Source organism: Choloepus didactylus, assembly GCF_015220235.1.
Source record: "Choloepus didactylus isolate mChoDid1 chromosome 25 unlocalized genomic scaffold, mChoDid1.pri SUPER_25_unloc3, whole genome shotgun sequence".
Classification (NCBI taxonomy): Eukaryota; Metazoa; Chordata; class Mammalia; order Pilosa; family Megalonychidae; genus Choloepus; species Choloepus didactylus.
Window position 1 is genome coordinate 78,791 of NW_023637608.1, and position 72,089 is coordinate 150,879.

Sequence of the window (72,089 nt, forward strand, 5' to 3'; positions counted from 1 at the left end):
ACAATTCCATATGTCTAAGGTCAATAAAATTTAACATCAGTTCTTATGCATTTGATCATCCTTCATTCACTCAACAAATATTGAATAGGAATTAACTCTGTACCAAACACTCTTATGTGTACTGGGGTTAAAAGAGGTATATGAAACTGATATAATCCCTGATCCATGGAAATGTCTACTGGGGGAGAAGGCATAGGAAAACTACAACATAAATTTATATATCTACATCTGTAATCAATATGGTAAAAGAATAGTTCAAAGCATTACTACAGTGTATACTGGCTGGGGCTAAATTAAGGATGTGATGGTAGTCATGGAAAACTTACAGAAAGAGATGATGATTGATCTCTTGCCTGGATGTCAACAATAGCCTCCAAAATGGACTTCACATACTCCCTTTACTTCCCTTATAAACTATGTCCCATATAGTAACCAGTTATTTGAAATTTGTAAATATGATCATAGTTCTGCCCTGGTTAAATCCCTTCAATGGCTTCAATGTCTTCCCACTCCTCTTTTTTTATGTATTGCCTAGCAGATTTTTTTCTGTCTTCTTTGTATTCCTTAAATTTAATTATCAAAAAAATAAAAAACCATTTCAAACCAAACGAATAAGAAAAACAAGTATCCTAAAATAACTACATTGCTTCCAATTTGTTCCTACCATAGCCTGAGAAAATTAACAAACCATAGTCATTCCTGAGCATTCCCTATCATTAAGATTACCCTCAATATCTTATTTGTTGTTATTGGATTATTATTTCCCCTTCACTAGTTCCTGTCTAATTTCAGGTTCCCTATATTGTTCAATCTAAGACACTTATTTTACATTTTCACAGGCTTTACTCTTAAAATAAAGACCAAGATCCTAACTAGGATTGATCAGGAACTGAAATAGTTTTATGTTGGCTGCACTCTCAGGCAAATTTTCTTCATGGCAGGGCAGAGGTGGTCCTTCCCTGAAGTTTCCTGAAGCTCCTCAATCTCATTTCCCAAAATTACATGGAGTCAGATAGTAAAAAGTGACCAAAAGAGGGAGATGAAAAATAGACAATGCATATTCCCTCTAGCTACACAAATTGAAATAAAATTATTCCACATACAGTGTAGGTTTTCAACTGCCAATGAATACTCTATATATTTAAATTCATATTAAAGTATATGTTATTACTTGCTACAGTAAATTCCCATATAATAAGATAATAGGAAATTCTTCTAGATTTGGAATGAGGTTGTAAATTTGTGAGATAAATTATTTCATACTCTCTATATGGCTTTAGACAATAAGTGAATTTAAGCAACATTTTGAGATATTTCATAATATTAAACACAGCATTACAGTTTGTTTACTGTATTCAAAACACTTTACTTCCATTCTTTCCAAAAAATATTTGCAACCCCAAAATTGCCATAACTTCTTTTCTGTTTTTCTGCTATTTAATTTCTGATGGGACCTAAGAATATTTTCAAACTTTTTAAGATATTACTTGGAACACCACTTCTTAAAGCATATGAGTTTTCTCTATTGACAATGGAATATAGCAGCATAATAGGTTTAATTGGCCATATCTTAACACAAATATGCTGTTGTCTTATAGATCTATGTAGTTCCTTCTTTCACATCCAGAAGAGAAATAAGGGCAAAACCATATATGTAATGCTAAGATCATGACATTTCTAACAGGTTGGGCTTGGGAAAGTGTTAATCATTTGAAGCTATAGATTCAGTTGTCTACTTGGAATAATGAATTGTGTAGGTGTACTGGGCTGTTGGTAAATTACTGGCAAAAGAAACACTAGCCATGCTGTCCTTTCATGTTCATTGATACCTTGGGATCACTGAATTTATACATATGCTTTCTATTAGAGTAGGTTGATATGTTTCCTAGAACATTTTCATTGTGAAGTTCAGGACTCATTCAGTTATTCACCTTTAAATTATATATAGCATATATTAAATTGATGATTTTGCTATGGTTTTGCTTTATTATCTTTGGTTTCAGATGTTTATATTTGTGATTTCAAGCAAAAATATGTCAATCTTCATGTTTTCATACTTTTTATATTTATATTTCTCTGAGATTTCAAAATATTGAAATTGGCCATCCAACATCCAACAACTGAAAGTTCTATAATAATAAAACCATGAGAATTCTGAGTAACCGTGACTTTCTCATTCTTTGTGGAAAACTTTAGCCTTAAAATCTATGTTTACAATGTTCCCTATGAGGGGGTATGGACTCTTTAGCTTTATCAGTCCACTTATACTGCTTTAGAATCAGGTGACACAAATGTTTTATCCTATATTTCAATATCTTAATAGTTTCAATTAACATCTTAATGGAAGGAAAACTTTACATAGAAGTAACACTTTGAATATAGAAAAAATCTCAGAATACCCTTCTCTCAATCAAACAAAATATTTTTACATTCTTCTAGGTTAGCTTGGAGCAATTCTACTACATTTGTTGCATGTTAACCAGTTAATATCCTTACTGTTTTGATAGGTACCATCTTATTAAAATCTCACAATAATTCTATGAGATAGGAGTAGTCATTATTCTTATGTTTCAGGTTAGGGAAATCAATTTGTTTTTCTAATTAGAATGAAACTGGGACTTAAAGCTTATTCTGTATGATAAGAATCTATACTCAATTCTGAACTACAAATTAGAGAATATCCTGGTTTAGGAGGCCCAAATCTGATTCTAGATATTACATTCCAATACTTATTTTTTTTGGAAAAATTTTCTGTTCAATCTCTTTTGCTAAACTGCCACCAAGTATATAAATTGCTCCACAATGTACTTTATAGTGATGTGTGATGTCAGGTCACATAAAGATAAAATCCCCAAAGCCTGCTTTCATCTCTTCCAGAATGTCAAGTTAGATTTGGAATTAAATAAGTAAGAAAAAAGAATTTCTTTTTGTTACCCTGAAGAATATGTGCCTGGGATGTCCAAGTTAGCTATATGACTGAGAAATGGAAAGATTCCAAAATTTTACCAGTTTTAAATTTATTGATTGTTTTTGGAGTATGCAATTAGACTTGAGTATGGGATTTTTGGTTCAATATGATCCTTTTTGCTCTATATCAGGATTTCTCTATCTCAAACTCTTGGCCATGTGGACAGGACATTTGTTTTTCCTAAGTGGCTGTCCTTTACAGTATCCAAGGCTTATACCCACTATATTTCAGTAGAAATTCCAACCTGTGTATAAATGAAACGGTCTTCAGATAGTGCCAAATAGCCCTTGGGGAATAAATTTTCTTCCCCTTGAGAAATGTAGATCTATATGAAACCACTTCACAAAGATTGAAAATGTTCCTTATTTTATGGAATGCAAATGCCTACAATTTTTCTAAGCAAGAAGTTTACTGATTTCATTTTGTTAAAATGGAACTCTCAACTGATTATTGTTTTGGGCTTTTAATTACTTGTAGATACATTAATTATGTTACTCTATCAAGCTAATTATTATCACCTAAAGTGCTAAAAGCCAATACTGTGAGAGTGTTCAAATGTGCCATCTGAAAGAAATGGCAAAATATTTTATCTGAGAACTTAGTAAAGGTAATAGTGGGAAAATCAACAAAGAGATTCTTTTTCTAGTGTTAAATCTACCATCCCCTATACTCTAATAGACACTTGTGTTCAGGCCATTACTAGTCTAGAAGCCCTTTTTTTTCAAAGTAATATTATCTCCTTGTCTTATAATTGAGCCTTGTTTTGAAGCATATTTTGGCTGCCCTTCCAAGTTTCCTAGTTCTGGTCTCAAAGATAAGGATTTCAAATTTAAATGATTTCCTTATCAAAGCCTCTAGCCTCCTTGGGTATATCAGTCTTAAGTAAAAAAGAAAACTGTTACCACTTGCCTTACTTTGGCATAACTTAGGAAGACTTTCAGGCAACCTTTTGTAGAATCAAAATTGTCTTCAAAGTAATTTCACATTAATTTCCATATTATATAGTAGGCATCAACTACTTTCTCTACAAGAAATTGATCTCAAGCAAAATGATAAGGGGTTTTAGATATCAGTTTTTATATTAGACAGTGATGCTGTGTCCTTACAAATGCAATCTTATTTTCCAATAGTTTGCAAAGTTTAGTGGACAAGGATGGGGAAGAGCACAGAGAAGAAAACCCCAATAGCATAGTTATCCTTGTTTGAACATATCATTAAAAAGCCCATTCTGATTCATGGCCAGATGCTTCTGGGCTGCTTTTGTGGAAGGCAAATTCGCTTGTTTATGTTTGGTGATACAAATAATAATTTTTGTTGAGTGCAACTGTCTCCATTTACAACTACTTAAAATGAGCACACACACTTTTGGGAAACATATTCCACTTTCATTTTATTAAATGATTTATTGAATGGTTTCCAAAATGATTATGTAGAAATGTCAGATAAAGGTTAATTCAATACCATGGGGTAAAGTGGTACAAAAACTTGCATGGCACAATGCTGATTATACCATTTGCTTTAGGAAAGGAAAATGGATAATTTATTGTGACACCATGGGTAGCTGACATTATTTTTCAATTTACCTGTTGATAATGAAAGTTATTTTGTGAGTGTCCCTTCCATCTCATAAACAGCAGGCTTTTATTTTTCTAATGCTGTTGCAGGTTTACAGAAAAATCTTTCAGAAAACAGAGCATTCCCATGTATCCCCCCTTTATTTTTCCCTATTATTGACAAATTGCATTAGTGTGGTACTTTTTAATGCATTTTTATTGTGAGCTTTAACATATATACATAGCAGTGACAACTTACAAAGTCTGATTCAACAAGCAGAGAGCACATTTCTAAGAATGTCTTGGGTCACAGTTCCCCAATTTCAGGTACTTCCATTATTGTAAAATATAATGTGCATACAGAAAGGGGTTGAATTTCAATGTACAGCTCAACAAGCATTTTATGTGTAATTTCAAAAATTGTGATTGGTTACAGTTCCACAGTTTCAGTTCTTTCTTTACTATGCAATATATGGTATACACAGAAAGGTTAAGAATTTTAAACCACAATTCAGCAAGTAGCTTTAGAGCAAATTTCAAAGAACATTATAGGTTAAAGTTCCACCATGTAATTTACCTCCTTCAAGAGATTTCAACACACCAACATCTAAAAGGTGTGTCTGTATACATACATATAATTTCAGTATTAATAGACGTTTGCTAAAACTGATCTTGTTTGTTGCTACCCCTTCCTCTCAATCTCTTTCTCCATCTTAAGGAATTTGTAGGTAATGATCACCCAGCCTTTCCATATTGAAAGTGGGTGCCATCAGTATTGGGAAGGGGGATGCATCTAATATTGTTCTTAAGGAGGCTGTTGCCTCTGGGTTTTAGGAGTCATCTGGCATAGGAACATTCCAGTGGACTTAAGTTTCTCAGAGATAAAACCTAGCAAGCAAATCTCTATAGAATCCCCAGGTATTTGGGGTTCACCCTTGGCAAGGGCATGGCCTACTGTGGCCATTTGGGGGTTTGCCTGGAGTTTGCCTAAGAGAAACCTCCATGAATGCCTCTTGACTCTATTTGGGATTTCTCAGCCACTATAGACTCAGCTTGCTACCATTCATTTTCCCTCTTTTGGTCAAGTATGCATTTACAATCCCTCAATGCCAAGGCCAGACTCTTTCCTGGAACTCAATGTCCCACATCACCAGGGAGATTAATTACCCTGAGAGCTTGAGAGCTATGTCCCTCTTTGTGGGGGGGGGCAGGTTAATGAAATCATTTGCTGAATTGGGCTTAGAGAGAGAAAGGCCAAATCTGAGCAACAGAAGAGATTCCCTGGAGGTGCCACTTAAGCATAATTATAAGAAGGCTTAGCATCCCATTTACAACACTGAGATTCACAAGAGCAAGCCTCAAGTCAGGGGCCTGATTTATTAAGTAGTGGGTTCCCAATTTCACTTAATATATATTCTATCCCAAGATAAATGGTCAGTTTCTTACATTATCTTTTATTATTTGTACAATCACTCTCAACTTTAAAAAACATTTTCTAAAATAATACATTCCAGAGCTCTTATCAGCTGCTAATTTTTCATCCCTAGTATTAGTGTAGTGTTAGTAAGATATTCCTAGTAAATATAGTCTTTAATATTTTGTGAGTAGTTCTTTATATACCACTCTTCTAACTCTCTTCACCAGTGTCATATCTTATAATTATATCCAGATAATACTTATTAAGTTTTGTGGTGCTACTCTGTGCATTACATGCCTTTAAACAACCATTTATGAACATTTTCACCTTCAATGCATCACTGACACTTATAACCCCATTAGTGAACCATAGCCACACCTGACAATTTCCATACCATTAAATTCACCCTCATTATCATATGTGTATATATTAGATTTTCATTTCCCTTCACTAGTTTCTGTCTCTCTCTGAGTTCCCCTATAGTCTACAATATGAGACACATACTTTTGTTGAAATTGATGAATCAATGTTATTATAATTATACTATTGATTGTAGTCCATAATTTATATTTGGATTCACTGTGTTGTATAGTTCTATGTTTTATCTTTAATTTTATTGTGGTAACTGTTAGGTTTTTTGTTGGAGAAAAAAAGAGACCAGTACTTGATCTGAGAAAGTTTTATTTATGTGTGGATGGGCTGAAGCCAAAAATTGTGACAGCCCCAAAGAAAGGTGGGAGTACAATTTTACAGCTTCTTGGGAGGGGAATGTTGGAATAATTACTGGTGGGTAAGATAGAGAAGCAAGGAGTTAATGTCAGAGATTGTTTTGCTCAGGGTAAAATAAGGAATTGATGTCAGGGTAAGTTAAGGAGTAGACTTCAGGGAGGTTTTTACATAAACAGTCACATCTCTTGTGGGAGCGCTTCCTGCAATATTTGCTAAAGGTGTGTTGTGTGTTTTGGGGGTGGGGAGATTTGCCTGTCATTCTAGGCTTTTATTTTCAATTTTCTAGGGGGATGAGGGGTACAGATTCATCTTCTATATCTGCTTCCTAATGGTGGGGAGCATAGAGTTGTCCTTATGGTTCATTGTGGGGTACTGGCTGGTAAGTGTGCTTTCATTGGATGAGTAATATATTGCTTATGGATTGATTGGTCATGGCTTGAATTGTCCTGTGAATGAATTTAACTAAAAGTAGCAAGGTACAGGGTTTCAGGAGAAGGATTAAAATGAGTATCATGAGAGTTGTTATAAGAAGTATTAATGCAGAATATAGAGATGAGAAGTATGATATGAGAGAGCTGAGCCAGGGTGAGTTGTCAGTTGCATTTTCTTTAGATTTTTCAATAATTTTTACATCTTCTTTTAGGATTTTTAGATTTTGTACTACATGCCCTGTGATGTTAATGTAGAAATAGCAAGTTTCATTTACTGCAGCATAAGTACCACATGCTATGGCAGTTAGGATATTCATGGCTCTAACTACATCTGCTAAGCTGTTTAGAGATTTTTGTTGGTTTCTATGGCTATTAAAGTGGTATTTTAAGACTGTTGTGTTATAATAGAAATGTTTAAAACTGACCTTTTTAATGTGGGATGCCCATAAACCAGGAGAAACTTCAGAAAATTGAATGTTTAATAACTGTTCCCTGCAGCCCAGAACTTCCCTTTGTGGATGGTGCTTATCTGTGATGTATCAGAGTCTTCCCTCAATAGAAGCCCTAGAATGGCATGGCTTGGAAGAGGGACCCAACCACAAGACCCAGGGATCATATGCCAATACCAAGGACTTGTGGGTCAGCAGCAGAGACAAACTGTGGTGACACTGAACTGAAGGATTAGACTAATACTACACCTTTAAATCTCCAGGAACACCTGGGGGAGATTTATTAAAAGCACCCTTCCTCCCTAACTACTCAGAATTATGCCCAACATTCAGGCAAGGAAGCATCAACTACACACACAAACTTGGGGCACCAATTGGACCCCAACAAGACTCAGAACCCCACTCAATACAAAGACAAAGTTGGGGAGACCTGGCTTGAGGGATATAGGTGGCTCATGGATGGCTGTTGGTCAGTTAGAGAAATTGTACTCCACCATGCTGTAGATCTGACAAATTAGAAGTAAGTGTGTGAATCAGCCTCAAATCCTAAAAGAACCCTATCAAGTTAAGCAAATGTCAAGAGTCCAAAAACAAGAAAATTTTAAAGTCTATGAAAAAGCCAGATGACATGTATAACCCAAACCCAAACACCCAAATCAAAAGCTCAGAGGAGGTACAGTACTTGGAGCAATTAATCAAAGAACCAAAGAAAAACTATGAAAGCATTGCACAAGATATAAAGGACATGAAATAGACCCTAGAAGAGCATAAAGAAGAAATTGCAAGTGCAAATAAAAAAAAATGTATGATCTTATGGAAATAAAAGAAACTGTTGACCAAATTAAAAAGTTTCTGGATACTCAGAGTACAAGACTAGAGGAAGCTGAACAACAAATCAGTGACCTCAAGGATGACAGAACAGAAAATGAAAGAACAAAAAAAGAATGAGGAAAAATCAAAAAACTTGAAATCAACCTCAGGGATATGAGAGATTATATAAAAAATCCAAATATAAGAGTCTTTGGTGTTGCAGAAGGGGAAGAGAAAGGTAAAGGACTAGGAAGAATATTCAAATAAATTTTGGGGGAAAACTTCCTGAATCTTCTAAACACCATAAATACACAAATCACAAATGCCAGCAAACTCCAAATAGAATAAATCCAAATAAACCCATTCCAAGACATAGTCTGATCAGACTGCCAAATACTGAAGACAAGGAGAAAGTTCTGAAAGCAACAAGAGAAAAACAATTCACAACTTAAAAAGAAAACAACATAAGGCTAAGTAGTGACTACTCAGAGGCCACCATGGAGGTGAGAAGGCAGTGGCAAGACATTTAAAATTTTGAGAGAGAAAAATTGCCAACCAAGGATTCTTTATCCAGCAAAGCTCTCCTGCAAATTTCAGGGAGAGCTTAAATTTTTCACAGACAAAGGCTGAGAGAATTTGCTAACAAGAGACTGGCCCTACTTGAGATACTAAAGGGAGCCCTACTGAGAGAAAAAAAAAGAAAGGAGAGAGAGAGAGATGTAGAAAGATTCAGTACTAAAGAGATTCAGTATGGGTACATTAAGGGACATTAAGAGAGAGAGGGGAAAGTATATCTGACAAACATAAACCAAAGGATAAGGTGGCTGATTCAATAAATGCCTTCACAGTAAGAATGTTGAATGTAAATGGATTAAACGGTATAGACTGACAGGATGGATCAAAAAATATGAACCATCCATATGTTGCATACAAGAGATTCATCTTAGTCACAGGGTCACAAAGAAATTGAAAGGGAAAAGACGGAAAAATTATTCCATACAAGCTACAGCAAAAGAAACCAGGAATAGCAAAATTACTCTCAGATAAAAGAAACTTTAAATGCAAGGATGTTATGAGAGACAAAGAAGGCCACTACATACAAATAAAAGTGAAAATTAAACAAGAAGAAATAAAATTAATAAATGTTTATGCATCCAATCAAGGTGCCTCAAAATGCACAAAGACTGGCAAAAGTAAAGGAAGCAATTGATGTTTCCACAATAATTGTGGGTGATTCAACACATCACTCTCTCCTATAGGTAGATCAACCAGGTGGAAGTCCAATAAGGAAATTGAAAACCTAAACAATCTGATAAGTGAATTTGATTTAACAAACACATATAGAATATTACATCCCAAATCACAGGATACATATTCTTCTCTAGTGTTCATGGAACTTTCTCCAGAAGAGATCTTATGGTGGGACAAAAAAAAACCTCAATAAATTTTTAAAAAGATTGAAATTATCCAAAGCACATTCTCTGACCACAATGGAATACAATTAGAAGTCAATAAACATCAGAGACTTAGAAAGTTCACAAATATCTGGAGGTTAAACAATACACTCCTAAACAATCAGTGGGTTCAAGAAAATATAGCAAGAGAAATGGCTAAATATATAGCAAAAGATGAAAATGAGAACGGAACATATGAATACCTATGGGGGAAAGTTATAGCACAAAACACATACATCAAAAAAGAAGAAACAGCTAAAATAAAAGAACTAATGGAACAACTGAAGAAGATAGAAAATGAACAGCAAACCTATCCTAAATCAAGTAGATTAAAAGAAATAAACAGGATTAAAGCAAAAATAAATGACATAGAGAACAAAAATATACAATAGAGAGAATAAACAATGCTGAAAGTTGGTTCTTTGAGAAGATGAACAAGATTAACAATCCCCTAGCTAGACTGACAAAATCTCAGAGAAAAGATTGATATAAAAAATAATGAATGAGAAAAGTGACATTATTGTGGACCCTGAAGGAATAAAAAAAATTTATAAGAGGATATTATGAACAACTGTATGCCAACAAAGTGGATAATGTAGAGGAAATGGACAATTTCCAAGAAACATATGAACAACCTAGACTGACCAGAGAAGAAACAGAAATTCAAGAAATCACAAGAAAAGAGATCCAATCAGTCATCAAAAAACTTCCCACAAATAAATGCCCAGGGTCAGATGGCATCACAAGGGAGTTCTACCTAACTTTCCAAAAAGAACTGACACAAACTTACTTAAACCCTTTCAAAACATTGAAGAAAATGGAATAGTACCTAACACATTTTATGAAGCAAATATCAATCAAACACCAAAAACAGGCAAAGATGCTACAAGAATGGAAAACTACACACCAATGTCCCTAATGAATATATATGCAAAAATTCTCAACAAAATACTTACATATCACTTTCAAAGACACATTAAAAAATCATACACCATGAACAAGTGGGGTTCATTCCAGGCAAGCAAGGATGGTTCAACATAAAATCAATCAATGTATGATATCACATTAACAAATCAAAAGAGAAAAACCAAATTATCATCTCAATAGTTGCTAAAAAAGCATTCAACAAAATCCAGCATCGCTTTTTAATAAAAACACTTCAAAAGGTAGGAATTGAAGGAAACTTCCTCAATATAATAAAGAGTATATATGAAAAACCAACAGCCAGCATAGTACTCAATGGTGAGAGACTGAAAGCCTTCCCTCTAACATCAGGAATTAGACAAGAATGCCCGCTGTCACCACTGTTATTCAACATTGTGCTAGAATAGCCAGCCAGGGCAATCCAGCAAGACAAAGAATTAAAAGGCATCCAAATTGGAAAGGAAGAAATAAAACTGTTATTGTTTGCAGATGATATGATCTTATATCTGGAAAACCCTGAGAAATCACAGTTAAAGCTATTAGAGCTCATAAACAAATTTAGCAAAATAGTGGGATACAAGATTAATGCACATAAGTTGGTAATGTTTCTATATGCTAGAAATGAACAAAGTGAAGAGACACTGAAGAAAATGATATCATTTTCAATAGAGACTAGAAAAATCAAGTACCTAGTAATAAACTTAACCAAAGGTGTAAAAGATCTAGGCAAAGAAAGCTACATAACTCCACTAAGAGAAATAGAAAGGGACTTTAAAAGATGGAAAAATATTCCATGTTCATGGATAGGAAGGCTAAATATCATTAAGATGTCAATTGCACGCAAACTCATCTACAGACTCATTATAATCCCAATCAAAATGCCAACAACCTGCTTTGCAGAATTGGAAAAGCTAGTTATCAAATTTATTTGGAAAGGAAGATGCCTCAAATTGCTAAATCATTCTAAAAAAGAAAAACCAAGTGGGAGGACTTACACTCCATGACTTTGAAGCTTATTATAAAGCCATAGTAGTCAAAACAGCATGGTACTGACACAAAGATAGACATATTAATCGAGGGAATTGAATTGAGAATTTGGAAATAGACCCCCAGATCTATGGCTGACTGATCTTAGATAAGGCCCCCAAAGCCACTGAACTGGGACATAACAGTCTTTTCAACAATGGACACTGCGAGAGTTGGATATCTATATCCATAAAATGAAAGAGGACCCCTACCTCACACCCTCCACAAAAATTAACTCAAAGTGGATCAAAGATCTCAGTATAAAAGACAGTACCTTAAAACTCCTAGAAGATAATGTAGGGAAACTTCTTCAAGACCTTGTATTAGGCGGCCACTTCCTAGACCTTAAACCCAAAGCACAAGCAACAAAAGGAAAAATAGATAAATTGGAACTCCTCAAGCTTAGAATTTCTGTACCTCAAAGGAATTTGTCAAAAAGGTGAAGAGGCAGCCAACTCAATGGAAAAAGTTTTTGGAAATCATGTATCTGACAAAAGATTGATATCTTGCATATATAAAGAAATGCTACAACTCAGTGACAAGGTACAGACAGCCCAATTATAAAATAGGCAAAAGATATGAAAAGACAGTTCTCTGAAGAGGAAATACAAATGGTCAAGAAACACATGAAAAAATGTTCAGCTTCACTAGGTATTAGATAAAAAGTAAGACCATAATGTGATACCATCTCACACCAATTAGAATGGCATCTGTTTAACAAACAGGAAATTACAAATGCTGGAGATGATGTGGAGAAATTGGAACTCTTATTTATTGTTGCTGGGACTGTATAATGATTCAGCCTCTCTGGAAGATAGTCTGGGAGTTCCTTAGAAAATTAGTTACAGAGTTATCCTTTGATCCTGAAGTTTCACTTCTTGTTATACACGTGGAAGATCTGCAAGCAGTGACACAAACAGATATCTCCCTGCCAATGTTCATAGCAGCATTATTCACAATTGCCAAGAGATGGAAACAACCCAAATGTCCTTCAACAGATGAGTGTATAAATAAAATGTGGTATATACACATGATGGAATACTATGCAGCAGTAGGAAGGAATGATGTCATGAAACACATGACAACATGGATGAACCTTGAAGATATAATGTTGAGCAAGAGAAGCCAGGCACAAAAGGAGAAATATTACATGCTACCACTAATGTGAACATTGAAAAATGTAAAATAAATATTTTATATTTGTTGAATTTAGGGGAACTAGCAATAGAGAGCAATTAATGAAGCAGAAATGATAACCCAATAGAACCAATACATTATCATGGGTAAATTTAATGCTCAGCAAATGTCCAAGAATAATTGTGGTTTGCTAATTTCTGCTGGGTATGGTAGGAACAAGTTCACAGAAATGTTGCCATATTGGGTTATTTTCTTGGGGTAGAGTACGAACACGTTGGAAGTAAAGTAGTTATTTTAGGTTAGTTGTCTTTTTCTTATTGCCTTGTTATGTTTTGTTTGAAATGTGTTTTTTTTTTATGTTTTATGTTGTTTTTTTAAATTTTTTGATATAAATAATAGTTAATTTTAAAAAAGTGTTAATTAAGAAAAACAAAAACAATGAAAAATTATGCAGAGTCCCCCTGAGGATCTGGTGGAGAATGCAGTGTTGTGCTTCCCTACCTCAATAGTTGCTGATGTTCTCACAGATATAGGGGACTGGCAGTTTGATGGGCTGAGCCCTATACCATGGGTCATGCCCTTGAGAAGTCTTGCTACAAAGGAGAGCCTAGGCCTGCCTATTATTTTGCTGGAGTCTCCTCCTGAACACCTCTTTGTTGCTCACATGTGGGCCTCTCTCTCTAGCTAAGTCAACTTGGCAGGTGGTCACTGCCCTCCCCCCTACATGGGATCTGATGCCCAGGAGTGTAAATCTCCCTGGTAACATGGAATATGACTCCCAGGGAGGAATCTAGACTCAGCACCATGGGATGGAGAACATCTTTTTGACAAAAAGGGGATGTGAAATGAAATGAAATAAACTTCAGTGGCAGAGAGATTCCAAAAGGAGTTGAGAGGTCACTCTGGTGGGCACTCTTACACACAATATAGATTACCCTATATAGGTTCTAATGAATTTGAATAGCTAACAGTAAATACCTGAAACTTCAAACTACAACTCAGAACCCTTGAATCTTGAAGATGATTGTATAAAAATGTAGCTTACAAGGGATGACAATGTGATTGGGAAAGCCATATGGACCTATGGCCAGTGAATGGATGGATGAGTAGAAAAATGAGGCCAAAAAAGGCCCCCAGATTCTTTTTTACTTTAATTGTTCTTTTTCACTTTAATTTTTATTCTTATTATTTTTTGTGTGGTATTGAGAACATTCAAAAATTAATTTTGGTTGATGAACACACAACTATATAATTGTACTGTGGACAACTGAATGTACACTTTAGATGACTGCATGGTATATGAATATATCTCAATGAAATCCAATTAAAAATGAAAGAAATGCTGTCTCAAAATGAGCTTGTGCTATGGAGGAAGGAAGTGGCATGCTACAGGTGACCAAACTGAAGTGTACTTTTGCAGATGCACTATTACATAGAAGTTTTGAGTGTATGGAGTCTCCAAGACATAAATCTGGGCTTGATTCCTGGCTACACCATATATCTACTAAATATATGACATTGGTCAATGACTCAATATCTTAAGCTTTAGTTTCCTCATTGTAACAAGAATAATGTGAAGCACTGTGTCTTACACAAAAATATGTGTGTTCTACATGTTCACTCACTCATGAAGTATTCATTGGGCATCAAATATGTGCTGGGAATGATGGAATAATTTTATGTCCCCAGAATGGAGAATATAGCAGTGAGCTCCACGCATCTATTTTGCCTACATGCAGTCTGTAATTTGGAGTATAGTAAGATATGTTAGGAAGACAGCTATGAATTTATCACCCAAAAATGTGTTAGATTTCAAACATGAAAGTACTATGAAATAAATTAGTATCATGTTACAACCCGAGTCATATCTTGATTCAGAGAGATCAAGGACACTTCTTTAAGAAACAATAGAGCTAGATCTCAAAGACCAGAAAAATTTAACTATTGGAAAATGGGGAGACAGATGAGAGAAGTTTCATTACATGGAGGACCAGGAATGCACAGCCCCATTATGCCAGTTTGGATATATTATGTCCCCCAAGGAAAAGCCATGCTCTTTTCATCCAGTCTTGTGGGATATAGGGATTAGGTTGTTTCCATGCAGATGTGACCCACCCAACTGTGAGTGACACTTTTGATTATGGTGCGACCTCTTGATTGAATGTTTCCATGGAAGTGTGGCCAAGCCCATTCATCCTCGGTCCTGATTAGCTTATGTGAGTACTGTAAAATCTCAGATGGAAGAGCTCACTGGAGCTGCAGCTGAGAGACATTTTGAAGATGGCCTTTGAAAGCTGATATTTTGGAGAATGCCATTTTGAAATGCAACCTGGGAGTAAGCAGATGCCATCCATGTGCCTTCCCAGCTAACAGAGGTTTATGGGATGCCAAAGGCCTTTCTCCAATGAAGGTTCCCTATTGTTGACGTCTTGGCTTGCACAGTTTATGGCCTTAAGACTGTAACTTTGTAAACAAATAAATCCCGCTTATAAAAGCCAATCTATTTCTAGTATTTTAAAGAATGGCAGTATTAGCAATCTGGGACACCTTTGTATCAGCAGGGAAAAGAGAGCTTCTGATTAATGGAGTGATGTCAAATATTTTTGTAGCCCAGGGAACAAGGGACAAGAGTGATGTGTGATGATCTGGGAATGTTAGCAGTGGTCATGTAATGTATGACATTTTAGACCATATTATGGATTTTGACTTTTTTAAATCAAGATCTTTGTGAGGCTGTTGAAAGGTTTTAAGAAGAGGGTAGTGTAGGTGGTAGCACAATTATGGTTGCATTTTGAACTACAGTTACAAGGTAAAGAAGATAGGAGTGAGTAGGAATGCTTGCAGAAAGGCCAAAGCTACAGCCCAGGTGAGGGAAGGTGATGCCTCGAATTGTCATGGAGAGGCTATGATGTTCATGGCTTTGAGAAGGTAAAATCAATAGTTTGAAAAGTTACATTTATCTTTGAGGTAAGAGTTTAAATTATTTTCTCAGAAAAACTCTCCCTGACCTCCTAAATTAGGCCAAATCCCTTGTTATATTCTCTTAAAGTACTCTGTCCTTCCCCTTTCATATAATTCTTCATGCTTCATTCATTCAATATTCAAAAGATGTCTTTTACATGCATAATATACCCAGTGCTCTCCTAGGTGCTGGATAGATAGCGATGAATGAAACAAAATGACCCTTTATTCATGGGGTGTATTAGCTGATGGTGGAAGAGCCAAAATACAAAGTAAAAACATAAATTTCTAATTATAAATAAAAGTAAGTCTCAAACAAAACACACAAGATGAAACAATAGAGCACTAAGGAAGCAGAAAAATATCAGTTTCCACAGAGAGCATCTCTGAGAAGGTGATATTTAAGCTCAGCCCTGAATGACAAGGGGCCAGCCATATGGTATTAGATAGAATAACAGAGTTCTAGAAATAGAGAACTTCACATGCACAGTTCTGGGGCAAGAAGAAGCTTGGGGTAGTCAAGGAAAAGAAAGGCCTTCAGTACTGTAACGAGTGGAATGATACATATTTGGAGAGGAATGCAGGGGGCTGGCTATACAGGACATTATCTGCTATGCTGGGAGTTTGTAGTTTGTAATTAGCTTTTAAAAATCTGTGTTTCTTGTCAGACATAAAATTTATGAGACAGACCCCATGCATCTGATTGACCATTGATTCTCAATATGTAACATGTTCCTACTAGAGAATGAATGCTCAAAACACTTTCTGACAATATTTGGATATTTATTCCCTTTCCCATAGCTGCCCTTTTCCTCTCTGAAACTTTCCTGAGCAAAGTAAATTGTATTTAGGACGATAAAAGGGTGGACACTGCTAGATTTCACATTAAACAGGTTGAATGTGTGTGTGTGTGTGTGTAAGAGAGAGAGAGTGTGTATTTCCATCCCTAGGTAGAAGGGTCAATTGACTTGGGAATGGAAAACATTCTTTAATTTGCTGATTTGGGTTTGAAAATTTTGTTGGCACTCTGACTAAATGTAAATAAACAATTTTAGATTTATAAAAGTGTTTATTTGGTATAAGAATAAATGGAATATAAAGCAAGTACCTCATTCATAGCATTAGTGTTTGGTTATGTTAAAATGTATATTATTTCAGTTTGAAGGTTACATCAAACAGAATTAGATTTGCACTTGAGCCCTAATATCTAAAATGCACTATATATTTAGCAATGTCTATTTTTCAACTCTTTATTATGACATAATTTAATTAAATCATCTTTTTTTAAACAGGTTGAAGTACTCCACTTCTTTAGTCTTCTCAGATGTTTTCCAGCCCTGGGTTCTGGAAAGTCCCATCTGTTTTTATTGTGTTCATTTCAGAGCCCAAGCAAGAGGAAAAACTCATGTTTGTTTGTCAATGCTTTCTCAATGAACCAAGTTATACCATAATTCAAAGATTTTTCTGTGATGTTGAGCCAAGTTACATGTTGTCAAATAAGTGGTGCCATGTAGAAATTAAAGTATTGTAAGAGTAGCAACATAATCTGTTGATTGGCAGTTGAAGTATTATGATGGCATATTTTTCTTGGTTCTCTTTCCTGACCAAGAAATATCTCCTCTTCTTTTTAAAGGTGATAAGACTAAGAGCAAGAATGTACAGTGCTAATGGCAGTGATGAAGTGCATTTATGTAAAGTAAAATAATGGTTGATTAAACAGAGATATAAGAGAACTATGAGACATATGTCTATAATTTGGATATGATAGGACTTATAACATTTATTTTAAAGAAAACATTTCTTTGTTTTTTATGCTCTTCTTAAAATGGAGATATTTTCTTAGCATTTAATTCAGATAGCTTCAATAACTTCAATATGGTCTGATAGGAAGAGTATGAGCTTTGGATTCAGATAGACAAAAGTTAAAATACAATGGAATATTATTCAACCAAAAAAAGGAATCAAGCCCTGACACAAGCTACATGATGGACAAACCTTATAAAAATCATTCAATGTGAAAAAGGAAGAAATAAGAGGCCACATTTTGCCTTTTGACAGAATTGCCACCCTTCAGGAATTCCCTAAAATAATGCACACAAAGAGAAAGGAAGCAGCCCCTCCTATATGTGTTCCAGGCCTTTTAGAAAACATGGACTTGTTCTTTTGGCCATGTACATGGAAATTTACAAGAAAGTTGATATTGTTGACATCACAGGCCTGGCACTTAACATAAAAGGAATGCAGCAGAAATGATTGCATGGAAAAACCAGAAGACACCATGATGCTACCCAACCCCCTTTTGGTGTTTTAAAAGCAAACAAATTTAGGGCAAGTTTCTTGCCAGGTGAATTAATGTTTCATTGAGAGCATGCTAATCACTCTAAGAGCTGATATTACTTCCTGAAATGTGTGGAAGAAAGTGATCAGAACAAAAAAGAAGCTAGAGGGAAAGGTGCCATGGTACAACTGATGAACCAGAAGCTCTACTCAGAGAAGCAGACTTTGTGAGATCCAAAGGAAAGGAGCCTGTGCTGCCAAAACTTATTCTGTAGGAATTCATGGCATAATAGAGGTAAAAAAGACTTCTGAATTGTTACAAACCAATGTGAAAAGAAGGCCATACATACATACACATACACACATATATAAATGCAATTTTATTGACATATATTCATACATTATATAATCCATCCAAAGTATACAATCAATGGCTCACAGTATCATCATATAGTTGTGGATTCATCACCATAATAAGTTTCAGAACACTTTGTTAACTGAGAAATGAAAAAGGATAGTATAAATAAATAACAAAACCCAAAATATTCCATACCACTTATCCTTCCCTACTATTTATACATATATTTGTATTTATTTTATTAATCATCTGCCTAGACACTGGATAAAGGGTGTGTCAGTCACAAAGTTTTGACAGTCACATGGTCCAATGATAAAAGCTACATAGTTATACAATCATCATCAAGAATCAAGTCTACCGGATTACAGTCCACAGATTAAGGTGTTTCTTTCTAGCTATTCTAATACACTAGAAACTGAAAAGGAATATCTATATAATGCTTGAGAATAACCTCCAAAGTCCATATATTTTAAGGTTCCATTTCCCTGAAATTTTGGAATATAGAAAACTAATGAGTCAGAAAGCAAATTAGTAGTTGCCAGGAGCTGGAGGAGGAATGATTGAGGACTTACTGATAATGGATTTGGGGTTTATTTGGGGTGATGAAAATATTTTGGAAATAGAAACAATTGTGGCAGAATATTGAGATTATAATATATGCCCCTGAACTGTGTCCACTTTATAATGGTTAATTTTATGTGACATTGATTTATGTCAATAAAAATATACTTACATTAAAAACTAAAATTTGTAAGAGATTGAATGCTCTGTTTCTTCTCAACTTTAAAAAGAATAACATTGGAATTTTGTAATTTACTGCCCTGCTAATCATTATTTATAATATATTATTTTTTTCATTTAACTTTCAGTTTTTCCTTCTATGTGGGAGGGTTATTTAAAGTTAAGAATAAATGGGTAAGATTCATTGTCTTTCTTAAAAATTTAAGCAGTCTCTACATATGCCAAAATGAATTTCACAAGTTAATTGAGCTACAAGACCATATTAGTTATCAGATTAAAGTGCCATAAGTAAATTTGTAGCTGATAGAAATGTGTGCAGAGATAAACATAAAATTCAAAAGCAGAATTTCTTCATGAATATAAAGTCTTTGGTAAAGGGTGAGAAATATGAATAATTGGACAATAAAATTGAAAAGTTATGACTGAAAACTTGTACCATACCTAAAAATAAAATGTAAAAAATTCAATTTAATAAAATTAGTAAATGTAATTCATGATATCAATTGAATATCCTAGAAAGATTAATACATTTGTGGATAAAAGGCATATTCATTCAAAAAGTGAGATATACAAAGTATAATAATTTATAGGATTGCTATTGATCTACAAACATAAAATAAATGAAGATGCTATTTTCATTGAGAAAATTAAGAAATCCTTCAAAAATATGAATGCAAAATTCCATCCTGTGGAAAAAAAAATCACTCTCTTGTAGTGCTGTAAAAGGACAATTCATCTGCTTTCCTGTGCTAGAAAAATTAAGCCAGCATAGAGATCCATTATAATGAAATGGATATTTGCACAAACATAAGGAAGAACAATTCTGCAAAATAGTAACAAGTTCATAGTTTTGAATACTAACCATAAAAATGTCTTTTAGATTCATTCTCTTCTATATTTCAAATTGTAAATTAACATATATGCATTCTCTTCTCAAGAAATAAAAAATTTAAAATTTTGAAGTTCCTAACAAAATTCCACTAAACAAACCTAAAAAATGCAGAAGAAAGTAAATAATAAAGATAAATCTGGTTTAAAATAAAAAAAGAAGAGGTATTCTCAAACTGCATAATAAATCCTAGAATGAATTATTTGGCAAAACCAATAAAGAGACAAAATAAGACAGAAGTCTAAACGTAGAAATAAAGACAGAGAAAGAAGAGGAATGCCTAACATTAAGAATGAGGCAAGTCATCACAAACATAAGAAAATGTTATACCTAGCAAGCTTGTATTTATATATATCTCCATGGGAAAATTAGAAAAATCTGGGAAGAGAGCTGATTTCTGTGAAAACATAAATATCATAGTTGATAATACTAATAATTTTGGAAGGAATTAAATAAATAAGACTTACCTCCCAAAATGCCCTTGTATGGTCTTGTGGAAGGAAAATTAGAAGAAATCTCCTGTAAGTTAAAAGGAAGAAAATTGTATCTACTATTATTATTTACCAGCACCAAAGATTTGCAAGGAATGCAATATATATTGAAAAAGAAATATCATATGTATTGGAAAGGCAACATATATGCAGATGATACATTGGCTGCAGATGAGAAATTGGCAGCTGAAAGCCTGTTTTCACTTAATTTGATATTTTACATGAGGATGATATTTTAAGTAAGAGAGTTGGTATTCATAAAGGCAATAGCATTCATAATGCTGTTATAATATTTTTTACAAAGGATAACAAAATGATTTAACATTTTAACAGCTTTTAAAACTCCTGGAAGTAAGGAGTGAAAACCTGTACATAATAAATGATAATAATAATAATTAAAATCCATTGAAGACCATCCATGTCTCAAGCACTATGTTTCTATGTATTAGATCACATTACTACCATTAACATTGTTGTAATTTAATGGATGAAGATATATTTAAGTAAAGTAATATATTATTATTATTTTATTAATTATAGAAATTTTGGAGTTACAGAACAATCATGCATAAAATGCAGGATTCCCATTCACCATCTCACCAACATCTTGCAGTCATGTGGAACTATGTTACAATTGATGATGGCCCATGGTTATAATTGTACTATTAACAGGAGTCCGTGGTTTAAATCAGGGTTTACAATTCCATGGATTTTTAGAAATTCTTCTCTTATCATATATACACCCCAACTTTCCCCCTTGTAATCACATTCAGATGGATATTTCAGTGTTACTAACTGCATTCTTAATGTACTGCCACCACCACCATCCATCACCAAAATGTTTCCATCATTCCAAATAGGAACCCTACACATTTTAAGCCTTAATTTCCCATTCTCTATTCCCATCACAGCCCCCAATAACCTATATTCCAGATTCTGACTCTCTGAGTTTGTTGATTCTAATTGTATCACATCAGTAAGTTCATACAATATTTGTCATTTTGTGACTGTCTTATTTCACACAACATGATGCCTTTAAAATCCATCCATGCAGTCACATGTATCAGAACTCCATTCCTTTTTACAGCTGAATAATATTGCATTATATGTATATACCATAATTTCTTTGTCCATTAATTGGTTGATGGACCTTGGACCTTGGGTTGTTTGTCTCTTTATTGTTGCATTATACAAGTTCTCTTTATATTTTGAACATTAAACTCTTATCCAAATACATGGTTTGAAATAATTTTCTTCCATTCAATAGGTTGTCTTTTAATTTTCTTGGCAATTTCCCTTGATGCACAACAGTTGTTAACTTTTAACAAGTCAAATTGATCTATTGTTTCTCCTGTTTCTCTTGTTGATCATGTTTTTGGTATCATATCCAAGAATCCTTTCCTGAATCCAGGTTTCCACATATGTCTCATGATTTCTATAGTTTTAGATCTTATATCTCGTTCATTTTTAATGAACATGTGTTTATCTGTTGTTGCATGTGCTGTAAGATCAGTGTCTAATTTCATTCCACTGCATGTGAACACCTAGTTTGCCCAACATCATTGTATGACTATTCTCTCCCTACTGCATGTATGTAGTAACCTTGTAAAAAATCAATTGGCTATAGATGTGCGTGTCTATTTCTGGACTTATATTTATCTTCCCCTGATCTATTGGCCTATCTTTGTGCCAGTACCATACTCTTTTTATTACTGTCACTTTATACTTTATATAGGGAAGCATGAGCCTGTCAATTCTGTTTTTTTGCAAGGTTGTTTTGCCTATTCAAGAACATAAACAGTTCCACAGGCATTTTAATGTGTTTTATTTTCATTTCTGCACAAAAAACTAATAGCAGTTTAATGGATTTTATATTGATTAATATGCAGACTGGATTCTTAATTTTTGACTTGTAAAAACATCTTGTTGAACAAAAAATAATTTTACCTCTATACAAACCTGTGACAAAATCCAATAATTGTTTAATTAAAGAGCCAAAAATTTAAAATTAATAGCATTATTTAGGATATACTTCCATGTGTTTATCTATTCATCAGTTGATTTTAATTTGATTTGTTTCCAACCAACACCTTGTAAATTAGGCTGCTATTAACACTCATGTACAAAAATGTGTTTGAAAATCTGTTTTCAGTTCATAGAAGCATATATATGGATGGAAGTGCTGGTCCATATTGGACTTATACATTTTATATTCTGAGGAAATGGCAAACTATTTTCCATGGCGACTCTAACATATTATATTGCCAGAAGCAAATTACAAGGATTAGATTTTCTCCACATCATAGCCAACAATTAGTAACTACAGTGTTCTCACTACAGACATCACAGTGGGTGTGAAGTGCTTAACACTAATTCAGGAACTTCAAAACAATCCAGTAACACTGTACATAGAAATAGTAACTGTGAATTAACAGGTTTTGGCAAGAGTAGATGTAGTTTAAAAAGTCTTCAAATTATCAAGAAATATCTAAAAATAATGTCACATAAGAAAAAACAGAAAAGTAAAAAGATTTCATAATTGCAACTTCAGTGAAGTGATGTGGGGAATCTCATTTTTTCATGGCTTGTGAACTAAATTCCCTGTATCAGTGTTAACAAGGAGTGAATATGATGTATACATATATATTTTTAACAACTACAGAAATCTTTACCAGAATAGGGACTGAAAAATCTAGAGGAAAATTAAGGTTACTGGAATGTGAATCTGAACATAATAAAGATATCAGATCTTTGGAAATTAACTCCTAATTTCAATAGATCAATCAAAATTTAAATTCCAATGTTATTTGCCTTGTGGCATGGCTACAAAACTACAAAGTGTAAAGAAAATAAACCAGCACCAGGATTAAAATTGAGAAAGATAGAATACTATGTGATGTCTACTCAAACTTTCAATACATTAAAATATAGACAACTAAAAAGTTGGACAAAGATTTGACAGCCTGCAAGTTCACAAGTAAGGCAGGTGCTGATAATCCAGTGACTACAATTTGAGAACCTGTGACATTGAGAAAAACTTCTCCAGGAAGTGAGAGTAAATGTAATTGGTCAGCAGAGAGATGCAACTTAAGCTCAAATGAATTACTCCATTATATCCCTAGGTTCCACTTCAGGATATTACTGTCATTCATTTGGAGAAATGCATATTTGAATTTAATTGTTATTTTGCATTTCTTCTCATTCTGGGAAAACCCAGAGACCACATGGAACAAGAAACCAAACAAGATTTGGATTCTATCTCCCTGTGAGATTTGCAGAAGAGCAAGGACTACAGCACCTCCCCTTTCTTCTGTTTGTATCCACATACCTGTTCACCCTCAGGGCACCTGCTCATCATCCTGGCCACCATCTCTGAAACCCATCTCCTCAAAACAATGTACTACCTCAACTAAACCTGTCTCTGATGGCATTTCTTTCATTTATAACACCATACCAAAAATGATTTTGAGCATCCAATGGAGAACAAAGTCATAACCTATTCAGGCTGCCTCACTCAGATATGATTTTTCATTGGTTTTGGATCCCAAGAGAGTTAAACTTGAATGCAATGGCTTATGACCATATTGTGGTCATCTGTTACTCTCTGAACAGCATCACTCCATTACTTCTCTGCTTGTAACCACATAGCATGCAGAGAACCCCATGTGTAGGCAAGCCTTACATTGAAGAAAGAAAATTTTTACCAAGAGAATGGACATAATACCTCAAAATCACTTCTTTTCCCCATTCCTAATTCTCTTTTGTCTATTTGCATTTCAAATGTCTCAATTCCCAGTAGGACCCAACACCCTCAGCTCATAATACTATAGTAGAAATGTTAATATACCTGTTGGATTGCGGGTTGATCAAATGAAATGCAATATAAACATGAGGATATCAAGATTGCACCTTGAAATGAGATGTCTCTAGCTCTGGCAATCAGTGAAACAGACATGAGGTCCTTGGACTAAGTGATGTATATGGAAAGGAAAGGGACATTCCTTCTTAGCCTTGGAATGGTGAGACAGTGATGAGGAGCAGGTAGAGAATATTTACAACAAGGAGACAAAACATTCTAGAGTAAAATTTCCATAGCTTCTTATTAAACATATATTTTAACTCTCATTTTCTCCTCCAAGAAATTCATTCAGTTGCTGAGGGCTGAGTTGTTGGAAAAAACTGTCATGGATTAATACTTGAAATGTCACAATAGAACTCAATTGTGAAGAAATGTGTACTTTTAGTAGACAGATTGCATGGATGGCACCAGATCTACACATTTCTGGGTATCCATATATTTTGCAATATGACTGAAAGCTTCCATGCATTAATAGATGGAGTTTCTTTCTTGCCTATGAATCAGAACTATGATTTTTTTTTATTTTTCTAAGATTTATTCAGACAATACAATCATCCGAAGTATAAAATCAATTGATCACATTGCCATAATACAGTTGTTCATTCATCATGCCAATCTATTTTTTAACATTTTATTTGTACCAGAAAAAGTAAATATAAGAATAAAAAATGAGAATAAAAAAGAAGACACAAATTTTCCCCCTCCCAACCCATTTTTCCTTAAGTTTTTTGTCCCCATTTTTCTACTCATCCATTCATCCACTGGATAAAGTGGAGTGTGATCCAGAAGGCTTTCACAATCACATTGTAACCCCTTTACAATCATCTTCAAGATTCAAGGCTACTGGGTTTTAGCTAGTTTCAGGTATTTACTAATAGCTATTCCAATTCACTAAAACCTAAAAAGAGTCATCTATATAGTGCATAAGAGTTCCCACCAGAGTGATTTCTCAACACCATTTGGAATATCTCAGCCACTGAAACTTTACTTCATTTCTTTTCACATCCCCCTTTTGGTCAAGAAGGTACTCCATTCCATGATGCCAGGTCCAGATTCCTTCCTGGGAGTCATATTCTGCATTTCCAGGGATATTTACACCCCTGAGTGTCAGATCCCACGTAGGGGGGGGGGGGGAGGGCAGTGATTTCACCCACCAAGTTGGTTTAGCTAGAGAGTGAGGGCCACAGTTGAGCAACAAAGAGGGATTCAGGGGGAGAATTTTTAGGCACAATTATAAGCAGGCTTAGCTTCTCCTTTGCAGTAACAGGCTTCGTAAGGGAAAATCCCATGATAGAGGTATTGGCACATCAACCCAACAGTCCAGGATGTTTGTGAGAACATCAGCCATCATTTAGGTGAGAAAGCCCAGCACCTCTGCATTTTCCACCAACTCCTCAGTGGGGCTCTGCATATTTTTATCATTGTTTTTTAAACTAATTTTATCAAAAAATTAAAAAAATAAACAGATGATAAAAATATTTCAAACAAAACTAATGCAAAGGGATACGAAAAAACAAATAACCTAAAATAACTACACTATTTCCAACATGTCCCTATTCTACTGCAAGAAAATATACAGGATATAACCCAGGAAAGGAATGAGAAAGACAGATAACCTAAGATAACTACATTTCTGTGAACTTGTTCCTACCATTCCCCCCAGAAATTAACAAACCACAGTTATTCCTGAGCATTACCAGAACATTAAATTTACCCAGGATAACATATCTGTTCTTATTACATTATCATTCCCCCTTCACTAATTGCTATCTATCACTAAGTCCCCTACATTCTACATTATTAACCATTTATTTTACATTTTTCCATGTTCACATTAGTGGTAACATATAATATTTCTTTTTTTGTGTGCCTGGCTTATTTAACTCAGCATTATGTCTTCAAGGTTCATCCATTTGTGATATGTTTCATGACCTCATTCTTTCTTACTATTGCACAATATTCCATCATGTGTATCTACCACATTTTTTTATCCACTCATCTGTTGAAGGACATCTGGGTTGTTTCCATCTCTTGGCAATTGTGAATATTGCTGCTATGAACTTTGGAGTGCAAATATCTGTTCATGTCACTACTTTCAGAACTTTCAGGTATGTTCCAAGAAGTGTGAGTACTGGATCAAAGGGTTAATCTGTATATAGTTTTCTAAGGAATGGCCAGACTGCCTTCCAGAGTGGCTGAACCATAATACTGTCCCACCAACAGAATTTCACTCTGAAGCCATCTTGCCCTGGGCATTTATTTGTTGGAAGCTTTTTGATGACTCATCAGATCTCTTTCCTTGTGATTGGTAGGTTGAGGTCTTCTGTTTCTTTTCTGGTCAGTCAGGGTTGTTCATGTGTTTCCAGAAAATTGTCCATTTCCTCTATATTATCTAGTTTGTTGGCATACAATTCATAGTATTCTGTTATAATATTTTTAATTTCTTCAGGATCTGCAGTAATGTTAACTCTCTCATCCATTATTTTGTTTATTTGGGTCTTATCACTTTTTGTCTAGCTAGGGGTTTGTCAATATGCTTGATCTTCTCAAAAACAACTTTTGTTGTTATTTATTGTCTCTATTGTTTTGTTTTGGTTGTTGTTCTCTATGTCATTTATTTCTGCTTTAATCCTTGTTATTTCTTTTCTCCTACTTCATTGAGGATTAGTTAGCTGTTCATTGTCTAGCTTCTTCAGTTGCTCCTTTAGTTCTTCATTTTCAGCATTTTCTTCCTTTTCAATGTATGCATTTAGAGCTATAAATTTTCTCCACAGTACCACTTTTGCTGTGTCTCATAGGTGTGATTTTTTTTTGTTCTCATTTTCATTCATCTCTATATATTTAGCAAATTCTCTTGCCAATTCTTCTTCAACCCACTGATTGTTTAGAAGTGTGTTGTTTAACCTCCAGGTATCTTTGTATTTTCCAAGTCTCTGGTGGTTATTGAGTTCTAATTGTATTCCATTGTGATCAGAGAAGGTGCTATGAATAGTTTCCATTTTTAAAAAATTTACTGAGACTTGTTTTATGGCCCAGCATATGATCTATTCTGGAGAAAGTTCTACGAGTACTAGAGAAGAATGCATGACCTGGTGACTTGGGATGAATTGTTCTATATGTGTCTGTTGATTCAAATTTATTTATCAGATTGTTTAGGGCTTCAATTTCCTTACTGATCCTCTGTTTGGTTGATCTATGTATAGGAGAGATTGATGTATTGCAATCTCCCACAATTATTGTGGAAACATCTATTGGTTCCTTTAGTTTTGCCAATATTTGTCTCATGTATTTTGGGGCAACTTTATTGGGTGCATAAACACTTATGATTGTTATTTCTTCTTGTGGAATTGTCCCTTTTATTAGTACATTGTGGTTTTCTTTGTCTCTCATAACATCCATGCATTTAAAGTCTATTTTATCTAAGATTAATATTGCTTCTCCTATTTACTTTTGGCTGCAGCCTGCATGAAATAGTTTTCAACCTTTTCCTCTTCAATTTCTATGTGTCCCTTTGTCTAAGATGAGTTTCTTGTATGCAACATATTGACATTTCATATTTTTAATCCATTCTGCTAATCTATATCTTTTAATTGGGGAGTGAATCTATTTACATGCAATGTTATTACTGTGATGGTATTTCTTGAATCAGCCATTTTTTTCCTTTGGTTTATGTTTGTCAGGTATATTTTTCCTATCTCTCTCTTAATGTTTTTTAATGAACCCATACTGAATCTCTTTGGTTCTGAACCTTTCTCCATGCCTCTTCCTCTTTTTTTGTTTCTCTGTTGGTGGGGCTTCCTTTATTTTTTTTTTTTATTTTTTTTTTATTTTTATTTTTTGCTTTTCTGAAACTTTGCTTTGCTTTATTTTTTTTAAATCTTCATTTTATTGAGATATATTCACATACCACGCAGTCATACAAAACAAATCGTACTTTCGATTGTTTACAGTACCATTACATAGTGGTACATTCATCACCCAAATCAATCCCTGACACCTTCATTAGCACACACACAAAAATAACAAGAATAATAATTAGAGTGAAAAAGAGCAATTGAAGTAAAAAAGAACACTGGGTACCTTTGTCTGTTTGTTTCCTTCCCCTATTTTTCTACTCATCCATCCATAAACTAGACAAAGTGGAGTGTGGTCCTGATGGCTTTCCCAATCCCATTGTCACCCCTCATAAGCTACATTTTTATACAACTGTCTTCGAGATTCATGGGTTCTGGGTTGTAGTTTGATAGTTTCAGGTATCCACCACCAGCTACCCCAATTCTTTAGAACCTAAAAAGGGTTGTCTAAAGTGTGCGTAAGAGTGGCCACCAGAGTGACCTCTCAGCACTTTTTGGAATCTCTCTGCCACTGAAGCTTATTTCATTTCCTTTCACATCCTCCTTTTGTTCAAGAAGATGTTCTCAGTCCCACGATGCCGGGTCTACATTCCTCCCCGGGAGTCATATTCCACGTTGCCAGGGAGATTCACTCCCCTGGGTGTCTGATCCCACTTAGGGGGGAGGGCAATGATTTCACCTTTCAAGTTGGCTTAGCCAGAGAGAGAGGGCCACATCTGAGCAACAAAGAGGCATTCGGGAGGAGGCTCTTAGGCACAACCATAGGGAGGCCTAGCCTCTCCTTTGCAGCAACCGTCTTCCCAAGGGTAAAACCTGTGGTAGAGGGCTCAACCCATCAAACCACCAGTCCCCTATGTCTGTGGTCATGTTAGCAACCATGGAGGTGGGGTAGGCGAATACCCCTGCATTCTCCACAGGCTCCTCAAGGGGGCACTACATCTTTTTTTTTTCCTTGTTTTACTTTTCTTTTTTTTTTTTTTAACTTTCCCTTCTTTTCTAAATCAACTGTATGAAAGAAAAGTTAAAAAGAAAACAAACATACAATAAAAGAACATTTCAAAGAGACCATAACAAGGGAGTAAGAAAAAGACAACTAACCTAAGATAACTGCTTAACTTCCAACATGTTCCTACTTTACCCCAAGAAAGTTACCTAATATAGCAACATTTCTGTGAACTTCCTCCTACTATATCCATCAGAAATTAACAGACTATAGTCATTCCTGGGCATCCCCAGAACATTAAATAGATTATCTGTTCTTCTTGGATTATTGTTCCCCTTCCTTAATTGCTCTCTACTGCTAGTTCCCCTACATTCTACATTATAAACCATTTGTTTTACATTTTTCAAAGTTCACATTAGTGGTAGCATGTAATATTTCTCTTTCTGCGCTTGACTTATTTCGCTCAGCATTATGTCTTCAAGGTTCATCCATGTTGTCATATGTTTCACGAGGTCGTTCCTTCTTACTGCCATGTAGTATTCCATCGTGTGTATATACCACATTCTCTTTATCCACTCATCTGTTGATGGACATTTGGGTTGTTTCCATCTCTTAGCAATTGTGAATAATGCTGCTATGAACATTGGCGTGCAGATATCTGTTCGTGTCACTGCTTTTCGATCTTCCGGATATATACCGAGAAGTGCAATCGCTGGATTGAATGGTAACTCTATATCTAGTTTTCTAAGGAACTGCCAGACTGACTTCCAGAGTGGCTGAACCATTATACAGTCCCACCAACAATGAATAAGAGTTCCAATTTCTCCACATCCCCTCCAGCATTTGTAGTTTCCTGTTTGTTTAATGGCAGCCATTCTAACCGGTGTTAGATGGTATCTCATTGTGGTCTTAATTTGCATCTCTCTAATAGCTAGTGAAGCTGAACATTTTTTCATGTGTTTCTTGGCTATTTGTATTTCCTCTTCAGAGAACTGTCTTTTCATATCTTTTGCCCATTTTATAATTGGGCCGTCTGTACTATTGTCATTGAGTTGTAGGGTTTCTTCATATATTCAAGATATCAGTCTTTTGTCAGATACATGGTTTCCAAAAATTTTTTCCCATTGAGTTGGCTGCCTCTTTACCTTTTTGAGAAATTCCTTTGAGGTGCAGAAACTTCTAAGCTTGAGGAGTTCCCATTTATCTATTTTCTCTTTTGTTGCTTGTGCTTTGGGTGTAAAGTCTAGGAAGTGGCCGCCTAATACAAGGTCTTGAAGATGTTTTCCTACATTATATTCTAGGAGTTTTATGGTACTTTCTTTTATATTGAGATCTTTGGTCCATTTTGAGTTAATTTTTGTGTAGGGGGTGAGGTAGGGGTCCTCTTTTATTCTTTTGGATATGGATATCCAACTCTCCCAGCCCCATTTGTTGAAAAGACCATTATGACTCAGTTCAGTGACTTTGGGGGCCTTATCAAAGATCAGTCGGCCATAGATCTGAAGGTCTATCTCTGAATTCTCAATTCGATTCCATTGATCTATATGTCTATCTCTGTGCCAGTACCATGCTGTTTTGGCAACTGTGGCTTTATAATAAGCTTCAAAGTCAGGGAGTGTAAGTCCTCCCACTTCGTTTTTCTTTTTTAGAGTGTCTTTAGCAATTCGAGGCATCTTCCCTTTCCAAATAAATTTGATAACTAGCTTTTCCAAGTCTGCAAAGTAGGTTGTTGGAATTTTGATTGGGATTGCATTGAATCTGTAGATGAGTTTGGGTAGAATTGACATCTTAATGACATTTAGCCTTCCTATCCATGAACATGGAATATTTTTCCATCTTTTAAGGTCCCCTTCTATTTCTTTTAGTAGAGTTATGTAGTTTTCTTTGTATAGGTCTTTTACATCTTTGGTTAAGTTTATTCCTAGGTACTTGATTTTTTTAGTTGCTATTGAAAATGGTATCTTTTTCTTGAGTGTCTCTTCATTTTGTTCATTTCTAGCATATAGAAACATTACTGACTTATGTGCATTAATCTTGTATCCCGCTACTTTGCTAAATTTGTTTATTAGGTCTAGTAGCTGTATCATCCATTCCTCAGGGTTTTCTAGATATAAGATCATATCATCTGCAAACAATGACAGTCTTACTTCTTCTTTTCCAATTTGGATGCCTTTTATTTCTTTGTCTTGCCGGATTGCCCTGGCAAACACTTCCAGCACAATGTTGAATAACAGTGGTGACAGCGGGCATCCTTGTCTTGTTCCTGATCTTAGAGGGAAGGCTTTCAGTCTCTCACCATTGAGTACTATGCTGGCTGTGGGTTTTTCATATATGCTCTTTATCATGTTGAGGAAGTTTCCTTCAATTCCTACCTTTTGAAGTGTTTCATCAAAAAGGGATGTTGCATTTTGTCAAATGCTTTTTCAGCATCTATTGAGATGATCAATTGATTTTTCCCTTTTGACTTGTTAATATGTTGTAATACATTGATTGATTTTCTTATGTTGAACCATCCTTGCATGCCTGGAATAAACCCCACTTGTTCATGGTGTATGATTTTTTTAATGTGTCTTTGGATTCGATTTGCAAGTATTTTGTTGAGGATTTTTGCATCTATATTCATTAGGGAGATTGGCTGGTAGTTTTCCTTTTTTGTAGCATCTTTGCCTGGTTTTGGTATTAGATTGATGTTAGCTTCATAAAATGAGTTAGGTAGTGTTCCATTTTCTTCAATATTTTGAAAGAGTTTGAGTAAGATTGGTGTCAGTTCTTTCTGGAAAGTTTGGTAGAATTCCCCTGTGAAGCCATCTGGCCCTGGGCATTTATTTGTGGGAAGATTTTTGATGACTGATTGGATCTCTTTGCTTGTGATGGGTTGGTTGAGGTCTTCTATTTCTTCTCTGGTCAGTCTAGGTTGTTCATATGTTTCCAGGAAATTGTCCATTTCCTCTACATTATCCAGTTTGTTGCCATACAGTTGTTCATAGTATCCTCTTATAATTTTTTTTAATTTCTTCAGGATCTGCAGTTATGTCACCTTTTTCATTCATTATTTTGTTTATATGGGTCTTCTCTCTTTTTGATTTTGTCAGTCTAGCTAGGGTCTTGTCAATCTTGTTGATCTTCTCAAAGCACCAACTTTTGGTGATATTTATCCTCTCTATTGTTTTTTTGTTCTCTATGTCATTTATTTCTGCTTTAATCCTTGTTATTTCTTTTCTTCTACTTGGTTTAGGATTGGTTTGTTGTTCATTTTCTAGCTTCTTCAGTTGATCCATTAGTTCTTTGATTTTGGCTCTTTCTTCCTTTTTAATATATACGTTTTGTGCTATAAATTTCCCCCTTAGCACTGCTTTTGCTGCATCCCATAGGTTTTGGTATGTTGTGTTCTCATTTTCATTCGTCTCTATATATTTAGCAATTTCTCTTGCTATTTCTTCTTTAACCCACTGATTGTTTAGGAGTGTGTTGTTTAACCTCCAGGTATTTGTGAATTTTCTAAGTGTCTGATGGTTATTGACTTCTAATTGTATTCCATTGTGGTCAGAGAATGTGCTTTGAATAATTTCAATCTTTTTAAATTTATTGAGGCTTGTTTTGTGTCCCAGCATATGATCTATTCTGGAGAAAGTTCCGTGAGCACTAGAAAAGTATGTGTATCCTGGTGATTTGGGATGTAATGTCCTGTATATGTCTGTAAAATCTAATTCATTTATCAGATTGTTTAGGTTTTCAGTTTCCTTATTGGTCTTCTGTCTGGTTGATCTATCTATAGGAGAGAGTGATGTGTTGAAGTCTCCCACAATTATTGTGGAAACATCAATTGCTTCCTTTAGTTTTGCCAGTGTTTCTCTCATGTATTTTGTGGCACCTTGATTGGGTGCATAGACATTTATGATTGTTATTTCTTCTTGCTGAATTGCCCCTTTTATTAGTATGTAGTGGCCTTCTCTGTCTCTCAAAACATCCCTGCATTTAAAGCCTATTTTATCTGAGATTAATATTGCTACACCTGCTTTCTTTTGGCTGTAGCTTGCATGAAATATTTTTTTCCATCCTTTCACTTTCAGTTTCTTTGTGTCCCTGTGTCTAAGATGAGTCTCTTGTATGCAACATATTGATGGTTCATTTTTTTTGGTCCATTCTGCAAATCTATATCTTTTAATTGGGGAGTTTAATCCATTTACATTCAACATTATAACCGTGAAGACATTTCTTGAATCAGCCATCTTATCCTTTGGTTTATGTTTGTCATATTTTTCCCCTCTGTCTATTAATATCCTTTATTGTACCCATACCGAATCTCTTTAGTACTGAAGCTTTCTCCAAGTCTCTCTGTCCTTTCTTTGTTTCTCTGTCTGTAGGGCTCCCTTTAGTATCTCCAGTAGGGCAGGTCTCTTGTTAGCAAATTCTCTCAGCATTTTTTGTCTGTGAAAAATTTAAGCTCTCCCTCAAATTTGAAGGAGAACTTTGCTGGATAAAGTATTCTTGGCTGGAAATTTTTCTCACTCAGAATTTTAAATATATCGTGCCACTGCCTTCTTGCCTCCATGGTTGCTGCTGAGTAGTCACTACTTAGTCTTATGCTGTTTCCTTTGTATGTGGTGAATTGCTTTTCTCTTGCTGCTTTCAGAACTTGCTCCTTCTCTTCTGTGTTTGACAGTGTGATCAGTATATGTCTCAGAGTGGGTTTATTTGGATTTATTCTATTTGGAGTTCGCTGAGCATTTATGATCTGTGTATTTATGTTGTTTAGAAGATTTGGGAAGTTTTCCCCAACAATTTCTTTGAATACTCTTCCTAGACCTTTACCCTTTTCTTCCCCTTCTGGGACACCAATGAGTCTTATATTCGGACGTTTCATATTATCTATCATATCCCTGAGGTCCATTTCAATTTTTTCAATTTTTTTCCCCATTCTTTCTTTTATGCTTTAATTTTCCATTCTGTCATCTTCCAGGTCACTGATTCGTTGTTCAACTTCCTCTAGTCTTGTACTATGAGTGTCCAGAATCTTTTTAATTTGGTCAACAGTTTCTTTAATTTCCATAAGATCATCCATTTTTTTATTTAGTCTTGCAATGTCTTCCTTATGCTCTTCTAGGGTCTTCCTGAGTTCCTTTGTATCCCGTACTAGGGTCTCATTGTTCGTCTTTAGTTCTTTGAGTAGCTGCTCTAGATGCTGTGTCTCTTCTGATCTTTTGATTTGGGTGCTTGGGCTTGGGTTATCCATATCGTCTGTTTTTTTCATATGCTTTATAATTTTCTGTCGTTTTTGGCCTCATGGCATTTGCTGAACTTGATAAGGTTCTTTTAGGATGTGTAGACTAATTGAATTCCTTATCTCTGATTTATCAGATCTACAGCTTCGTGGAGTACACTTTCTCTAACTAACCAGCAGGTGGCGTCCATGAGCCACCTGTTCTCCACAAGCCAGTTCTCCCCTGTTTAGCCTTTTTGGTGAGTGGGGGAGTGAGTCTTGTGGGGTCCAACTGGTGTACCAAGCTTGCGTGTGTAGTTGGTGTTGCCTGCCCTGTATATGGGGCGTGTTTCTGGGCAGTCATGGATGGGGGGTGGCTCTAACAATCAAATCTCCCTGGTGATCCTAGAGTTTTAAAGCTGCTGCAATAGTCTAATCCTTCAGTTCAGTCCTGCCACAGTTTGTCTCTGCCACTGACCCACAAGTCCTTGTTATTCGCGTATGGCTTCTGAGACTTGCAAGTGGGCCCCTCTTCCAGGCCGTGCACCCCGGGTCCTCTGTTGAGGGATGACTGTGCTATGTCACAGGTGAGTGTCGTCCCCCCAGGGCAGTTCTGGGCTGCTGGGCTGTGTAGGGAGGCTCCCAGTCTGCTGAAATGATGGCTGAATGGGGCTTTGTTAATACACACTGCTCTACCTTCCCAACTCTGGGACAATCAGCTGAGGTTGCAGGGAAGGCTAATATCCACGGCCAGTTTTGTGGTGTGTGCCTGTTATTTGAAGCACTTCCGTCACACTGGGTTGTCTGGGGCAGCTCTGGGTTATGGGGCTGGCGATGGGCAGGAGTGTTTCCTGTCCACCAGGATGATGGCTGTGAGCAGACACCCCCCTTTTCTTGGGAAGTTGTGGTGTTTAGTGAATTTTCTCAGCCACTGGATTATTGCGTTTTGTCTCCGAGCTCTCTTAGTTCTGCTCTTGACTTGACCTGCCCAAATTGCAAGTCTTTGAAGCTTTCTGTATTGGGCTTCTTAGAGTAATTGTTTTAGAAAAAGAAAAAAGGATTAAAAAAAAAAAAAGGGCCCTCCTCACAGATCTAATGGGTTATTGATATGCTAAGAGACAAAGCAACCAGGGCCATTAAGGAAAGGTCCACAGGGCAGAGAGATCAGCTTTTCTTTGGGATTTGCATATGCGCCTCAGGGCCTGAGCTCAGGCGTGAGCTCTGCCCTTCCCCTTTCTATGTTCACCAGAACTCCAAAAATCCTCCGCTTTTATTTTGGAGTTTTTCATGTCGTTTTTTTTCTCTATGCCTGTCTCCTCTCTGCTGGGCTGGCTGCTCTCAGATTCTCTGATGTCTGGTCTCAGTCTATCTATGGTTGGAGTTTGGATCAGTAGAATGAGTTTCCGATAAGGGCTGCCACTGTAGTTCTCCCTTCTCCTTCCCGGAGCTGACAGCCCCTCCTCCCACGGGACTGAGCCTGGCAGGGAGTGGCGCGGGTCCCCTGGCTGCAAAAACTTACAGATTTCGCTGATCTCAGCAGTTTCACGTTTTCGTGAGTGTTGTATGAAGTATGCCCAAAGTCAGATTGCTCTGTGGTGTCCAGTCCACGCAGTTCCTGGCTTTCTACCTACTTTCCTGGAGGAGTAACTAAAACATACAGCTCACCAGTTTGCCATCTTGCCCCGCCTCTTGGGGCTTCCTTTAGTATCTTGAGTAGGGCAGGTCTCTTGTTAGAAAATTCTCTCTGCCTTTGTTTGTCTGTGAAAAATTGAAGCTCTCCCACAAATTTGTAGGAGAGCTTTGCTGTATAAACAATTCTTGGTTGGCAATTTTTCTCTTTCAGAAATTTAAATATGTCATGCCACTGCCTTCTCTCCTCCATGGTGGCCACTGAGTAGTCACTGCTTAGTCTTATGGTGTTTCCCTTGTAAGTGGTGAATTGCATCTGTCTTTCTGCTTTCAGAACTTGCTCCTTCTCTTCAGCATTTGAAAATCTGATCAGAGTATGTCTCAGAGTGGGTTTATTTGGATATATTCTGTTTGGATTTCCTTGGGCACCTATGACTTGTGTCATAGGTTTTCCCAAACACTTTATTTGAATAATCTTTGAAGACCTTTTCTCTTCCCCTTCTGTAACACCAGTGATTCTTATATTTGAGCCCTTTGTGCCATCCATCATATCCCTGAGATCCACTTCAATTTTTTTTATTTTTTGCCCAATTCTTTCTTTTATTCTTTCACTTTCCATTCTGTTATCTTCAAGCTCACTGATTTGATGCTCAGTTTCTTCTAAGCTAGTACTGTGAGTATCCAGAGTCTTTTTATTTTGATCAACAGTTTATTTATTTCCATATGTTCATCTATTTTTTACTCTTGCAAATTCTTCTTTATGCTATTTAGGTTCTTCTTCATGTTCTTTATATCCTATGCCATGATCTCACTGCTTGTCCTTAGTTCTTTGTGAAATTGCTCCAAGTACTGTGTTTCCTCTGATCTTTTGATTTGGGTATTGGGTTTGGGTTATCCATATCTTCTGGTTTCTTCATATGCTTTAAAATTTTCTGCTGTTTTTGGCCGCTTGGATTTTCTTATCTTGATATGGTTCTTTTATAATATATAGACTTATTTGAACAGTTATTTCTAATTAGTCAGTGCTACAGCCTGGTGGAGTATACTTTTTGTGACTAATCAGCAGGTGGCATCCTTGAACCACCTATTCCCCTCAAGCCAGTCCTCCCTAACTTTGTCTTTGTGGTGAGTGGGGCTCTGAATCTTATGGGGTTCCAATTGGTGTGCCAAAATCCTGTGTGTAGTTGGTGCTGCCTGCCTTGAATGTGGGGGGTGTGTCTGAGTGGTTAGGAAGGGAGGACAGCTTTAATAATCAAATCTCCTGGGTGTTCCTGGAGACTTAAAGCTGTTGCAGGACTCCAAACCTTCATTCTCACCACAGTTTATCTCTGTCACAGACCCAGAAATCCCTGGTATTGGTGTATGGTCCCTCAGACTTCCATGTGTGTCCCTCTTCCAAGCCTCCAGTTGCCTCCACTAAGGGAAGACTGTCCAGTGTCACATGTGAGCATAGTCCCAAAGGGAAGCTCTGGCTGCAGGGCTGTGTAGGTGCATTCCCAGCCCATTGAAAAAAATGGCTGCATATGGCATGGTAATTTCCCCCCTTTTGTGGACCCCCACCTTCATAGCTCCAGGAAAACTAGCTGTGGGTGTGTGAAAGGCTATTGCCCACACCAGACACTGAAATGCCTGTGTGGGTTTCATGATGCACATCTCACTGCACTGAGTTGTGTGGGATAGCTCTGGGCCACAGCACCAGGCAGGGGTTTTCCCAGCATGCTGAAAAGATGGTTGTGTGGGGGATCATAATTTCCCCCTTTTCAAGGACTTTCACCTTCGTAGCTCCAGGACAATTAGCTGCAGGTTTGCAAAAGGCTATCATTCACACCAGATACTGAGGCATGTGTGCAGGTTGCAGGATGCACCTGCCACCATCCTGGGTTGTGTGGCATAGCTCTGCACCACAGCTCTGGCAGAGGCATTCCCAACACACTGAGTAGATGACTGTATGGGGTATGGTAATTTTCCCATTTCATGGACCTCTGCTTTCCTAGCTCCAGGATAATTAGTGGTGGGTGTGTGAAAGAGTATCATCCATGCCACATACTGCAGCATGTGTGTGGGTTGTGGGATGCACATTCCACCATGCTGGGTTGTGTTGCTCTTGCTGCCAGATCCACAGCTGCTTTTGGGGTTTTAAACCAATCTGTCTCCAAATGCCAACCTGCAGTTTCTCCCAACCATGGCATGGATGCCAGTTCTCCAGCAGGCTCACCCACTTGTTTCGGAACACAGACTCCAAGTTTCACCAAGTGTTTTGTCCCTTTAGATTTAGTAGACCTTGTCCAGCTGGTGCATCACTGGAACTGGTATTCTGGAGAACATTGTGTCTTTTTGTAGTATTTTTTTCTGGAGACATTTTTTGCCCTGTCTCTCCTAATCTACCATGTTCCTCCCTCCAGAACTATGATGTTTTATTTACTTTGGACAATAGAATATAGTGAGTTTTACAATGTGCCTAAGGGGTCTTTGATTATTTGTGCTGTTCTCTCTTGGAATCCAGTCACAGCCACATGACCACTTCCAAGCTAGTCAGTTGGGGGATGAGAGGATATCTGCAGTATGCTTGTAGTAGAAGCCAATTGTCACAGTAAAGGTCACCTTTGGCAATTATGCCACAAAGCATGTCAGGGCTAGCAAGATCAAAGAAGCCCCAGCTCATTCATATTCACCATGGGCCCATGAGAAGTAGGTGAGAACAAAAAATTCCATACCATAGACTCCAATGCAATAATAAAACCAAATGTTAAGCCATACAATGTGGGATGTCTTCTTTTGCAGTCATAGCTAACTGACACAGCAATAAACATTAACAAATATGATGGTATTCAAATAAGTCTGCTTCTTCTTACTGTTTGCATTCCTTCAGGCATGTGAAGGCAGCATTGGTGATCACCAGTAATAAAGTTGACTTCAGGTGACCTCACTTAAAGTTGACCACAATAAGGTTCCCTTCCTAATAACTAGGAGAGTTGGGAGAGACATGCATGTCTGTATAAGTAAATATGGTGATTCTAATCCAGGGCAATCCATTACCATTTGTATATTTTCAGCAGGAATCCAAACTCTAGTGTCATTATTGCTTTGACCATGAAGATTGAAGAGAATTTTGACCATAATTTAGATAATGGGATGATACAGTAAATAGAAATATTTCTCATTTATCTTCTCTTTTGTGTTTTATGATATCTAGAAAAAGGCAAAAAGTTTGCTTAGAGGGATAGAATCAATCACGTTTGTAGGCATCACTGGAAGTTGTCAAGCAATAGAGCAAATATCATCCAATAAAATAACATAGAACACATAATACAGTCCCATACACAAATGAACATAAACCTTCAAATGTGTGCACCAAGATTCCACACTTCAATGAGGACACTCACACCATGAAAAAGAAATCTTTCTTTAGTAAATCAATGCATGGTTGAAAAATTTCATTCATTATATTTAAGATTATCTGTGAATTATGACCATATCATATAATGTATTTGTAAAAAAATTGTCTTCTTCTTGAAAGACATAAAGGGCAAAAATTTTCTGCCGTTGTACCCTATACAGGAGATCATCTATGATAATCACTGAAGACAATGAGCTGAATAAAAAAGGATCTTAATAAAGAGGAAAAATCAGATGACCTCTCTAAGAAGCACCATTATGTGAAAGTTGGCATTAGTAGAAAGATGTTTTAAAATAGAGTTACAGATGGGATGACAGACAAAAAAGTGAAAAACTGCAGTGTTGCACTTTCCTTTACATTATAATTTCATAAATATTGTTAGAGGACATGCCTTTTTTTTTCCATACAGGTCGGAAAACTCACCACCACATAGTCAGTAAAACAAAGGAAATGCTTTTGTTTACAAATGTCAAGTGAGAAAAAATTTTCTTCCATAAATCTATGCTTTTGGAATATTTGGAAGTTCCAAGTTGTTTCTTATGCAAGGTTAAGAAAAACATTGGAAATATGGGAGAGTGGACAAAGAAACACACGAGAGGAAGTTGTTTAAAATCATACACATGGAAATTCTTTGAAATAAACAGAAAGAGACACTTTCTGCTTCCATGTTTTGATCAGGGCCATAACACCTAGATCTGTCATTGAGCCCTGAAATCACATGCACTTCCTCAGTTGCAGCACAAAGGAAATTCTTATGACTTTCTCCCAAATAATATTCTCAGATTCTCTTTTATACATTTATTCCTCAGACTGTATATAAAAGGGTTCAGCATTGACGTGACCATGTAGTCCATCACTTAGGCTGCTGCATTGGGATGTGTATTTTGTATCCCAGCTGAAGCAAGGTACAGCCCTAGGCCTATAAATAAGGAGACCACTGAGAGGTGAGACACACAGGTGGAAATTCTTTAAATGTTCCCTGAGCTGATAAAATTGCATGTATGGAGGAAACACTCTGAGATTAAGAGAAAACCATGCAAGAGGGCATACACCCAGCAGCCCAGCTCCAAAACTCATCACTAGGTCAGTGAGGAATGTGTCAGAACAGACAAGTCAAAGCATCTGATAAATCACACAACAAAGTGGAGATTTCCAAAAATTCACAAAAAAACAGTTGCAACATCATTAAGCTTTGTTATAAGGAATGCAGGACACTCATTAACCAGGACCTCAGAATTAGCAGGACACAGAGCTGAGGGTTCATGATGACCATGTAGTGCAGGGGGTGACAGATAGCCATGAAGAAGTCATAGGCAATTACCAACAGAAGGAAGTTGCCCCACACTCCAAAGAATAAAATATACTATATCTGTTTGAGGCAGCCTGCACAGGAAGTGACTTTGCTGTGTCTGAATATTCACCAGCATCTTTGTGATGGTGGCGAAGATAAAAGTGATGTCAGAAAAGGACACAATGGAGAAGAACATGCATGTTTGGGGGTGGGAATCAGTGATGTTGGCCAGGATGATGAGCAGGCTCCCAAAGATGCTGACTGGGTACATGGACAAGAGCAGTCCAAAGAGGAAGGGCTGCTTTTTCAGTTCCTGTGAAAACTGCAGAATAAAATCTGAAACTTGAGTTTGTTTCCTGGTTTCATATGCCTAATGTGTCTAGTAGGAAAGAGAAAACTATTGTGACTATTTTTCATACAAACCAGAGTTATGAGTCTAGTGGAAATGCTATAATATATTTTATATTCAGGAAATTAATTTCTATACTCTGGTCATGAATGTGGTCCATTAGGGGCTTCCAATCCAGCTCTGATTATATAATTTCCTGCCTTGTGTTCAGCAGTTTCTTCATTTCACATATTTATATTGTGTTGACTATATGCCAGTCACTATCAAGGCAATGGGATCACACTTCTGAGACAAAAAAGATGCTACAATTTGATTATGGAAGAAGAAAGTAAATGAGTAGATAAGAATCATATAACATATCAATGGGTAACAATTTTTTAAAAAGGATAATTTTACCTCAAAAAGAGGACACAAATATGTGGATGATATATTTTGCTGGTGTTCAGGCAAGATGAGAAGACAAGATAATAATATTTTAACACAGGCCTTTTGGATGTGATGTCAGGAGCCATGAGGCAACTTACGGAAGTGTGACCAGTTGACATAATGACCAGGCCAAAGGCTCTAGGACAGGGCTTGTTTCCAATGTAAGAGATCAACAAGGAGCCAGTGTTGTCAGGGGAGAGGGCAAGGTGAGAGTGATAAGAGAGAATGTCTGAGAAGGTTTACAAAGGTGGTGGCCCCAATGCATGAAATTTGGGAAGACAGAATCCCAAAGCCACTTGTACCTCCTGTCCTTTGTTAAATTTGTCTCTAAGATTCCTACAAATAAAACTGAATACCTTCTTCATTTCCAGTTGTGGATTTGCCAGTGGTTTTCACATAATTTTGGAATATGAACAAAGGTACCCCTGCTCTGAGCACACCAAACACACACAGACACATGTATAGAGAGCACACTATGGCTCTTTGACCTTGACCATGATCTCCAAGTCTTGACCTTCTTTTGTGCCTCCATGTTTCAATTTGCTAATTCTGCCATTACACAAAATAGAAGAAATGGATTGGCTTTTAAGGGAGTTTAGTATGGTTAAAAAATTACAATCTGAAGGTGATAATAGTGTCTAAGCTAAGGCAGCAGCAACAAGGTACCTTCACAGAAGAATGGCCAATGGTGTCTGGAACACGTCTGTTTACTGGGAAGGCACATGGCTTTTGTCTACTTCCATTTCTCCCAGGTTGTGTTTCAAAATGGCTTCCTACCAGGATGTTTCTCTCTAGGTGTCTGGAAGTATTCTCTTAATTTCTCCCAGGCAAACTCTGGAGTAGCTAGTCTACTTTCAATGCCTGCCTTCAAAATGTTTCTCTAGGCTGCAGCTCCTCTCCAAAATATCACTCTCAGTTTCTCTGAGGTCCTTCTGTATGTGAACCTCTTTATACAACTCCAGTGATCCAATAAACACCCACCCTGCATGGACAGGGTAACACCTCCATGGAAATTATCCAATAAAGTGTTTCACTCACAGATTTTTGAGTTTCACCTCCATGGAAACACCCAATCAAATAATTCCCATCCAATCAACACTAATACATGTGCCCCCACAGGACTGCATCAAAGAGCATGGCATTTGGGGGGACATAATACATTCAAACTGGCACATTCCACCAGTATGTCATAGATGCAAAGCTCAGCATTTTACACACCTGATTACCTCTGTTGGGGTTTCTCCAACTTGTGTAATTTGAATCTGTCACTCCCTAACATCAGGAAGATGCCACCTTCTCATTGTCATGCCGGTAGTCATCACTTTGTGAATCTTTTCTTTTAACATCCCCACAGGAAGACAACAGCTTTTTCATATACTTAATTTGAATGGAAGTGTTTTTTGCCTGTTTTCCTTTTACTAACTTTCACATCTTTTTATCCCAGTAGACTGTGGACATCTTCAGGGATATAACAGTGTTCTATTCACCTGGCTCAACTGACAGTTCAGTTATAAAAGTAGATGAATAAATGCATGTCATTTGAATGAAGTAATGAATATGGTTTCATAAGAATTTTCAATGAAGAAAGAAAGAGAAATAGTGTAGAGATTTAAAAAATGTGTGGAGAAATTATTAGAATGAAAGGCATATACTATTCAGATTAAAGAGATAATAGATTAAAGGGCATGGTTTTAAATAGTCTATGCTGGGACTGACAAAACTTGCGGTCTGGGGAAAGGACTTGAAAATGGATTTCTTTTTTAAAAATAACTATCCTAATTAGCTCTTTACATAAAGACTCAGATATTTGCAATTGGCCACTGAACTGAGGCAAGGGTGGAGCTAAGATAGGTCTGAGTCAAATCAATGTGTCTAGTGAGGGGAGACAAGTTCCTAAAGGACAATGCTTCCCCAAGATAATGGGGGGGGGGCAGGGTCCAGCTCAAGTGGCAACCCTACTTCAAAGACCTCAGACTCTATTGGCTGGAAGACAGAAACCAGCTTGAGTCAGCAATGTCCATGGAAGGGACAGGGTCTGTGGAGAATTAAAGACACCTGTGGCACCTCTTCACACTGGAGGGGAGCTGTGGGATGAAAAGCACCACCTATGGGACAGGATAGAAAAAGCATACAGTCTAGAGGTTTCACAGGAGGGTGTGACAAACCACAGAGTCTCATTCTTATGGAAAATCCATAGCCTGTTCCTGAGACCTGGGCCTGTCTGGACTGAGAAATCTGATTGGGGTTGGTCATATCTGGGGAGACCCTATCACAAAAAGTTTACATAGAGGCAGGGCAAGAACCAAAAAACAATAGGTGAAAAATTCTGATCAACTAAACAGAATTTAGGTTAGAGGTCTAGAATAAGTTGAAATGAATGCCAAAGAAAAGATACTGAACAATGACAACCAACAAGTAAACCCTCGATAAAAGAGGGAAAACATGCTCCAGAATAAACTAATCAAGAAAATCAGATGACAAGATAGCTAAAATAATGAGCCGTATCAGGAAATATGAAAATATGGAGCAGCCAAAGGAACAAATAACACTGTCAATAAGATTCATAAATTGAAACAACTAATTAAAGATGTTCCAACAAATCTCCTAAAACAAATCAGTGAGCTGAAGGAAAATCTGCAAAATAGATGAAGGATACACAGAGCATATGGGATGATCATAAACAAGAATTTGCAAGCCTGAAAAAACAAATGGCAGAACTTATGGGGATGAAAAGCACAATAGAATAGATGAAAAACACAATGGAGACATATAAGAGTAGTTTTGAAGAGGAAGAAGAAAGGATCACTGAACATGAAGATAGGAAATTTGAAATCATACTCAAGAACAGATAGGGAAAAGAATGGAACAATATGAGCAGGGTCTTAGGGAGATGAATGACAACATGAAGTGCACAAATATATGAGCTATGTGTGTCCCAGAAGGAGACACAAAGGGAAAGGGGGCAGAATGAGAGAAAAAATAATCATTTAAATTTCCCCACTCTTATGAAAGATAGAAAATTACAGATTCAAGAAGTGCAGCATATTCCAAACAGAATAGATATCAATAGACCTACTCCAAGAAACCTACTGATCAGATTGTCCAACATCAAAGACAAATACAGAATTCTGAAAGCAGCAAGAGAAAAGTGGTTACTCACATTCAAGGGAAGCTTGATAAGACTGTGTATAGATTTCACTGCAGAACCAATGTAGGCAAGAAGGCACTGGTATTTAAGATACTGAAAGAGAAAAAGTGCCAACCAAAAATGCAATATCCAGCAATAAAATCCAAAAATAAGGGGGAGATTAAAATATTTTAAGACAAGAAGACAGTGGAGAGTTTGTGAATAAGATAGCTGCATGACAAGAAATACTGAAGGGAATGCTACAGGCTAATAGGTAAAGACAGGAGAGAGAAGTTAGGAGAAGAATGCAGAAATGAAGACTATCAGGAAGTTTAAAAAGAGAGAAATATATATATGACATATAAAATCAAAAGAAAAAGTGGCAGAAGAAAGTGCTGCCCTTGCAGTAATATCACTAAAAGTTCTTGGATTAAATTCCCCCCCCCAAAACCCCATAGATTTCCAGAATGAATTAAATAACAGGAACCATCTGTATGCTGTCTACACTTTAGACAAAAGGACAAAAATAGGCTGAAAGTGAAAGGTTGGAGAAAAATATTTTATGCAAACAACCAGAAAATAGTGAGAGTAGCGTTATTAATATCAGAAAAATTAGACTTCAAATGCAAACAATTAAAAGAGACAAGGAAGCACACTATATATTAATAAAAGGGCCTAGGCATCAAGAAAACTTAAAAGTTATAAATATTTATGAACCAATCCAGAGTGTCACATAATACATGAGGGAAACATTGACAACACTGAAGGGAGTAGACATTTCTACAAGAATAGTCGGAGTTTTCAATATACTGCTCTCCCTAATGGATATGACATCTAGACAGAGGATCAAAAAGGAAAGAATGATGTTGAATTGAATGACAAATGAACTAGACTTGGAAGATATTTATAGAACCCTACACCCTACAACAGCAGGATATACATTTTTCTCAAATATTAATGGATCATTCTCTAGGATGGAGCACCAGTTGAGTCAAGAAGCATGTCTCAACAAATTTAAAATATTAACATTATACAAAAGACTTTTTTGAATCACAATGTAATGAAGTTGGAAATCAATAACAGGTAGGTCAGAAAATTCACAAATACATGGAAGATAAACAGTACATTCTTAGGCGACTAGTGTGTAAAGGAGGAAGCTACAAGAGAAATTAGTAAATACATCAAGGCAAATGATAATGAAAACACCACATATAAAATCTTATGGGATGAAGGAAATGTGGTGCCAGGAGGGGAATTTATTGGCCTAAATGCCTATATAAAGAGAAGAGAGAGAAAAAATTCAGAAAATAGCTGTTCATCTGGAGGAACTAGAGAAAGCACAGCAAACTAATCCCAAAGGAAACAGAAGGAAAGAAATAACATTTAAATATAAAATGAATGAAATTGAGAGCAGGAAAACAATACAGAAAAATCAACAAAACTAGAAATTTGTTTTTTGAGAAAATCAATAAAGTTGATGGACCCTTACTATGATAACTAAAAAAAAAATCAGATGAAAATAAATAGAATCACAAATCACATAACTATGGACCCTTCAGAAATAAAGACAATGAGAAGATACTATGAATATCTCTGAGCTAATAAACTAGACAATTTTGATGAAATGGACTACATCCTAGAAAAACATTAACAGCTAACATTGACTTGAGAAGAAATAAATGACCTTAACAAACCAATCACAAGTAAAGAGATTGAGATTGTCATCAAAAACTCTCCAAAAAGAAAAGCCCAGGATAAAATAGCTTCCCATGTGAATTCACAAAAGCATTCAAACTCTTCAAAGAATTAAAGAGGATGGAAAGCTACCTAACTCATTCTATAAAGCCAGTATCACCCTAATACCAAGTCAAAGATATTATAAAAAAAGGAAATTAGACCAATCTCTTTAATGAATATAGATGCAAAAATCCTCAACAAAATACTCACAAATCAAATTCAGAAATATATTAAAAGAATTATACAGCATGAGCATGTGGGATTTATTCCAGGTGTGCAGGTTTGTTTCAACACAAGAAAATTGATTAATGTAATACAGCGAATCAATGAATCAAAGTGGAAGAATAACACGATTTTCTAGGATATCCATATCCAAAAGAATGAAAGAGGATTCCTATCTCACACCTTATAAAAAAATTAACTCAAAATAGATCAAGAATCTAAATATTAGCACTAAGACTATAAGACTTTTAGAAGAAAAATGTAGGGAAATATCTTAAAGATCTAGTGATAGGAGGTGATTTCCTAGACCCTGCATCCAAATCACAAGAATCCAAAAGGAAATAGATAAATGGGATCTCTTCAAAATTAAACACTTTTGTAAATAAAATGACTTTGTCAGAAAAGTAAAAATGCAGCCTACAAAATCAGAGACAATATTTGGAAACCACATATCAATAAGGGTTTAATATCCAGAATATGTAAAGAAATCCTACATCTCAAAAAAAGAAAGGCATACAATCCGATAAATAAATGGGTAAAAGACATGGATAGACACTTTTATGGAGGGAAAATACAAATGGCTCAAAAATATATGAAAAGATGCTTACTTTCATTGGCTATTAGAGAAATGGAAATCAAAACCACAAGGAGATATCATATTACAACTACTAGAATGGCCATTATTAAAAAAAATTAAAATTACAAGTGCTGGAGAGGATGTGGAGAAAGAGGCACACTTATCCACTGTTGGTGGGAATGTAGAATGGTGCAGCTACTCTAGAAGGCAGTGTGCCAGTTCCTCAGGAAGGTAAATATAGAATAGCTGTATGATCCATCAATTCCATTACTAGATATATTCTCAGAGGAACAGAAAGTTGACAAGAATGGACATTTTTAAACCAATGTCCATAGTGGCATTGTTCATGATTGCCAAGAGATGGAAACAGCTCAAATGCCCATTAACAGATAAGTGGATAAAAAGCTGTGGTATATATATGTGATGGAATATTAGGCAGCTATAAAACAAGACAAATTACAGAACATATAGTTATTTGGATGAAACTTGAGGGTGTTACATAGAGCATTGTTAGCAAGAAACAAAAGGACAAATACTTTATGGTCTCAATAATATGAACTAACATTAATGAGCAAACTTGGAGAGTTAAATCTGAGAACACAGGTTATCAGGAGATAGAAAGAGGATAGAGATTGGATGTTTGATTCTATAGGAGTATAGAATATTCAACATGATGGATTGTGTAGATCCAAAAATGGATAGCATAATAATGTGAGGTGGCAGCACAGTACTGTAAGTACACTGAAAAAAGATTTCTGTAAATAAAGCTGCAAGATGAGACATAGGGACTAGTAAGACACCAGAAGGAAAGACAGACAATAAAGACTGGGACTGTATAACTTAGTGAAACCTAGAGTGCCTCATGATAGAGATTAAATGTTGAAATACAAAAATGTTTTTATATGTTGGAGAACAAACTAATGTCAACCTTACAAGGTGTTGAACAAGGAATGGTATTGGGAAAAAATATAATCAAGAAAATCGTACTCTATGGTTAACAGTAACATTGTAATATGCTTCCATTAAATGTAACAAAGGAAATGTACCAAAGCTAAATGTGTATGAGGGGGGTATAAGGGAGGTTTGTGGGATTAATGGTAGTGATTGCATTGTCTGACCTTATTATTATATGGTATTTTATGGTATTTTAATTTTTATCTCTTATTATTCATAGTGATGATTAATGCACAAGTATATGATGATATTTGAACAATTGTACACTGTAGATGATTGCATGGTATATGGAAATATCTGTATAAAATTGCAGGGAAAATATAAACAGAGGGATACAAGTGCTGGAAAAAAACATGGAGAGAGGGATGTACCTATTTACTGTTGGTGGGGAAGTAGAATTGTGCAGGCTATCTGAAGGGCAGTGTGGTGGTTCCACAGGTAGATAACTCTGGGGTTGCCATAAGGTTCTACAACCTCATTATGGGGTATATATTTGGAATATCTGGGAGCATTGACATGAATGGACATTTGCACACTGTTGTTTATGGAAGCAGCTTTTATGATTTTTGATGGATGGGGGTAGCCTAAGGGTACATCAGTTGATGAATAGTATGATGAACTGTGGTGTGTGCATACAATGGAATGTTGAGCAGTTGCCAGAAGGAATGAAGCTGTGAGACACACAACTAGGTGAATGGATCTTGTGGACAGCATTTTGAGTGAAGTATATCAGAAATGAAAAGACAAACATTATAATGTCTCATTATTATGGAATAGATATGTGTAAACTCCAAGAATCAAATCTTACAGCACAGGGTTACATGGGAACACCTATAGTAATGATTCCCAGATTGTAAGCTCTTACAACATTCACATCTATTCCTGAGTTTCAATGGTTGTCTCCAAATTCTCTGATGCTGAGCTCTTCTGTATAACCTGGTCAGTGTCTGGAATTTTGTTATGTGTGTGACACCTGAAACTCAGAGCTAGAGATGAGCAGCTATGCATGTCAGTATTATCTCATACAGAATCTCCTAAAAAGATGAAAAACAGTTCAGACTTCAATTGGATATATGAATGAAGCAGAAGAGGTTAGGACTCAGGCAAATCAGATCAAAGGGTAAAGGATGATATTGACTGTGTATAAACTTCAAATTCTGTATGAGTCCAAGAGAAGAGATGTTTATTTGTTGCAGGATCTATATTTTCTGCAGCATACTAAATAAATTAACTTGCATGGTCAGTTTATTTAAACACCATAGTGACATGGAACTTTGAGTAGGAAGTGAGATATGATAGGTTTGTACAGGTAAGTGTGAAATTCCAATGCATCCCAATGTAATTTGGGCAGATATTAAAATATATTTGCAGGACCCCATGAGGAACTGGGGAAAATGTGGAAATGTTGGAATTATCCACCTGGGTGACTAATGATATTCTCAGAAACATTGAGAAGTAATGATTTAATTGGATGAGTTCTTGATCTTGGGGCTTCCCTTAAGAAGATTTTATACTGCAAAGGAGGGGCTTATAATTGTGGTTAAGACTCTTCCCTGTAGAAGCTCTTTGTTGCTCAGATGTGGCCATCTCTTTCTCTCTAAGCCTGCTTGGCAGGTGAACTCACTACCCTCCCGCCTATGTGGGTCATGACCCCCAGGGATATAAACCTACCTGGAAATGTGGGAAAAGATTCCTGTGGATGAGCCTGGAGCCATAATCATGGGATTGAGAAAATCCTCTTGACCAAATGGGGAAGGAAAATGAAAAAAGTAAAGTTTCAGTGGCTGAGAAATTTTTAACGGAGTTGATATTTCACTCTGAAGGGCATTCTTGTGTGCTATATAGATATCCTTTTTAGTTTTTTGTATATTGGAATAGCTAGAAGGAAATAATTGAAACTGTCATACTGCAACACAGTAGCCTTGATTCTGGTAGACAATCACATAACTATGTAGCTTACATGGTGTGATTGTGTGATTGTAAAACCTTGTGGCTCTCACTCCCTTTATCCAGTGTTTAGACAGATAAGTAGCAAAATGAAGACAGCAATTAAATGAAAAATAGTGTGGAATGGGGGATGGAATTCTTTGGGTATTCCTTCTTACTTTTATATTTATTTGTGTTCTTCTTAGAGTGATGAATGCACAACTAAATTATTGTACTGTGAATAGTTGTTTTTTCACAGTGGATGGTTGTATGGTATGTGAATATATCTCAAAAAATGGAATTAAAAAATAATAGAATGATAGAGAACCACTGAAAATATCAGAGTAATATACATAATAAGGTACATCCAATATCATTTCATAAAATTCTTTGTTGACTATGTTGTATGTGTGTGTACATCCATGTTGATGTGTGAATCTGCATGTGTATGTGCCTGTTGTTTGTGTACGTGTCTATGCATATGTTGTGTGTTGTGTATTGTGTATGCACAAAAGTACATTGTTGAAAACAATGTATTAAAAGTCTTTCTTACTCTAGGGAATGGTAAAAAATATTAGAAAAATACTTCAATAAAGGCAAGAAAAGTTAAAAAGCCGTTCTGTCATTGCTAATAGGCAATATATCCTTGATTTTAGCCCAAAGAGCAGAGAAAGTTCAGACATAGAAGAGGCAGTCAACTTGGAAGCCAAGGTTCCTCCAGAATCAAGGGCCACTGATGGAGCAGATGTTCTTGATTCACCCGCCTTGTCATGGTCTCCACATCTTTCACTGGTCTATGTGTTATTCCTGAGCCTTTCCTATATATATTTGATCACACTGATTTTTTGTGGTCTGATATGGGATAAAAGCCATCCCATTTTCATCTCTTTTTCTTGACTGTCTCTCTTTATTATTCTTGGGCATTGGGTTCTGATGTGTTTTCCACAATCTTGTGGGCACACACCATTCCTGCTCCTGTACTCCATTCAATATGCAAAGAACTTCCCAAACCAATTTTTATAGAAGTCTGCATGTCATGATTTTGTATTTCTGTGATGCGTCTTTCATCAAATAATACATCTATGAGAAAATTATGTTAAAAGATTTATTAAAGTGTACTCTTCCTCCTCTAGAACATGCCAAGATCCAAAAGAGCAAAGACTACAGTGGGTTTGTACACAGAGTTTCCTTATATCTTAGTTTGTACAAAAACAAATTTTAAGCATGTTTTGAATACATACATTAATCTATTAGGCAGGGCTGCAAACAAGCTAAGTGAAATAGTCACTGAAAATTTCCCATTTCTTATGAAAGACATAAAATTACATATCCAAGAAATTCAGCAAATTCCAAATAAAATAGATCTGAATACATTTATGCCAAGACACTTAATAATCAGATTATCTAGTGTAAAAAATAAAGGAGAATTCTGGAAGCAGCAAGAGAAAAGTGATCCCTCACATTCAAGGGAAGATCAATAAGATTACATGCAGATTTCTCAGTAGAAACTATGGAGGTGAGGCAGCAGAAGTATGATATACTGAAGATACTGAAAGAGAAAAACCACCTACCAAGAATTTTTACCCAGGGAATTATCATTTAAATAGGAGAGAGAGTTAAAAATACTCTCAGACAAACAGACAATGAGAGCATTCATGAACAAGATACTTGCTTCACAGTAAATACTAAAGGGAGCACCAGACAGGTAGTAAAAGACAAGAGAGAGATGTATTTGGAGCACAATTTTGGGAGATGGTAGCACAATAAAGTAACTACACTAAACAAAGATAACCATGAGGACAATTGAAAGAGAATGGCTATGGACATGTAATGTAGGACACCAGAAGGAAAGATAGAAGATAAAGACTGAGACTGTGTAGCTTAGTGAAACCTAGAGCAGTCAATGATTGTAATAAAATGTATGAATAGGTTTTTGCATGAGGGAGAATAAATGAGTGTTAACTTTGCAAGGTGTTAAAAAGGGGGCGGTGTTGGGAGGAAACAATCAATGCAAACTAGAGTCTATAGTTAACAGGAACAATGCAATATGATTTCTTTAATTGTAATGGGCAATACACCAAGGCTAAATGGCTGTAGAAGGGGTACATATGGGAGAGGTATAGGATTCTTAACATTAGTGTTGTTGTCTGACCTTTTTATGTTATTTTATTTCATTTTAAACTTCTCTTTTGTAGCTTTTAAGTTGCCTTTTTTCTTTCTTTTCCTCTTTCTTTTGTCTTTTTACTTTTTATCCATCTTCTTTCTTTGTGGCTGAATTTTATCTTATTTTCCTTTTCCTTTTATCCTTTATATTCTTTTGTTTAATTCTTTCTCTGAGTAATGAATATTTGTAAGTGCTAATTGTGGTGATAAACACAACTATATGGTGATACTGTAAACAATTAATTGTACACTCTGGATGATTTTATGGTACATGAATACATACTTATGAAATTGCAGGGAAAAATAAACAGAGGGATACAAGTGCTGGAGAGAAGTTGGAGAGAGATGTATGCATTCACTGTTGGTGGGGAAGTAGAATGGTGTAGACTATCTGGAGGATAATGTGGTTGTTCCACAAGAAGCTAGGTATGTGCGTGTCATGAGGTCTTGAAACCCCACAATGGGGTATATGTTTGGAAGATCTGAGAGCAGGAACAAGAATGGACATTTGCACACTGGCGTTCTTGGCAGCAATATTCACAATTGCAATGGACACAAGTCATCTATGGGTATATCAACTGATGAACAGAATTATGAACTGTGGTGTATGCATACAATAGAATACTGTGTGGCTACAAGAAAGAATGAATCTGTGAGACATGCAGGTAGGTGAATGGATCTTGAATACAGCATTTTTGAGTGAAGCACATGAGAAACAAGAGGACAAACATTGTAATGCCTCACTAATATGGACTAAAGACAATGTGTAAACTCTGACAATTGAATCTTATGGCACACATTATCAGGGGAATGCTTATTGTAATGGTCCCTAGATTGTAAGCTCTTGTGGCAGTCACATCTATTCCTGAATTTTACTGGTTATTTCTAAATCTTGAGATGCTGAGCTCCTTGTGTATAACCTGGTCAGTCTCTAGAACTTTGGGTATCTGTGTGACATCTGAGAATTAGAGCCAGAGCTTGGCAGCTATGAATATCAATATTACCCCATAAGGCAACTGCTGAGAGAGATAAAAATGTTTTCAGACTTCAATTAGAGATATGAACAAAGCATATATGGTTAGGACTAAGGCAAATCAGGCCCTGGGGTAAAGGATGATACTGACTGGTTATGTTTTTTTTTTTTTTTTTTAATGACCACTTTTCTTCAGGTGTTATGTACAATGGTGTAATCATCATCTTCTATTAAAAAAAAACTTTCCCATCATCTGAAAGAGAAATTCTTTACCCATTAAGCAATAGTTTCCATTTCCCACTCCCCTCATCTCCTGAAAACCTCTAATATACTTCTGTCTCTAAGAAGTTGCTTATTCTAGATATTCCATATAATTGAAATCATGTTATATTGTCTTTTTGTGTCTGGCTTGGAGTAAGGTTTTTGAAAAAGGAAATGACAAGCTGTGAAGACATGAACAAGTGGCCATATATGAGAGTTAAGAGATCTAACAGTGTCATTTTTTGAATGGGTGAGCATTTTACAGTGTACCTTGTGTACCTCAATGAGCTAGGAAATGTTTCAATATCCATTTTTAATTCATTTTTATTGAGATATATTCACCTACCATGCAGTCACACAAAGTGTACATTCAATTGTTCACAGTACCATTATACAGTTGTGCATTCATCACCAAAATTAATTTCTGAACATTTTTAATACCACACACACAAAAATAATAAGAATAAAAATTAAAGTGAAAGAAATTGTTTTTGTTTTGTTTCATTTTTTTTTGTTTTTTTTTTTTTTGTCCCCATTTTTCTACACATACATCCATACACTGGACAAAGCATAGGGTTGTCCATATGGCTTTCCCAATCACCATTGTCACCCCTCATAAGCTACATTTTTATAAAATCATCTTCAGAATTCAAGGGTTCTGGGTTGTAGTTTGATAGTTTCAGGTATTTACTGCTAGCCATTCCAATTCATTAGAACCTAAAAAGGGTTGTATATATTGTCCCACCAGAGTGACCTCTCAGCTCCTTTAGGAATATCTCTGCCACTGAAGCTTATTTCATTTCATTTCACACCCCACCCTTGGTAAAAGAAGATTTTCTCCATCTCACAATGCTGGGCCTAGGTTCCTCCTCCAGAGTGGTATTCCAGATTGCCAGGGAGATTTACTCCCCTGGTTGTCAGATCCCATGTAGGGTGGAGGGCAGTGATTTCACCTTAGCTAGAGAGAGGGCCACATCTGAGCAACAAGGAGGCATTCAGGAGGAGGCTCTTATGCACAATTATAGGCAGGCCTCGACACTCATGGCAGCCAGAGTCTTGCCAAGGGCAAGTCCTGTGATGGAGGGCTCAGTCCATCAAGCCACCACTCCCCTATGTCTGTGAGCACATCAGCAACCATCTACGAGGGGAAACCCAACACACCTACATTCTTCACTAGCTCCTCAAGGGGTCTCTGCATATTTTTAATTGTTCTTTTTAAATGAGCTCTTTTTATTAAAAATATCAAAAAAAATTTTTAAATCATACAATAAAAAAACATTCCAAACAAAACATAACAAGGGAGAAAGACAACTAACCTAAAATAATCACTTTTCTTCCAACATGTTCCTACTCTACCCAAGAAAATAACTTAATATGGCAAATTTCTGTGAACTTGTTCCTACCATACCCACCAGAAATTAACAAACCATAGTCATTCCTGCACATTCCCAAAATGTTAAATTTACCAATGATAGCTTATCTGTTCTTACTGGGTTACCATTCCCCCTTCATTAATTGATCTCTATTGCTAGTTCCCCTACATTCTACAATATAAACCATTTATTTTACATTTTTTGATGTTCACATTAGTGGTAGCATATAATATTTCTCTTTTTTGGTCTGGCTTATTTTGCTCAGCATTATATCTTCAAGTTTCATCCATGTTGCTGTGTTTCATGACATTGTTCTTTCTTACTGCTGCATAGTGTTCCATCATGTATCTATACTACATTATATTTATCCATTCATTTGTTGAAGGACAATTTGGGTTTTTCCATCTCTAGGCAACTGTGAATAATGCTGCTATGAACATTGGCAGGCAGCTATCTGTTCATGTCACTGCTTTCCGATCTTCTGGGTATATACCGAGAAGTACAATTGTGGTTTGAAGGGTAACTCTTTATCTACTTTTCTAAAGAACCGCCAGACTGACTTCCAGAGTGGCTGAACCATTATACAGTCCCACCAACAATGTATGAGAGTCCCAATTTCTCCACATCCTCTGCAGCATTTGTAGTTTTCTGTTTGTTTAATGGCAACCATTCAAATTGATGTGAGATTGTATCTCTTTGTGGTCTTAATTTTCATCTCTCTAATATTTAGTGAAGCTGAACATTTTTTCATGTGTTTCTTGGCCATTTGTATTTCCTCTTCAGAGAACTGCCTTTTCATATCTTTTGCCCATTTTATAATTGGGCTGTCTGTACTATTGTCATTGAGTTATATGATTTCTTTGTATATGCAAGATATCAGTCTTTTTTGAGATACAAGATTTCCAAAAACTTTTTCCAATTGAGTTGGCTGCATCTTCACCTTTTTGACAAATTCTTTTGAGGTACAGAAACTTCTAAGCTTGAGGAGTTCCTATTTATCTATTTTTTCTTTTGTTGCCTGTGCTTTGGGTGTAAAGTCTAGGAAGTGGCCACCTAATACATCTTGAAGATGTTTCCCTACATTATCTTCTAGGAGTTTTATGGTACTTTCTTTTATATTGAGATCTTTGATCCACTTTGAGTTGATTCTTGTGTAGGGTGTGAGGTAGGGGTCCTCTTTCATTTTATGGATATGGATATCCATCTTTCTCAGCCTCATTTGTTGAAAAGACTGTTAGGTCCCAGTTGAGTGGCTTTGGGGGCCTTTTCAAAGATAAGTTGTCCATAGATCAGGGGGTCTATATCCAAATTCTGAATTTGGTTCCATTGATCAATATGTCTATCTTTGTGCAAGTGCCAAGCTGTGTTGACTACGTTTGCTTTACAATAAGCTTCAAAATCAGGGAGTGTAAGTCCTCTCACTTCATTTTTATTTTTTAGAGTGTTTTTAGCAATTCAACTTCCCTTTCCAAATAAATATGAAAACTAGCTTTTACAAGTCTGCAAATTAGGTTGTTGGCATTTTGATTGGGATTGCATTGAATCTTCAGATGAGTTTGGGTAGAATTGACATCTTAATGACATTTAGCCTTCCTATCAATGAACATGAAATATTTTTCCATTTTCGAGGTCCTCTTCTATTTCTTTTAGTAGGGTTATGTAGTTTTCTTTGCATAAGTCTTTTATATCTTTGGTTAAGTTTATTCCTAGTACTTGATTTTTTTTAGTTGCTATTTAAAAAGTTATTTTTCTTGAGTATCTCTTCACTTTGTTCATTTCTGGCATATAGAAACATTACTGACTTATGTGCATTAATCTTGTCTCCCACTACATTGCTAAATTTGTTCTTTAACTCTAGTGACTTTATTGTTGATTTCTCAGGATTTTCCAGATATAACATATCATCTGCAAATAATGACAGTTTTACTCCTTCCTTTCCAATTTGGATGCTTTTTGTTTGTCTTGCCAGATTGCCCTGGCTAGCACTTCTAGCACCCAGTTGAATAACAGTGATGACAGCAGGCATCCTTGCCTCCTCCCTGAGATTACAGGGAAGGCCTGCAGTCTCTCTCCACTAAGTACTATGCTGGCTGAGGGTTTTTCATATTTGCTCTTTATCATTTTGAGGAAGTTTCCTTCAATTCTTACATTTTGAAGTTTATCAAAAAGGGATGTTGGATTTTATGGAGTGCTTTACGAGCATTGGTTCAGATGATCATTTGATTTTTCTCTTTTGATTTGTTAATGTGTTGTAATACATTGTTTGATTTTCTTATGTTGAACCATCCTTGCATGCCTGGAATAAACCCCACTTTGTCATGGTGTATGATGTTTTAAATGTGTCTTTGGATTCAATTTGCAAGTATTTTGTTGAGAATTTTCGCATCTATATTCATTAGTGAGATTGGCCTATAGTTTTCCTTTTTTGTAGCATCTTTACCTGGTTTTGTTATTAGGTTGATGTTAGCTTTATAAAATGTGTTAGGTAGCATTCCATTTTCCTCAATGTTTTGAAGAAGATTAAGATTAGTGTCAGTTCTTTTTGGAATGCTTGGTAGAATTCCCCTTTGAAGCCATCTGGCCCTGGGCATTTATTTCTGGGAATTTTTTGATGACTGATTGGATCTCTTTACTTGTGATTGGTTGGTTGATGTCTTCTGTTTTGTCTCTGGTCAGTCTAGGTTGTTCATGTGCTTCCAGGCAGTTGTCCATTTCCTCTACATTATCCAGTTTGTTGGCATACAGTTGTTCATAGTATCCTCTTATAGTTTTTTCAATTTCTTCAGGATCTGCAATAATGTCACCTTTCTCATTCATTATTTTTTTATATGGGTCTTCTCTCTTTGGGATTTTGTCTGTCTGGTGAGGGGCTTGTCAATCTTGTTGATCTTCTCAAAGAACCAACTTTTGCTGTGTTTTTTATCTCTATTGTGCTTTTTTGTTCTCTATGTCATTTATTTCTCCCTTAATATTTGTCATATCTTTTCTTCTACTTGGGTTAGGATTGGTTTCTTATTTATTTTCTATCTTCTTCCATTGCTCTATTTGTTCTTTGGTTTTAGCTCTTCTTCCTTTTTAGTGTATGCATTTAGTAGTATACATTTCACACTCAGTACTTTTGCTGCTTCCCAAGGTTTTAATATGTTTTATTCTCATTTTCATTCATCTTGATGTATTTATCAATTTCTCTGATTATTTCAGAGTGTGTTGTTTAGCCTCCAGTTATTTGTGAATTTTCTAAGTCTCTGATGGTTATTGACTTCTAATTATATTCCATTGTTGTCAGGTAATGTTCTTTGCATAATTTCAAATTTTTTAAATTTACTGAGGCTTGTTGTATGTCCCAGCATATGATCTATTCTGGAGAAAGTTCCATAAGCTCTAGAGAAGAATGTGTATCCTGGTGATTTGGGGTGTAATGTTCTATATATGTCTGTTAAATCCATTTCACTTATCAGATTGTTTAGGTTTTCAATTTCCTTATTGGTCTTCTCTCTGGTTGATCTATCTATAGGAGAGAGTGATTTGTTGAATCACCCACAATTATTTTTGAAACTTGAATTGCTTCCTTTAGTTTTGCCAGTGTTTGTCTCATGTACATTGTGTCACCTTGATTGGGTGCATAAACATTTATGATTATTTCTTCTTGTTGAATTGCCCCTTTTATTAGGATGTAGTGGCCTTCTTTGTCTCTTATAACATGCTTGCACTTAAAGTTTATTTTATCTGAGATTAATATTAATTAATATTACTATGTCTGCTTTCTTTTGGCTGTAGCTTGCATGAAATATTATTTCACATTCAATTTCTTTGTGTCCCTGTGTCTAAGATGAGTCGGTTGTATGCAATGTATTGATGGTTCATTTTTTTATCCATTCTGCCAATCTGTATCTTTTGATTGTGGAGTTTAACCCACTTACATTCAATGTTATTACTGCAAAGTCATTTCTTAAATCAGCTATACTATCCTTTGATTTATGTTTGTCAGGTACAGTCTTTCCCTCTCTCTCTTAACGTCCTTTAATATACCCATACTGAATCTCTTTAGTACTGAACCTTTCTCCATATTTCTCTCTCCTTTCTTTGTGTCTCTGTCAGTTGCTCTCCCTTTTGTATCTCAAGTAGGGCAGGTTTCTTGTTAGCAAAATCTCTCAGCATTTGTTTTTCTGTGAAAATTTTAAGCTCTCCCTCAAATTTGAAGGAGAGCTTTGTGGGATAAAAAATTCTTCATTGATAATATTTCTCTCTCAGAATTTTGAATATGTCATGCCACTGCCTTCTTTCCTCTATGCTGGCTGCTGCGTGGTCACTACTTGGTCTTATGCTGTTTCCTTTGTAAGTGGTGATGCTTTTCTCTTGCTGCTTTCAGAACTTTCTCCTTCTCTTCAGTATTTGAAATTCACTGGACATTTATGATTTTTGCATTTATGGTGTTTAGAAGATTTGGGAAGTTTTCTCAAACAATTTCTTTAAATACTCTTCCTAGAATTTTACCCTTCTCTTCCCCTGTTGGAACACCAAACAGTCTTATAATGGGATATTTTATATAATTTATCATATGCCTGAGGTCCATTTTGATTTTTTATTTTTCCCATGCTTTCTATTGGTCTTTCATTTTCTCTTCTGTCATCCTCGAAGTCACTGATATACTGTTCAGCTTCCTCTAGTCCTGTACAATGAGAATCCAGAATCTTGTTAATTTGTTTGACAGTTTCTTTTATTTCCATAAAATTGTTTATTTTTAATTTGGACTTGCAATTTCTTGTTTATGCTCTTCTACTGTGTTCTTCACATCCTTTATATCCTGTGCCATCCTCTCATTGTTTGCCTTTACTTCTTTGATTAATTGCTCCAGGTACTTTGTCTCCTCTGATCTTTTGATTTGGGTCTTTGGGTTTGGGTTATCCATATTGCCTGCTTTACATTTTTTTGTTGTTTTTTGGCCTCATCGCATTTGCTGAACATGATAGGGTTCTTTTAGGATATGTAGAGTGACTCAAATGCTTATCTCTAATTTGTCAGATCTACAGCATTATGGAGAACATGTTAACCAGCAGGTGGCATCCATGAGCCACCTATTGCCCTTAAGCTAGTTCTCCCCCATTTTGTCTTTGTGGTGAGTGTGGGTGTGAGTCTTGTGGAGTTTAATTGGTGCACCAAGATTGCATGAGTAGTTGAATCTGCCTGCCCTGAATTTGGGGCACTTGTCTGAGCAGTTAAGGATGGAGGGGAGCTTTAATAATCAAATCTCCTTGATGTTCCTGGAGATTTAAAGCTGTTGCAATATCTCCTTGATGTTCCTGGAGATTTAAAGCTGTTGCAATAGTCTAATCCTTTAGTTCAGTATCACCACAGTCTGTCTCTGCTGCAGTCCCACAAGTCCTTGGTGTTGGTGTATGGTCCCTGTTACTTGTGAGTGTGTCCCTCTTCCAAGCTGTGCCCTCCTAAGTCCTCTGCTGAGGGAAGACTGTGCTATGTCACATGTGTGTGCCATCCGCCAAGGGATGTTCTGGGCCACAGGCAATGTAGGGGCATTCCCAATCTGCTGAAGGGATGGCTGAATGGTGCATGTTAATTTCCCCCTTTTCAGACAGCTACACCTTCCCAGCTCCAAGACAACTAGCTGCAAGTGCATGAAAGGTTATTTTCCATGCCTGATATTGTGATGCATGCATGTGTTTTTGGAAAGACTTCCCAAAACACTGGGTTTTTTGGGACAGCTCTGGGCTGTGGCACTGGCATGGGGCAGGAGCATTCCCAGCACTCTGGGAAGATGGCTGTCAGGGGATGCCCCCATTGGGAAGTTGTGGTGTTTAGCAAATTTTCTCCACCACTAGATTTGTTGCTTTCTCTCTCAGAGCTATCTTAGCTCTGCTCTTGCCTGGGTCCAAATTGCAAGTCTTTGAGGCTTTCTCTAATGGGCTTCATAGAGTAATTGTTTTAGAAAAAGAAAAGATTTAAAAAAGAAGAAAAAGAAACAGAATGGCCCTCCTTGCAGATATAATGGGCTATTTAAATGCTAAGAGGCAAAGAGATTAGGGCCATTAAGGAACAATCAAGAAAGCAGAGAAATGGGCTCTTCAGGCAAGGGACCTCACCCTCTGGATTTGCATATAAACCTGATCCTGTTTGATCCTGCCCTTCTCTATTTTATGTTCATCAGAACTCCAAAAACTCTCTGCTTTTATTTTTGGGATTCCTTTTTTTTTTTTTTTTTTTGCTGTTTTGCTAGCCCTATCTCCTCTGCACTGGGCTGACTGCTCTCTGACTCTCCAGTGTCTTGTCTCAGTTTATCTATGTTTGGAGTTTCAATCAGCAGTCTGAGTTTTCAATCAGAGCTGCAACTGCAGTTCTCCCTCTTCATTCACAGCACAGATGGCCCCTCCTCCCATGGGACTGAGACTGGCAGGGAGGGGTGTGGGTGCCTGGCTACAAGAACTTACAGATTCTGCTGATCTCAGCTGTTCCATGTGTTTGTGAGTGTTGTATGAAGTATGCCAAATGTCAAATTGCCCTGCAGTGTCTGTTCCACATAGCTCCTGGCTTTCTACCTACTTCCCTGGAGGAGTCACTGAAACCTACACCTCACCTCTCCACCGTCTTGCCCCCTGACTGTGTTTTAAAACTACAACTTTTTTGTGAGACCAAGGGAGGAGACATTTATTTGGTGCAGGATTATATTTTCTGTAGTACACTAGATAATTGAACCTGTATGGTCAGTTTGTTTGAACAGCATAGTGCATAGTGATGTGAAAAGAAAGTGGGACATGATGAGTTTCTACAGGCTGGAGTGAAATTTTGATAATTCCAGAAGTGTTCAGGGCAGAGGTTAAAAGTGTATTTGTGGGCCACCCTGAGGAGCTGGAGAGAAATACAAAAATGCTAGATTTCTCTCCTGGGTTATTGCAGATTTTAGCACAAAGAGTGAGGACTGCCAATTTAGTGGGCCAAGCCCTCAATCTGAGGGCTCTCCATTGTGAGGCTATTTGCTGCAAGGAAGACTCTGTATCTACTTATAATTGTGCCTAGGAATTCCCCTGAGAGTCTCCATGTCACTCAGATGTGACCCCTGTCTCTTTAAGCCCACTTGTCAGGTGAACTCATTACCATCCACCCTACATAGGACATGACACCCACAGGTGTAAATCCCCCTAGCAACCCAGAAAACAACTAATGGAGATGAGTCTGAATCCAGCACTTTGGGATTGAGAGGATCTCCTAGACCAGAAGGGGAAGAGAGATGAAACAAAATAAGGTCCCAGTAGCTCTGAGACAATTCTAAAGAAGTCAAGAGATCATTCTGGAGGGTATTTTTATGTGCTATATAGATATCACTTTTTAGTTTTTGGTGTGTTGGAATGGCTAGAGGAAAATACCTGAAGCTGTTAAGCTGCAACCCAGTGACCTTGATTCTTGAAGATGATTATATAAATTTGTAGCTTGCACAGTGTGACTGTGTGATTGTGAAAACGTGGATCACAATCCCTTTATCACTTTATCCAGTTTATGGACAGATGAGTGAAAAAATTAGGACAAAAATTAGATGAAGAATAGGGTGGGATGGAGAAGATGGAAATATTTAGCTGTTCTTTTTTGGCTTTTATTTTTATCTTGGAGAAAGGAAAATGTTCAAAAATTGATTCTGGTAATGAACACACAAATGATAATGGTTCTGTAAATAATTGAATGTACCCTGGATAACTTAGTGTGTGTGAATATATTTCTATACAACTGTATCAAAAAAGGAAATGAATAATGGGGGGAGGAGGGAAAAGGGATGATTTGTAAACTTTTTAACTTTTTATTTTTTTGGTGTAATGAAAATTTTCAAAGATTGTGGAGATGAATGCACAAATTTTTAATGGTACCTGTGAAGAATTGATTGCACACATTGAATAATTGTAAGTTATGTGAATATATCTCAATAAAATTGCATTTAAAATGAGTAATGGGTTGAACACTGTTTGGAACCATATAAAGATGTTTCCAATTCTCAAACATGGGAGATTCTGGCCCCTGGTTCTATATGGCAATGTCTGAATATATTTGTGTTTTGTCAACAGGTGAGGGAGTAGTACAAATAACATACAGTAGGTAAAAGTCAGGGATGTTTCTAAGCATCCTACAATTCTGTGAACAATATATTTTGTTCAGAAGAAATCTTTCTGAGGTACTTGTGGGTTTTTTTCATTTTTGCTTTATTAGTTTAATTTTGTATTTAGCTGTTATTTTTATTGTAGGCACGTATACGTGCACAAAAGGAATTTTTGCATTTTAACCATTTCTAAGTGTAAAATTTGGTAACATCAGTTATATTACCAGATTTTGCTACATTGTCACATCCCTTTACTTAAATTTTTCATCTCCCAAAAGAAATACTCTCACTTAATTATCTGTAACTCCTGATTTTCCCTCTCCTCAGCCCCTGTAACCTAATCTACTTTGTCTTACAATGAACATGCTTGAATCCAGAGGGTAGAAATAATTCAAAAGCCCAACCACAGACAATGGACTAATGAAATGTGCTGTATACAAACAATGGAATAATATGAAGAGGTATAAAGGAAAAAGTTCATGCATGGTAAAACATGAATCAACCCTGGATGTTGGTCCTTAATTTAGTGTTGTTTCTACATCACCTCTGGCAGGCACTTTCTTTGAAAGGAATCAGGAAACCAACTGAAACCCCAGTAATCCTTCTCCCGGGAATTTCTGAGAAATCAGTGGTGTAATTAATTATGTATGGCTTTTTCCTGTCCATGTTTCAGGTGACTTCATGGGGAAACTGCTCATCATCCTGGTCAAAATCTCAGACCCCCACATCTTCAGGCTAATGTACTTCTCCAAACTGCAATTTTTTATATCTGTGTCACGTTGATTACCAACCCTAAGTTGCTGTGGGATATCCAGCATTACAAACAATAGCAGTGTAAACCTGAAGTAATTTTTCACCATTTTTCCTCTTTTGGACAATTTACCACTAACGGTGAGATGGTTGCTTTGTGGTATTATGTCACCACTTGCATTACATGGTCACCAGGAATCCCCAACTTTGTGCTCAGTTACTTCTCATGATATGGTTGTTAACATTCCTCAAAATGTTTATCTGTCATGGCTATCTTTCTGTGCAGTAATTTATATCCTCACTATTTCTGAACCACCTGAAATTATCTAATTCCTTTGCTCTATGTGTCATGACTTTGACAAAAGAAATGTAAGCCAAAGTAAGGGAAATAATCAAATAAAACATGTATATTACTAATTTTAAAAAGAGCTCCACAGTATAGTATTTAACAAGAGAAGCCAGACCCAAAAAATATGCATTTAATGGTAGCATTTATACAAACTCAAATAGTGAATATAATTAATACCACTGAAGTGCATGCATTAGAATGGTTGGAATACGAAATTTGGTGTTAGAGAGAGACACAATAAAATAGAATACAAAGAGTAATCTGTTCCATTTAGAATTGTGGATATTATGTCATTACCAAAATACTGGTGATTAGATTCAGTCAATTAGGGGCTGGTTCTGGTTACATGGAGGATATTCAACTGGTGAGAATTCATTGAACTTATATTATGGTTTTTCCCTTATTTATATATGTTGTACTTCAATTAAGAATCGTTCACATAGGGAGGGGAAAGATGGTGGCATAAAGAGGAGTGGAATTTAGTAAGAGGACTGGAGCAATTAATAAACAACCAGAACAACTAGTAATCTGGAACAATTGTTGGGTAACAACCTTGACTGTCCACATATTATACACCAACGCAGATTGGGTGGAATGACAGAGATCGCAGCATATATCTGTAAGTAAAATTATGGAACTGTGCTGGAAGCCCACACCCCCCATGGCAGGCTGAGCTATAAGACCTTGCTGTAGGAGAAAGGAGCAGTCCTGGAACAAGCATATGTAGCTCAGCCCAGCTCCAACTTGGATTGTAATTAATGAATGTGGATCACTGAATACAAGCTACAAACATAGGCAAACCCCTAAAAAGCAGATAGAGGCTTTTAGAGATGACTGATCTTAAAGAACCAGAAAATACCTGTGCCCAAGGAAAGGGAGCATGGATGACCAGGTACTCTCTCTGACCAATGGGTGAAACTGGGGGGTGGAGCATGGACTGGCTCTGAAACATGGCTTTCTTTCTCTTTTTCTCTCTCTCAACCTGAGTGGCTCATTGGAGAGAGCCTCAGCCATTTTCAGTTCACAGCACTCTGACCCAGAAACAGTGGTGGAGATAATAGAGTCAGAGAGACAAAGGACAAATTCAAATGCAGATGATAACTCCTTAGGGTGTGTGTCTTCCCTAAAAGGAAGGAGCCCAGCACTATTGCTGTCTTTCCCTTCAGAACTAAACAGCCAAAACAGAAACTAAAAGGGTCACAACTCCTTACACCAGTAAGGAGTGACAGGCTGACATACACCATCTGCAGGGCAGGTTAGGAAAGCACAGCCACTGGAGCCTTCAAAGGAAAGTCTGTCTTTCTTCTAAAGATACGCCACCCTCAAGGAATGTGAAACTGGTAAAATCTGATTGGGAAACCAAGCAAACAAGATGCCTAGACAACAGAAAATTATAACATACACTGGGAAAAACATAGATATGGTCCAGCCAAAGGAACAAACTTAAACCACAACTAAAATACAATTGAGATATTGTTTCACTTTAATGAAGCAATCAATTAAAGATTTTCAAGGAAATATGCTAAATTAATTCAAAAACCAAATCAAGAACTTCAGGGAAGATACAGCAAAAGAGATGAAGGATATAAAGACAATGCTAGGTGAACATAGGGTAGAAATTGAAAGCTTGAAAAAATAGAATCTATGGAAATGAAAGGGACAACACAAGAGATGAAAAACACAATGGAGACATACAGCAGCAGATCTCAAGAGGCAGAAGAAAACACTCAGCAATTGGAGAACAAGACACCTGAAATCCTACACACAAAATAACAGATAGAGAAAAAAATGGAAAAAATACAATCCACATCTCAGGGAATTGAATGACAACATGAAGTGCATGAATGTATGCATAATGGGTGTCCCAGAAGGAGGAGAGGGGAAAAAGGGGCAGAAGCAATAATAGAGGAAATAATCAACAAAAATGTCCCATCTTTTATGAAAGACATAAAATTACAAATCAAGAAGTGAGCATACCCCAAATAGAATAGATCTGGATAGACCTATACAAGACACCTAATAATCAGATTAGCAAACATCAAAGACAAAGAGTATCCTGAAAACAGCAAAAGAAAAGCAATCCATCACATACACAGAAAGCTTCATAAGACTACATACAGATTTCTCTGCAGAAACCATGGAGTCAAGAAAGAAGTGGTATGGTTTATTTAAGATACTGCCAGAGAAGAACCACCAACCAAGAATCCTACATCTGGCAAAACTCTCCTTTAAATATGAAGGAGAGTTTAAAATATTCTCTGACAGAGAGAATGAATTTGTGAGCAAGATACCTGCTCTACAGGAAATACTAAAGGGGGCACTACAGAGAGATAGGAAAAGACAGAAGTGGTAATGTTGGAACACAATTTTGGGGGGTGGTATCACAATAATGTAAGTACAATGAACAAAGTTGACAGTATGGTTGAAAGAGGAAGGTTAGGAACATGTGGGACACCAGAAGGAGAGAGGAAAGATAAAGACTGGGACTGTATAACTTGGTGAAACCTAGAGTGCTCAACAGTTGTGATAAAATGTACAAATATGGTTTTACATGTGGGAGATCAAATGAATGTCAATGTTGTGAGGTGTTAAAATAGGGTGGTGTTGAGGAAAATGCAATCAATGTAAACTACAACTATAGTTAACAGAAACATTATATTGTACTCCTTTAATGTAACAAAGGCAATACACAACAACTAAATGCCTATAAGAGGGGGATATAAGAGGGGACATGGGACTCAGCATCATTGATGTTGTCTGACTCTTTTATTGTACTTTTGCTTAATTCTATCTTTCCTTTTGTTGTTTTTTGCTGTCATTTTTTCTTTCCTTTTCTTTTCCTTTTGTCTGTCTACCTTCTTTGACTCTTCCTCATCCTTTGTGGAAGAAACGATTTCCTTATATAGATAGTGGTGATGGTGGTCAGTGCACAAATACCTGATTATACAGGGAATCATCAATTGTTTACTTTGGACAGAATGTATGGTGGGTTAAAAAATCTTAAAAAATATGGGTTTATGAAAAAAACTTGAGGGAATTATATGGAATGAAATAAGCCAGACACATAAGGACAAATATTGTATGATCTCACTGGTATGAACTAATTATAATATGTAAATGCACAGACATGAAATATAGGTTACCAGGACATAAAATGAGGTTAAATTCTGCTGAGCAGTTTGCTTATTATGAGCAGAATGTTTAGCTAGGTTGAACTTCAGTGTTTGGAAATGGACAGAGATGATGACAGCACATTATTGTGAGAATAACTAATAGTGTTAAATGGTGTGTGAATGTGAAGGAAAGGGGAAACTTAGAGTCATGTATGTCACCAGAAGGAAAGTTAGAGGTAAAAATATGTGAATGTATAAAACAGTGAATCTTGTGGTGGACAATGTCCATGATTAAATGTACAAATATGTGAAATCTCTTTCATGAACTAGAAAAAATGTATGACACTATAACTAGAAATTATTAATAGAGGGGTATATAGGGGAAATATATGCCTATTGCAAACTATGTACTACAGTTAATAGTATCTTAACATTCTCTCATCAACAGTAAGAAATGTACTACTCCAACAGTATGGGTCAATAACGAAGGGGGGTGTTTTGGGGTATGGAAGGATTTGAATTTTTCTTTTTGACTTTCTTTCTTTTCTGGAGTAATGAAAATGTTCCAAAAATTGAAAAAAAATATTGTGGGGATGGATGCCCAGCTGTATGATGGTATTGTGTCAATTGATTTTGTGCTTTTGAACTGTGGATGACTATATGGTATGTGAACAATCTCAATAAAATTAAAATTAAAAAAAAAAGAATCATTCACAAAGATCTGTCTTTTAAACAATTTGTGCTATGCCCTTGATTATTACCCAGTGTTCCTGAGTGGGATACTGATTTAGTGTCTGGAGCTATAACACCTATTCTCTGACCATTAGGATGAAAACCACACAATGAGAAAGTTTATGAATACAGTGTCTCTACTAATTTACTTGAGCTGATTTATTATCCTGGACACCCTAACCTAGAGTAGTACATAGGTGGATTAATATAGTCTTAATTTCTGAAAGTCACTGTTGTGTTGGGCCTTCTATTTTTTTGCGGTTGAATGTGGTCCCTAACTAATGCACACTTCATGATATAATTTAGGAGTTTCATCGTGTACTAATTTAAAAGAGCTGCATTGGTATCAAAAAGTGTTATATTTCATACATACTTAATGATAACACTACAATTTAATGTATTTAATTCTTTGATAAATGCCATAAACAAAGCATTCCTGACAAATTATAAAATCGCTACAGAAGAGCTACTAAAACATAAAAAGTAAAAAAAGGTAAGAGTGTAACAAGGGAACCTAAAGAAGGGAAAGAACTATATTTTCTGCATCAGCAAGGAATTATTGACTATGGAACCTTTTTTGAACTGAAAGGAAACATTGTAGATATACAGGAACATCACTTCATGCCATCTCTGCTGGTAACTTGTAGTGTGCAGTGACCCTTATCTCAGCTCAATCCTCACATACAGAAGGGGAAAAGTCCTGGACATAAAATTTCAAAATTCCATTCTCCTTCCAATTGCATAGTCTCTGTTACCTATTTCCATGTGAAATGTCACATACCTCTGAAAGATTTCAATGCCTCCAGCTTCTAGAAGTAGAATGGAAAGATTAATGGCTGTATTATGGAGCAAGTCAGTCAACAGAAAAGCAATATGGACATGAGGACATCGAGATGGCACAAGAGAAACAAGTATCATCTAAGTCTTGCAGTCAATGAGCCAGACATGTGATCCCTGGACATATTGTGGTGTGTGGAAAGGAATAGTATACTTTTCTTACCCAGGAATGGTCAGCTGGGGATGAGGGGCTGGTAGGGAATATTTACATCTAGGAGAGCCTTGATGTTCAGGAGGAGCATTTCCAATGCTTCTCAATGAACATATACTTCAATTATCACTTTCTTCTCCAGGAAATTCATTCAACTATTTGGGCAAAGTTGGAAAAACTCATCCTTCAAGGTTTAATCTTTGAAATACCACATTAAAATGAAACTGCAGAACACAACTGTCTGGGGGAGGAGGGACTCAGTCAGCACTCTGATCCATTCTAGTGGAGTACTGCTGTCACTAAGGACACAGGTACATCTCCTAGTGCTCATATCAGATTGGTAATGTAGATCCACCCCTGATACATTTCAACTACTCTGTGGTTACAAAATATCCATGAGAACTTCTGGGAAGATGGCAGATTAAGAGAGGCAGAGCAAACTTCTTTGTGAAAAAGGCCAGTTAAAGAGCAGAGCACACCCTGTAACAGCTCCAGGGTACAACTGGCTGAACAGAGGATCAAAAAAGATATTTAGTACCTAAACAATATGATAAATGAATTAGGCTTAGACATAAGCAGAGAGTTACATCCCAAATTACTGAGATATAATTTTTTCTCTAGTACACATGGTATATTCTCTAGGACAGATCATATACTGGGGCACAAAACAAGCCTCAATACATATTAAAATATTAAAGTTATTCAAAGCACATTCTCTGACCATGAAAGGCAACTAGAAATCAATAACCACCAAAGAACCAGTATATTCACAAATATGTGGAGGTTAAACAACACACTCCTAAACAATGGTCAGTCAAAGAAAAAATTGAAAGTGAAATCAGTAAATATCTAGAGATGAAAGAAAATGAGAAGACAATATATCAAGACTGACGGGTCACAACAAAGGTGGTGCTGAGGGGGAAATCATAGCTCTAAATCCATACATTAAAAAGGAAGAAAGAGCTAAAATCAAAGACCTAATTGAACAACTGAAGAAGCTAGAGAATGATCAGCAAACTAATCCTTAAACAAATAGAAGAAAAGAAACAGGGATTGAAGCAGAAAGAAATGATATGGAGAACAAAAGAACAATAGAGGGAAAAATAAAACCAAAAGGTGGGCCTTTGAGAAGATCAGAAAGATTGACAGACTCTTACCTAGACATACAAGTCAAAAATAGAGAAGACCCAAATAAAAAAGTCAGAAACAAGAGGGGGGACATTACTGTGGGCCCCAAAGGAATTTGAGAAAATCATAAAAGGATACTATGAACAGTTGTAAGCCAACAACTAAGAAATTTAGAGAAAATGGAAAATTTCCCATAAACACATTGACAACCTAGGCTGAACCACGAAGATACATTAGATCTCAACAAACCTATCAGAAATAAAGAGAGGCAATCAGTCATCAAAAATAAAAGTCCAGGGCCAGATGGCTTCACAGGGCAATTTTACCAAAATTTTCAAAAGAACTGTCACCATTCCTGCTCAAAGTCTTTCAAAAAAATTGAAAAAATTGATCACTACCTATCTCATTTTATGATACTAACATCAATGTAATAGAAAAACTAGATAAAGATATTACAAGAATGGGAAATTACAGGCCAAACTTCCTAAAGAATTTGGATGGAAAAATTCTTAGCAAAATACTGGCAAATGGAATCTAAAGAAATATTAAAATTTCATAAACCATGACTAAGGAGTTCATTCCAGGCATGCAAGTGTGGCTCAACATATGATAACAGTATTATATAAAACATTAGCAAATCAAAAGGGAAAAATCAAAAGATTATTTCAATTGATGCTGAAAATTAATTTGACAAAATTCTGCATCTTTTTTGATGAAATCACTTCAAAATGTAGAAACTGAAAGAAGCTTCCTTGATATGATAAATGATGCTTAAGAAAATCCCATGGCCAGCAAGGTCTTCAATGGTAGGAGACTGAAAGCCTTCCCTGTAAGATCAGAAAAGAGACATTATGCCCACTGTCAACACTGTTATTCAACATTGGGCTAGAAGCTCTAGACAGGGAAGTCTAGCAATACAATGAAGTAATAGGCATCCAAAATAGAAAGGAAGAAGTAAAACTATATTTGCAGAATATGTGATCATATTTTTGGAAAATCCTGAGAAATAGATGAGAAAGATTCTTGAGCTAATAAACAAATTCAGCAAAGTGATGGGATAAAGATTAATGTGCAAAGTCAGTAATGTGCTTATACACTGGAAATGACCTGCCTGAAGAGGAACACAGGAAAAACAAAATTACCTACACAAAAGCAACTAAAAAAACTTAGTACCCTGGATGTAAAAGACCTCTAAACAGAAAATTACAAAAATTTACAAAAAGAAATTAAAAAGGACCTAAATATGTGGAAATATATTCTGTGTTCTTGGATAGTAAGGTGAAAAGTTGTTAAAATATCAATTCCACCCATTCTAATCCACAGATTCAATGCAATTCCAATTAAAATTCCAATAATCTATGCTGCACACTTGGATAAGCTAGTTATCAAATTTATTTGGAAGGGAATTGTACCTTAAATTGTCAAAAACATTCTAAAAATGAAGAACAAAGTTGGAAGACTTACACTTCCTGAATTTAAAGCCTACTGTAAACCACAGTACACAAAACAGCATCATACTTGCACAATGATAGACATATTGATGAATGGAATCCAATCAAGCTTTAGAAATAGACTGCCAGATGTATAGGAGTCTGATAATACCCTCAAATCCACTGAACTGGGACAGAACAGTCTCTTCAATAACTGGGGCTGGGAGAACTGGATATCCATATCCACAAGAATGAAAGAGGATCCCTAACTCCCACCCTATAAAAATTAACTTAAAGTTCATCAGAGACCTCAATATAAGAGAAAGTACCATAAAACTCCTAGAAGACAATATAGGGAAACATCTTCAAGACCTAATATTAGAGGTAGCTTGTCAGACCTTATATACAAAACACAATCAGTGAAAGAAAAAAATAGATAAATGAGAACTCCTCAAAATTAAAAGCTTCTGTACCTCAAAGGAATTTGTCAAAATGGTAAAAAGGAGGCAAAAAAATCCAGAAATTATTTGGAGAAGATATATCTGATAAGAGATTGATAGCCTGCATATATTATAAAGAAATCCTACAATTCAGCATCAATTGAACAAAAAATTCAATTATAAAATGG